Source organism: Cnephaeus nilssonii (genome assembly GCF_951640355.1).
Source record: "Cnephaeus nilssonii genome assembly, chromosome: 11".
NCBI lineage: Eukaryota > Metazoa > Chordata > Mammalia > Chiroptera > Vespertilionidae > Cnephaeus > Cnephaeus nilssonii.
Genome location: NC_137082.1, coordinates 32,472,050 through 32,542,466, shown reverse-complemented (window position 1 = coordinate 32,542,466; position 70,417 = coordinate 32,472,050). Strand labels below are relative to the sequence as shown.

The following is a 70,417-nucleotide window of genomic DNA, read 5'->3' as shown; positions in this document are numbered from 1 at the left end:
CTGTTTCCATTTCCCAAATCTGGGAGGACATGTAAGCGAAAGAACCCACCTCGAAGCTGTGGAAGAATCTGCTGCTGCAGGAGTAGAGAAGGGGATTCTTCTAGACTTGGGCTCTCCATTCAGGGAGAGGTGACAGCCGAAGCCCTAGGACTGGCATGGAGTTGACAAAGGGAAGGAGAGACTGGCCTTGGGAGGGAGGAAGAAAGAGAGGGAAGGGGTGAGGTGAGGAACACTTAGGTTTAACTTCTTAGGTAAAGTTGGATCAAAAAAGAGACCCCTAGTATGTCCTTGTTACCTTTACTCAGGTAATTAACCTTTTGCACTCGGATGTCGAGTGTGACTCGACACGGTTAGCATTAGAATAAAGGAATTGAGAAAAAAGCAAGCGAGTGCAAAGGGTTAATATTGTTCCTACTCTAGCAGCCATGTTTTATTAAGCATTGACTATGTGTTAAACACTGTCTGTAAGCCTTCCATGCATTACCTCATGTTGCCCCTCCCTCTCCCCCGCCCCCAGAAACCCAAGTAGTTATTACTTTTATCCCCATTTTCCAGACGAGGAAATGGAGCTTCTGTGAGGTTAAGCTAGGACTTAAATATAGTCCATGTGGCAACAAATTATACATATTTTTCATGCCTTTCTCTCATTATTCTTTGGGCATGGTATATGGTTATGCTAGTCACCGAGCATGGGGCATGAGTAGGGAAGAAGGAGAGGCAGCAGAAAAAAGAGAATCGTACATGACTTAGATACATGTATTCATTTAGTAAATTGTATTCTTCATCACACTGGAGATTTTTTTCTGTATCCCAGACTCTTAAACAGTGCCTGGCACATAATAGGCAATCAAAAAAATGTTTGCTCTTATTTGAATTCTATTGAAAAGAAAATGGGTGACCAATTAAAAAATATATAGGTTCATATATTCTAACACAAATCCAAAGTAATAATAGCACGAAGAAGATAGAATTTTATTTGTCTCAAGTCTGGGTGTCAATGATTCGGAACTAGCATGATAGAGTTAGGGTCCCAGGCTTCTTCTTTCTTATAGTTCTGCCATCTCTAGGGTGTTGCCCTGGTCAGATGACTCCCCCATGTCTACACCACAGCCTGTGAGCAGGGGGAAAGGCAAGGGGCAGCCATGAATTAAAAGATGCTCACATCACTCTGTCCACATACCGCTGGTCAGAATTTAGTCACGTAGCTATAACTAGATGCAAGGGGGAGGCTGGGAAATGCAGTCTTTATTCCATGTGGCTAAGTGTTCAGATAAAAGTCAGAAGTTTTATTTCTAAAGGAGAAAGGGAAAATGGATATGAGAGGCAGCTAGTGGTCTCTGGCACAGATGAGAAGATGTGTGGGCACCAGTAGAGTCCACAGTGTGAAGACTCCAAAGAGAAAAGTAGCCTCTCTCCCACTAGCCTGCAAGTTCCCTGAGGGCAGGGGGCTATTTAATTGCCCTGATGTCCCTGGCAGCTTCTAGCTCAGACTTACAGAGAGGGCCTCTCAGACCCTGGGTAGAGATTGATGATTTGATGGAATCAGAACAAGTGGGTGAGAGGGCTCTTGCTGGTGATGAACAAAGTGGAGAGGGTTAAAGGTCAGGCCGGGCCTCTGGGAGGCAGCCAGCATCAGTGGAGAGACACAGGAAGGTGACTGGCAAGAGGGCTGGACTGGGTAAAGGGGCACAGAGGAGTCTGGAAAGGCGGAAGCAGCATGGAGGTGGGGGAGGATGGCTTAGTAACCACAGCTCTTCCCTCAGTGGATCTCAACAGCCCACTCTTATCTCATTGGTGAGGATAATGGTGCCTAAAGTTGGAGGGGGGGTGGGATGGGGAGGTGTTTGTCTTGAATACCAAGGGCCCATTCCTGTCAGAAAAAAACCCATCAGTGATTTCCTTCCTTCCTTCCTTCCTTCCTTCCTTCCTTCCTTCCTTCCTTCCTTCCTTCCTCCCTTCCTCCCTTCCTCCCTCCCTGCTCCCCTCCTTCCCTCTCTTCTTCCCTCCCTCCCTCCCTCTTTTTCTTCTTTCCTTCCTTCTCTCTCTTCCTTCCACCTCTCATCTTCTCTCTCTCTCTCTCTCTCTCTCTCTCTCTCTCTCTCTCTCTCTCCTTCCTTCCTCCTCTAATTATTCAATTTGTCCCAGAAATAATTTGAATCCTTTTTTCCAGAAAGGATTTCATCTTGTACTGGGGGCTTCAAAGAGGTGTCCAGGTCTGTTCTAAACTGGGCAACACATAGCCCTTTCTCTCTCTCTCTCTCTTCTATATAATAAAAGGTTAATATGCAAATTGACCGAATGGTGGAATGACCGGAACGCCTGCAGCCCCTGCCCCTGGCCAGCACCGCCCCTGAGCAGGCACCTGGACCCTGATCGGGGGCAGGGCCAGCCAGCAAACAGCTTGCAGCCCCTTGCCCTGGCTGGCCCTGTCCATGGCCCCTCACCCTAGCTGGCCCGCCCCCAATGGACCCCACCAGTGCACGAATTTGTGCACTGGGCCTCTAATATAATAAAATATAATAAAAGCCTAATGACCGAATGGCAGAATGACTGGTCGACCAATCGCTATGATGTGCACTGACCACCAGGTGGCAGATGCTCAACGCTGGAGCTGCCCCGTGATGGTCAGTGGGCTCCCACAGTGGGAGCAGCTGCTCAGAGGGTGGGTCCACAGCTGCTTGGCTGACCAGGATAAGCAGTGCTCCCACAGCTGGCCAATCCCCACAGGCCATGCCCCCCCAGTTCACGAATCCATGCACAGGGCCTCTAGTATATATATATGTTTGTGTGTGTGTGTGTGTATACATGTGAACAATCTACATACATACATATGTATATATAATCATATGTGTCAGGAGTTATCATGCTAGTCTCAGGAGGTACAGTGGCAAGCAAGTCAGACAAGGTCCTTGCCCTCATGAAGCTTATGGTCAATAGAGACAGATGATACAAAAATAAATGCATGAATAACTATAATTATAAATTATTAAATCAGCCCTACAAAGAAGCACAGGACGCTCTGAGAGCATATTCAGTATTCATTCCAGCATTCATTATACCAGTACTTAACAAGAGAGATGATAGAAGATCATTTTTCAAAAGAGTAAAATCATGCCTCTTGTTCAAATATAAAATGAACACGTGTCAGAATTTTTATTAAAATCATTAACTTATGAGGGAATCACACACACACACACACACACACACACACACACACACACACAATGGAGAATGCTGAAATTAATTTGCTAAAGATGCAAAATGATTTTCAAGAGGACTGGGGGGGGGGGGAATCACTTGCACCTCAAGCAGATAAAATGTATTTGCATCTCTATGGACAATAATTATTTGTATTGCTATCAGCCTTGTTACAATTTACAGAGATGTATGATGGCTGGAAGATAAAGAAAGGCGTAATTGCCTGGCTTGTGTGGCTCAGCGTTTGAGCATCAACCTATGAACCAGGAGGTCACAGTGCGATTCCTGGCCAGGGTTTCAGGCTGGATCCCCAGTGTGGGGTGTGTAGGAGGTAGCCGGTTAATGATTTTTCTCTTACCATTTCTCTCTCTCCCTCTCCCTTCCTCTCTGAAATCAATAAATAATATATATTAGCAAGGCATGATTGCCACAGAATCAGATAACCCGAGATGCGGAGATGACAAGGTATAGCATTCCATAGGCTATTCAGTGATCTTTGTGGGCTTTTTTTCTATTTCAAGTCTTTTACAATTTTCCCTGATATGAGTCAGACCTGTGCTTGGTATCGGTAGCACAGAGGTAAGCCATACAGACACAGTATCTCCCTCAGGGGAAGGTTATAATGTTGCCTTATGTTGTAATAGTGGGGTGGAGGGCTGGGGAACACACAATTTCTGGAAGCCAAACTGAGTCTTTGCCATTTTTGTCTAAAGTCAGATTATAAAAGCACTTTGTACCCTGAGAAAAACCAGGGCTCTTCTGTCTAGCTCTAAATCCCCAAATAAATGAAGTCTTGGGCCTTTCCTGTGAGTTACTGACTCCCTAACAAAAACGACTTTATTTCACGTCTGCAAAACCCCATCTGAAAACATGTGATTACCTTTGCAGATATAAAAATCAGGTGAGAAAATTGCTGTGTCTTCTACCTTGGACAGGCTAACCCTTGGTAATTTTTCCCCTCCAAGTATCTGTTAATAGTTTTCATTTGGTGATTTATTGTTCTAAAACCTGGATCCTCTTGTGAAACTTCTTTTCAGGTAAATTTTTGTTTGATTTCTAAATGCTTTTGTCTCTGAATTTTCTTTGAGACAACACCCAACAACAACCAAAATAATTACAAATTGTTGTAAGTGCCGTGAAATCAGTAAGTGTAGTGATACAATAGAGATAAACTTGGGAAGAGAGAATTGCTTTTGATTAGGGGTCAGCAAACTTTGTAAGGGACCAGACAGTAAGTATTTTAGGCTTTGAGGGACATCCAGTCTCTGTCACAACTCTCAGCTCTGCCATTGTGGGAAAGCAACCACAGACAACATAGAAATGAATGGACAAGGCCGTGTTCCAATAAAACTTTATTTATAAAAACAGGCTGTAGGCCAGATTTGGGATATGGGCATTGTTTGCTGATCCCTGTTTGAAATCACGCAACACTTTCCTGAGAAGGTGCTATTGAAGATGAAACCTGGAGAATGAGAAGAAGCTGGCATTCCAAAGAGAGAGGGCAGAACGCACAAGGCCCTGAGTGGGGAAGAGTTTGGTGTATCTGAGGACCTGTTAGGCGCCGGTGACCAAAGCACAGTGCCTGAGGGAGAGCGTGGGAGGTGAGGTCAGCGATGTTGGCAGGGCTGGCTCATACAACACACTGTGGGCCACAGTAAGGAGTTTGGATTTTATTCTAGGAGCAAGACATTACAGTGTTTAAACTGTGGAGTGACGATGTCAGATTTTAAGTTTCAAAAGAGAACTCTGACAGCTGTAAACGGGAGGGGGACAAAATAGAGGAGTGAGACTAGCAAGTAGGCTATAGTAGTTATTTGGGCAAAAGCTGACAGCAGGCATGAAAGATGACCCAGATGCCCTGGCCGGTGTAGTTCAGTTGGTTGAGAGTTGTCCCATGCACCGAGAGATCACGGTTCACTTCCTGGTTGGGGCACATGCCTGGGTTGTAGGCTCTATCCCTGGTGGGGGGCATGCAAGAGGCAGCCCATTGATGATGTTTCTCTCTCTCTCTCTCCCTCTCTAAAATAATAATAATAATAATAATAATAATAATAATAATAATAATAATAAATGAAAAGAAAGATGGCCCTGGAAATGAAGAGAATGTTGGACTGGAGAGGCATTTTGTGGGGGCAGGCAGGTATGAGGTGGGATTTATCTCAGCATCAAAGAAACCCCTCCTCCCATTTCTGGCTGCATAATGCCTGAACCACCATAATGGTGACCAGGCTTCCTGATGTGGCCCCATGAACTTCCCAGCCTCACCCTTGCTACTCCTGACTTTCCCTCACCACACCCACCCCCCAACCCAGAAGAATGTACAAGATTCTACAGCACAAGTTGTGGGGCTCACTTGTCTGTCAGGCCACGTGCTTCCCCCTTTAGACTGTGAGTTCCTTGAGAACAGGAGTTACCACCAATGTATCCCCACAAAGTGAACCAAGTCACAGAGTGCTGATAAGCATTAGTTGATTGAATAAATGAACAATGAACAAATAAAGCCTCAGTGGTTTGCGCTGATGCTCATTGAATCGATTAGTTTATAGGAGAGTAAATAAATGAAAGGAATGAACTCACTCACTCACTCACAGTGCCTAACATCAAGTCTGCTTACACAACAGACTAATAAATATTTATCTTTATTATTTAAAAATGGAGTATATTTAAACCATATATATTCATCTGGTTTAAAATCCTATTTAATAAAAGAGTAATATGCAAATTGACCATCACTCCAACACAAGATGGCTGCCCTCATGTGGACACAAGATGGCCACCACAAGATGGCCAGCAGGGGAGGGACCAGACCTGCAAGGGAGGGCAGTTGGGGGAGATCAAGCCTGCAGGGGAGGGCAGTTAGGGGTGACCAGGCCGACAGAGGAGGGAAGTTGGGGGTGACTAGGCCTGCGGGGGTGGGGGGGGGGCAGTTAGGGGCAATCAGGCTGGCAGGGGAGCATTTAGGCATCAGAGTAGCAGGGGAGTGGTTAGGGGGTGACCAGGCTGGCAGGCAGAAGCGGTTAGGGGCAATCAGGAAGGCAGGCAGGCGAGCAGTTGGGAGCCAGCAGTCCTGGATTGTGAGAAGGATGTCCAACCGCCCATTTAGGCCCAATCCCACTGGGATCGGGCCTAAATGGGCGGTTGGACATCCCTCTAGAGGTCCCAGCACGGAGAGGGTGCAGGCTGGGCTGAGGGACACCCCCCCCCCCATGCACGAATTTCGTGCACTGGGCCTCTAGTATATAAATAAAGATAAAGTCTCATTCTCACTCCTGGTTCCCACCACTTTTATTAGTTTCTGATGTTTCCAGAGTTTCTTCAAGCAAATTTATGCAAATGAAACAAATATACTGTATTGTTATTGCCCAAGGCTATGCTTGGTGAGGGTCGTGAGGGCTGAGCTGGTAGGGATTTGTCTATCCGTCTCTCATTTATCCTGAAACTTGAATCAGAGCCCCGGACTTGGGCTTCACCCTGGCTGGGGCTCTGACCTCCCACCTGGCCTGCAGGCAGGGGAGGCACAGCCCCTCCGTAGGAAGAGATAGCACGGTTCACTGTTTCCTGAGAGGGCTGGTGCCCTAGGCTCTGCCGGAGCTGCTGCTGGGTGGAGCCCCACCTAACTGAAGAGCAGCAAAGCCCAGAGCGAGAACCTTCCTCCCTTTCCATTTCTCCTTCAACCTGTTCTGAAGGAGAAAGTCTCCCTTGAATGCTGGTGTGTTTTTAACACCTCTCTTAACACTTACTTCCCTTTTTAGCAGGGAGCCAGCCTCCACCTCGGAGCCTTCTGCAGGCAGCCGGATTTGGCAAGAATTTAATGACATTGTTTTGTTTTCATTGTACTTATTTTTATGGTTACCTTCTATTTATGGCGCGGGATACTGGTTTTCCATTTATGGAGGGATCTAAAGTTCCCTTTTGAAATGAATATTTTTATGTTTTTAAAAGAGGGTCCGTTTAAAGAAGAACATGTTATGTAACTGGCAGCACAGGTGGTACCCAGACATGAAAAAAATAATAAAGAGGAGTGTGATGGGCTGGAAAGGATGAGATGCCGCTCAGGTCCCATGCTTCTCCCAGCCCCTACTTAACAGAAGGGACCGCCGAGGCTGACTGAGGGGAAGGGACTTTCTCAAGGGCACACGAACGATACGGACTGAGAACTGGACGGCCTGGTCCCTCTGTGGTGGGGACAGCGTGTGCCAGAGGGGTTGGGCAAGGGCCAGAGATCGTGTGCACTCTCATCGGCCTTGCCACGACACTGGGTCCTCCAAAGCTGGCCAAGTCACAGCCAGAGGGCAGAAAGGGCCTGGGCCCTGACGGAGAGGAGAGAAGCACGTTGGGGTTCATCAAACATTGAGCATGTGCTAGATCCTGCCCTGGGTGCTGGACCTTGCCCCAAGGGGACTCAGGGATTCAGGGGAAAGACACGTCCTACACAAGTAATTCAAGTTCCCGGAGGCAGTGTGGCAAGAGCTCCAACAAAGGCATTGCTAATGACATCTCGGGCTTTTGCCTGCAGAGTGTCCATTTCCCCATTTGCTTTTGGGAAACCATCCCTCCCCCACTCCTGCTTGTTGTAGCTCAGGCCAGGCAAACCCCACATCTACGGCAAGGTGGGCACATGACCAGGCCTGGCCCATCAGTATGCTTCATTCCTCCGGCCATAGGGATTGGCATAAAGTTGGACATATGGCCCAAGTCAGGCCAATGGGGACCTTCCCCCGGACTTTTGCTGGAACTGCTAGGAAGATGGCCCACTCCAAAGGAGTTTCTAAAAGGAGAGTTGTGATCCAGAGTTGCTGGCAGCCATCTTTGTCTCTAACAGAGGGGAGGGAGGCTGTCTGAGAATGAAGCTGACATTGATACAGTTCTATTGATATCCCAAGATCGTCTGCATTCAGCCATAAAACCAGTGTCCTGAAGTCAGTTCTGGAAACCAATAACTCATCTTTTTTTTTTTCTCCATTAGCCACTTTGAGCTGGATTTCTGTCATTTACAACCAAAAGAGAACTGGCCAATTCCAGGCAGAAACACATGGAACATTGGAAAAGGAGAGCAGTTGGGGTGATGAGGAATTGGCTGGAAATCCTTTCTGATAGGGGTAGGACTTGAGTAGCGTATTGAAAACGGAAGAGGATTTTGGTGCATGAAGAAGAAACAATAATTCCAGTGAGGGGAGCAGCTCGGGCAAAGGCTTGGCAGTGGGACCTGCAAGGGCTGGTACAGTCAGTGTGGCTGGGGAGGAGGGGAAGGATAGAGAAGTGGTGGGAAAGGGACTGGCAGGGAGGGATGTGCCTGAATTGTGCAGAAAATCAGTCTATTCCTTTGCCTGCATCCTTCTTCTTTCATCGGTTAAGTTATCCACAATCATTTATGAAGCACCTACTATGTGCCTGGCACTCTTGAAGGGCCGGTGAGATAGCAGTGGACAACATAGGCAAAGTCCTAGTCCTCTTGTAGTTAGTCAAAGGAGACAGGCAGTAAACAAGATAACTAGATAAATAAATATCATAGAGTCAGGTGGTAATGACTTATGAAGAAAAACTAAGACAAGGGGATAAAGATGGGTGGAAAGCTGTTTGGGATGATGAAAATGGTTGCACAACATGGTGGATGTACTTAATGCCATGGAATTGTACACTTAAAAATGGTTAAAATTGAGAATTTTATGTTACGTATATGTTACCACACACAAAACAAAAGGTTGGTGGAGGAATGTTGTTTTAGCTTGGGTGGTCAGGGCAGGCCTCCTTGAGAAGGTGGTATTTGAGCAGAGATTTGAATGAAGGGAATTAGCAAGCCTTGAGGAAAGGTGAGGGAAGAGCATTCTAGGCAGATGCCAATGGGCCTGGTGTGTTCCAGGAACGGCAAGGAGGCTGGTGCGCCTGGAGCTCAGAGAGCAAGGGGAGTGGGAGGGAGATGAGGCGATGAGGGCAGCAGAGATTGGCACCCCAGGCGAGAACCTTGGATTTCATTGTAAGAGGGATGGGAAGCCCTTGCAGGATTGGGCAGGGGAAGGGCATGAACTGACCCTTTTTACTCAACGCTTCCCTCTCTCCCACACTCCCATCAGTCTCTTAATGGAGGTATTGATTTCACCTCTGCTTCCTGTGTATCTCTGCCGGCTGCTGCCCTCTCTTGCCTGCCTTCATGCCTGTTCCCTAGCTGAGGTCATCATTTTTACATGGATGACCGAGTGGCCTCCAACCAGCCTCTGTGCCTTCCCCCAGCCAGCCCTCACTTTGGTCACCGGGGCTTCCCACCTGCACCTCTGAGTAGTCCTTCCCTGAGTGAAGCAGTCCTTCCCCAGGCCCTGTCTACCGTGTGTTCTCCATAAGTATTTGTTGAGTAAATGAATGAGTTTGGAACTTACCTTATAAGAACAATCCCACCGCCACTGGCACTACCACCATGGTCACCACCACAGCCAGAATCACCGCCAGCCAATCTGTGTGCCAGGCTAACCACGTCAGAGTCTGAGTCCAGTCTATTTTTCACAATCCTAGGAGGAAGCTGCCGTCATTAACCCCATTTTAGAGATGAGAAAACAGCTCCGGTGCGATTAAGCCGTTTTCCCAAGGCCCTGTAACGCTGAAGCAGAAGAGCTGTCCGTCCAAACTGCCCCGTTCAAAGCCATGGCCACACCTTACAGCTGGGAGAGGTGTACGGGCATTATTGCCTCCGTGAGTGGGGTTTCCAAGAGTCCCTGAACCTCACATGAAGGCCAGTTGTCCATGAGCTTCTTGTGGGGAGCAGGTTCACTTGGGGAGCTTTCATCAGAGTCTTGGAGGGGTTCTTGATACTCCTGCATTTCAGATGCCCCTCTGCATACAAAGGAGAAGGATGGAGAGTTTTTAAATATTGGACTGATGAGGTCCATGCTTTTAGAAAATCACTCTGGCTATCCATTGCTGCATTATTCCTAAGAGAAAATACTGGCCACAGACAACAACAGTATGGTGATTATCAGAGGGAAATGGGGTTGGAGGAGGAAGAAAAGAGTAAAAGGGGAAAAAGGAGACTTGACTTAGGGTGGTAAACACACAATCCAATATATAAATAATGTATTACAGAATAACGTATTACACCTGAAACAATTTAATTTTATTAACCAGTGTCACCGTAATAAATTCAATAAAAATTTAAAAAAATGATTGGAAACATCCTTCATGTCCACCAATAGTGGACACCTTAATTATGTTATGCTACATCCTCCCTTATAAGGGAATAATATGCAGCTATGAAGGTGAATGGGGAACCTCTGTATGCACCAACGTGGAATCATTTCATTATATTTTTTTAAATGAAGCAGTCCTGGCCGGTAGCTCAGTGGTTAGAGCACCAGTCCTCGCACCAAAGGGTCTTAGGTTCGATTCCTGGTTAAGGGCACATACCTGGGTTGCAGGTTCGATCCTTGGTGCTTGTTGGGGTGTGTGTGGGAGGCAACCAATTGTTGTATCTCTCTTACATCAGTGTTTCTCTCTCTCTCCCCCTCTTTTCCTCCCTTTCACGCTCTCCAAAAATCAATGAAAAAAGTATCCTCGGGTGAGGATTAACAAAGAAAAAACAAGAAGCAAAGTGCAGACCAGGGTATATAAAAAGCATCTATTTGTGTTTTTAAAGAGAGAGAGGGTAAGATCATAGACCCAGATTTGCTTCTATATACATAGAAAATCTTCAGCAATCTTCACAAGACAATCGCCAATGGGAACCCTACCTCATATGGTTTTTATGAAGATTAAACGAGGTAATATTAGATAATTGCTTAGAAGCGTGCCTGGCACATAGTAAGCACTGGGTAAAAGAAGGGTTGCCTCGGGGGATGGAGACGAGGTGCCTGAGAGGTGGGGAGAGACTTACTTTCGCCGGATGCTCTTAGGTACCTTTTGAATTTGTTATGGTGAGCATACATTTTTGATATTTTTCTATAAATTAAAATTAAATATATCTAGATAGATAAGAGATCATCTGAGGGGGTGGGTCAGAGACGGGCAGGAGGTTCCACCGCGAACTCCCAGGAATTCGCTGGAACTGGTGAAAGGCTACGTTGTGTGGTGTGAAAGTCAGGACGTGAGGAGAAAGAAGAGGGGGGACACCAACACACCCACACTCCAGGGCCCACTATAAAAAGCACATTTAAAAACACCAGACTGGAAATGTTTTTTTTTTTATATTATTATTATTTTAAATAGCAAAAGCGCGTCCCCCCAGGAGGCGTGTTGCAGCTGCGGCTTCGGCAGTTCCCAGGTGATGTCAGTCCTGGCCAGGCGCCAGCCGCGGCCCCTTGGAGACGGTCTTGGTGGGTTCAGCTTGACTGTTTTTCCTTCCTGAGACTTGAGGACACCTTCCTGTCTCAAAGAAAGCAGCCTTTCCAGGGCTTTCTGAGAGCCGGGGGCGGAGGAGGTGGTGGGTCTGGGCTGAGAGGGGAGGAGAGGCGGGGGAGGGTGGGCGAGGGGTGGCGGGGAGGCTGCCTCCAGGAGAAGAGTGAGGGTAGCGAGAGCAAGACAGGCCCAGCTCCTGGGTGGCTCCTTAGCCATCCCACAGGGGCAGGAGGGGATGTCGTCCTCGGGAATCCATGGCCTGCCTCCCTGACCCCTTCCTCGCCCTGCCCTGGCTGCTGCCTGGGGGACAGATTGGGGTGGGATGGGGTTGGGGGGTGAGAGACATTCCCACGGAGTTCCCAGCTGGTCAGCGCCTATTTTCCTCCCCGAGCTCCGGGCCCACCCCTCTCTCCTCCATGGTTAAAGGCCCGTTGCCAGTGTCTTCTGAGCTTGCAGGCAGCGTGGGTTTTTCCGCAGACAGGGGAACCGCAGAGCTGGGTTCGAGGTTTAACTGCACTCCTCGCTGTGTGACCTCAAGCCGGCCTCTGCTCCTTTCTGATCCCCATCTGGGAAATGGGTAAAATGGACTCTGCAGGGTGGTGTGCAGGATGAGACAGCACGCTGCCTCTGGGCCCTTTGGCAGGTATCTGCGAAGCGCCCACTATGTGCTGGCACTGTGGGAGGCACTGGGGATGCTGCGGCATGATGGCAGCCAGAGGGTGTGGTGGGCAGGGGCTCTGGCCTGGCTCTGTGATCTGGGAGAGTTGCATCCTGCCTTGGTACCTGGTCCTGGAGCAGGGGGGCAGTAGAGGAGGGAGGTGAGGCTGGGGACTCTGGAACCTGCCTACCTGGTCCACATCCAGGCCTGTCATGCGGTGGCGGTGGGACCTTGAGGAGCCATGTTTCACTGGGTTGGGGCGGGGTCGCTGAGTGACAGGGCTCGAACAGTGCCTGGCACAGGGGTGGTGCTCAGTCAGGCTAGGTTGTTGCTACTCTCCAAAGCTTGCCTTGCTTTGACTGCTTCACGGAGCTGCTCAGAGGATAGATAGATGCCAGGGATTATCAGGTTATATTCAGGGGAGACCCAGGGACCCGCAGGCGTCCCATTAGCCATCTGATGCAGGGGTGGGCTGGACAACTTTGCAGAACTTTTCACACTCGGCAAAGCCTCCGTTCTCTTGCCTCCGAAGCATAATTTCTCCGCTTCCTCGTTCTTGGTCACACATGCCCATGAGCATTGGAAGTACCCATCACATTTATTTTTGTCTTTAATTTTTTAAAAAAAAAATTGATGAGAGAGAGAGAGAGAGAGAGATATTTGTTCTTCCATTTATTTATGCATTCATTGGCTGTTTCTTATATGTGTGCCCTGAACGGGGAATCTGCAACCTTGGTGTATCTGGGCACTCATCACATTTTTATTTCTGCTCAAACCTTGATTTTCTGCCCTAACTGGTTTGGCTCAGTGGATAGAGCGTTGGACTGAGGACTGAAGGGTCCCAGGTTCGATTCCAGTCAAGGGCATGTACCTTGGTTGTGGGCACATCCCCCGTAGGGGGTGTGCAGGAGGCAGCTGATCGGTGTTTCTCTCTCACCGATGTTTCTAACTCTCTAGCCCTCTCCCTTCCTCTCTGTAAATAATCAATAAAATATATTTAAAAAACAAACAAACAAACAAAAAAACAACCTTGATTTTCTGATAGAGTGTGGCCTGCGCAGGGCAAGTACCACATCTGTCTTAGTCTCTGATCATCCTTAGAGCCTGGCATGGTTCACGAGCAGGTCAGTGTGTGTTTGTTGACTGACCAACTGACTGACAGGCTGACCCACCGCCTGAAGTTGCTCTGTGAAGTCATACTCTATCCTGTGCCTTCCTGCTGTGGCTAAGGTGATAGCATCTGGAACCGGACCCCCTGGGTTCGAATCATAGCTACATCATTGCCTAGCTTGGGCTTGCTTTTCGAGGCTGTGAAATGAGGATCCTGTTGCAAGATTGAGGCCGTTGTGTATGTCACTTAGAGCGATGTCTCTGACTAGTGAGTCACATCAATGTCACTTACTCGCGTACTCATCGCTGCTCTGTGATGTGTCACCGGGCAGTGACTGGGACACATGGAATCTGGTTCTGGCTCATCTCTGACTCTGTGTGATGTTGGGGATACCGCCTCCCCTGCTCTGGGCCTCAGTGTCCCCACTGGTGACTAAAGGGCTCTGAGGAGATAAGCGTCAGAGGCCCTTCCATTTAGACTCTCTAAGAGCCTGTGTTTGAGCCTCTCCAGTCCTAGGCGTGTCCGCAATACTGGGGAGTCCGTGGGAGGCGCAGCTTCTAGGACCATCCCAGACTCTGATCCCTTGGTGCAGCTGGGTCCTGGGCTCCTCTGGGCGAGGGGTCGGGGTAAAGAGCCAGACTGGGGATGCCCTTTCCTGTCTTGTTCTGGAAGCCCACGTTTGGCCGGGCCCTTATAGGACTAGATGAAGACGTGTGGGGCTGTGGTTGAGAGCCCAGTGGGGCTCTGCAGCCAGAATACCTGGTTCCAATCCATTTGCTTATTAGACACCAAGTGACCCTCGGCATGTTCTTTAACCTCCCTGGGCCTCCGTTTCCTCATCTCTAAAATAGGGCAATGATAGTACAAACTTGTTGAATAGCTTGTATTAGTTAACTTAGTAAAGTGGGAAGACCAAGGACTGACACATAGTAGGCCCTCAAAAAGTTAGGCATTTTTCCAACTTTTGAGGATCTGGGCATTCAGGAAAAAAAATTAAAAAATCAACTCCTAGATTTTACCAGCCTTCCCTCCTACAAGGCCAGTCTGTCCCAGTTTACAAAGTCCTTCTGGTCCACCATGTGCAGGCTGTACCGAGATGAGGAAACCCAAGGCTCAGAGATGGGCAGATACCCACCCCAGGTCACACAGGAGCAGAGGCCAAGCTAGACCAGGCCAGGTCTCCTGCCTTGCATCCAGTTCACCCTCAGCGCCTCCTGGGTTTCCAAGCCCTGCTGGCCTGCCCTCTGACCCTGGCCCCCTGGGAGCCTGATCCCAGGCCCATGGGGCCTGTAAGTCTGGTCTGAATTAGACACGCTGAGAAGCAAAAGTTGCCCCCCCCCACACCCTCCAGCAGGCCGCCTGGTGGGACCGGGGCTCACAGCTGCTGAGGCTCACAGGGACATAAATCATGGTGGCAGGAGGCTTGGGGGCTGGGAACACCTTAGCCTCCCAAAGGGCACAGGGGCCTGAGAGTCATGGGCAGGGGTGCCTGGGTCCACTGGGGGTATTTTCCACCCTCTGTTGGAGCAGCTGAGGTGAGGAAGAGTCGGAGGGGGCCAGGACACCGTCTGGCAGGCCTTACATCCGAGCGGGCCAAAATTTCGACCTCAACTTTTCATTCTGCAACCATTTACAAACATACAGAGAAGTGACAGAAGTAACACAGAGAACTCCCATGTACTCTTTACCTGGATTCAACAAATTTTAACAGTGGGTCATATTTGCTTTATCCTTCTCTTACTCACACATTTTTTTCTGAACCATTTGAGAGTATGTCACCTCCGTCACGTTCCTCTACCCTTTCATAATGCTTCAAGGTGTATTTCTTAAGCACAAGGAGACCCTCTTACATAGTCATACTATTAACAAATTCAGAAAGTGTAACACTGACACAAACTTTTATCTATTGTTCTTATCTCAATCTTGTCAACTACCCAATAATGTTCTCCATAGCATTCTCCTGCTGCCGTACAGGATCTAGTCCAGGTCGTGGTGTTGCATTTTTCTGTCGAGGTCTAGATTTTTGATGTCATGTCCACATGAAGGAAAACCCGCAGACTGGGTTGAATAAAGATGTTCAACTTTACATGGATGTCCTAATGTTTTGTAAATCCTCTACTTAATGTTCTCATGGTAATGCATTCTACTTGTGACTGTGTATGGGTGTTTAAGAATTAACTTGCCAAATATGCCAGTTTTCAGAATTCTATTTTGCACGTGTGTGTGTGTGTGTGTGTGTAATCTAATAGGAGCCTAATAAAATGGAAGTGGCTTGGGCCAATGAGGGGAATTAAATGAGGTGGAGAAGCCCTGGTCTGGAGGAAGGGGCCCTGCATTCTTAGCTCTGCTCAGCTCCAAATGCTGTGTGACCATGGCTCATTGCTGTCCTTCTCTGGGCTTTGGTTTCCCCATTGCCATGGGTGATCGGTGAGGCCTTCCTACTTGCAATTGTGGGCTTAGGGAAGGGAGCCCTGTGTACTCCCTTAGAGGAGGGAGACCCGAGTTCCCAGAGGCCCAGGAGGTTGCTTCCTCTGTATTGGCTAAGTCTCCTCATAGTAAAATGATGAACTCTAGATCATTCTTGCTCATGCTAATGCCCCTCTTGGGGGTGGAAGATGTGACCTGGAATTTTCAGCCTCCTCTTCAGGGTCCCAGGTGACTTGGCTGAAGCTGGTCATCCACTCCCTCCACCCTGAGTTTCTTTTCCCTGAGCGCCTTTACTCCTCTGGCTCTAAGATACCCTCACTTAGGGACCCTGGAGCAGCCTGGCTGGGCTGGCCCATCCTGATGGCAAAAAGTGTGTGTTGGGGGCAGGGGTGTTAGCCAAATGGCCTCCAGAGGTCCTGGTCCGCAGCTGTCCTCTCTCAAGTCACATGTGTTGGGCTGGCCTTGCTGCTCACAAACCCTCGTAGACATTAACTGTCTATTCCCCGGGAACTCAAGGAAGATAGCAAGCTGCAAAATGTGCAGAACGGAACACTATGCAGCCTGGAAAAAGCGTGAAGCAGCTCTTTTAACACTGAAGAGTCTCCAAGATGTATTGTTAAGGGAAAAAAAAAAAAAAAGTAGAACAGTGTGTAAAATGTTACGACTTGTGTGAAAAAACTTTTGTGACTTGCCTGTATCTGTAAAGACTATCTGGCCAGGAATCCCCAAGACCCTGGTTAAGTAATTGCCTCTGAGAGTTGGAACTGAGTGGGTGGGAGGGAAGTTTATTCTCTATTGTGTCTTCTGAACTGTGAACTCTGCAAATGTATTATCTACTTCAAAGGAAGTACAATTGAAAGAACCCAGTCCGAGCAAAGGAGTGCAAGAGGGGCTCCTGGGATGCTGTGAACAGCATTCCTTGATGTGCATGCTGGGTATACAGGTGTCTCAGCTCGTGAAAACTCGTTGTGCTGTACATTTAATGGCATGTGCACGTTCCCGCCTGCATGATACACTTGGACAGAAAGTTTAAACGGAGTATGCTGTGAATGATTGTGTATGTTTCACAAGAACTCTGCAGGATTCGTGTTAGCTGCTTACCTTTGGGATGGGTGAGAGCTCTAGGGTCTTGTAGCATTTTATTTTATTTTTTACAATGAAAACCCACCAATACTCTTTCAGAAGCAGTCATCAGTCTAGAGCCTTTCCGGAAGGACACCCAGGAAACTGCCAGCAGCAGTTGCCTCTGGGAAGGAGCCTGAGGGAGGTAAGTACTTCTCACTGCATATTATTAGATACAATTGGAATTATTTGCCCAGGGTATAAATGGTCTATGAAAACTATTTGACAAGGCAAAACAAATACTTATCGTTTTGTCCCATCTGTTTTTTTTTTTGCTGGTTAGAGATCAGGCCAAGGAGTCCCAGAGGGGTCAAGCAACTTTTCTGAGGTCACCCAGCAAATCTGGTGGCAACAGTGGGCCTCCAGCCCAGAGCACCCAAGTGCCTGCTCTGCCCCCCACTCCCAGGTTTCCTGCCATTGACGAGGTCACAGTCCTTTTCCTGTGGCTTTGCCAGGGGCTGCCTGGACCTGGACCCGGGTATGCGCAGGGAGTGCAATGTGCTTTCCTAATTAGCTCCCGCAGGGGGAAGCGCAACTGGATAGGAACATTAGTGTCCCTGGAACACTGGGGAAGCAAGGTAGAGGGCACTTGGAAAGCTGTCCTGGGCAGGACTCAGGCCCCTCGGGGCCCTCCTTCCTCTACTTCTTATACCAACGGGACTGCAGGGCGTGGTTTCACGGCCTACTCCAACCTGGACTGGCAACTCCAGCCACCCCTCTGATCTCCTGGGCTCTCGGTTTGTCTGTGAGGCAGGTGTCCTGTGGTGTCTGGCACTGTGAGGGTGCTGGGTAGTGTTTGCTGATCTGCAAAAAGGGCAGCTCACTTCAGGCTCAGGCAGAGAGGGCAAGTTGGGGGTGGCAAAGAGGATCTGAGCATAGACTTTGGGGCCAGACTTCAGTCGGTAAACAATGAAAAGTGTTTGCTAAATAAATTTAAACAACAGGCACAGGAGCATGCCTTTAGGAGAGGGCGCTGCCTGGCTCTGCAGCCTCTCCCAGCTCCTCTGCCTCTCTTCCCCTCTCCCGCCCCCTGAGCGGCTCTGATCCTGGAGATCCAAGAACTCCCGGCTCCACTGGCCAGCCGTCCCCATCACGGTCTCAACTGGACCTGTGAAACTGGGAAACACCAGCCTCCACCTCCCGGGGCTGCTGGGAGAACTGGGGTCTCAGGAGCTGGCACTGCATCTGGGGCGTCTCCAGCAGGGGAGGGAGCTCACTTGAGGCTTTAAAGGTGGGCAGATCTCACACTGTCGCCCTGCCACGCGCCAGCCACGCACCTTTAGGCGCCATCATTCCTCCAAACAATCTCCATTAAAACAGGGTAAGAATACCCCCTTCTAGTACACGTGGAAAACTGTGCCTACACAGCCGCTTGTCAAGACAGGAATAGGAGTTGGGTTCAAGTACAGGCATACCTCGCTGTATCACACCTCATTTTATAGCGCTTCACAGACGTTTTTTTTAAGGCAAAAACCTTCCACCAGCAAAAAGATTATGACTCAGTTTATCGCGATACCTGCTTTACTGTGGTGGTCTGGAACCGACTGTGCAGGGTCTCCGAGGTATGCCTGCATCGTACATTCATAAAGTGGAAGGAGCAGTCACTAAAGGAATAAGGGGGCCCTTTACCTCTGTGATCTGATTTGAGATGACAGCCAAGTTAGATGGAAACAAAACAAAAAAGCAAGGAGCGGAAAGCGTGTGTAACATGCACCGTTTGTGTCAAGAGTGGAAGAAAAAAGGTATTTTTTTTCCTGTATTTGCTTGGTTATTCACGCGAAATGGGTATCATAACTGGTGGCGGAGGCTGCTTGCAGAGAGAAGTGGTAGGTGGATAGGTGTCTGCTGGTGATACCCTTTGGCACCAACAATCTTTGTATTCACTATATACCTTCTTGTACCTTTTGAACCATGTGAACGAATATATTCCTTATTCAAAAATGCATAAAATTAAGATTTCTTCAACCAACCACACCAGACACGTAACAGGTATTCAAGAAGACTACGAGGAACATTTAGTTATCTCGACTTCTGGGGTCTTCCTGCATTCTCCCAGCCCATCCCTCCGGGGCGCAGGGCAGCACTGGTCACATCTGTGCCTCTGCCACGGTCCAGGAGAGGGGTCACCTCTGACCGCCGATGTCCCCAGACCCTTCCCTTCCTCAGCTGGGAACATCTTTTATTTAAAAATACCTTTTATTTTAAACCCACCAATTCTCTCTCACTCTCTCTCACACACACACACATTTACACACTCACTCACTCATGCACAGACATGTACACACCCTCCGTCACCAACAGTCTTTGTTTTTCCAAAAGTTCTGCCTTGTCTCTGACCAGCCAGGGCTGGGGCCAGCTGGATGGGTCTTCACAGCTCTCCACGGTGGGGGAGAGATGTCCCAGGGGGCCTGTCCAGAGGGTCATGGGCCCAAGCCATTGTCCTCCGGCCCCTACACAATCGAGGGGTAGGATCGGCTCCTGGGGTCTTCTCCCCCCTGTTCTACCAGTGGCTGGCCTCTGGCTTCCTTCTCCAGGGTCCTGCGTGGAGCAAATGCCACAGGGGTCCAGGCTCATCTCCGTGGCACTCGAAGGGGGGCCACCCCCCTCGCCTTCAAGCAGCTGCCTCCCAGGTCACGGCGGCCACTCTACAGGAGGGGAGAAAGAAGTATTAGGAAGCCGGATCAGATCGCAGTGAACGCGGGAACTAACCTCCGTGTCCAGTAATACGGGACTTAATAAATACATCGCAGCCACGCGATAAAGTTCTCTGCAGCATAGGGCAGAAGAAACTTTTTATGAACTGCTATGGAATGATGTCGAGATGACATTATTTAAGGACAAAAGCACACAGGAACCTGTGTGCTGAGATGTCGAGAGAGAGAAGGGCACGTAAGAAATTGCTAATAGATTTCCTCAGAGAAGAGGAATTTTGATGGTGGGGAGACAGAATGGGAGAGAGGCATTTTTACCTTCCTCATTTCTTCCCTATGTGGTCAGTTGCTTTTTAAAAAGAATCCAATACATAACTATTTTACAGTAAAGGGCAAAACAAAACCCACAGTAGTTATCCCCGGTGCCTGGCTATGAGCCCAATGACTTACTCATTGACCTCAGAAGGAGACTATGGATTCTTCCTCCCAGCCTTCATTCAGCGTGTTCCCTCTGGCAGGAAATATGCTCTCTGCTCCTGTCTCCCTGGGAAGGTTTCTCTATTCCTGCAATTGGCTAGCACTTCCTGCCTTTCCGGGGACATTTCACCAGGATATCTCAGAAGGGGAATGACTGGGTTTCTCTTTGTCTCCATCAGGCCGGGAGCTCGGGGAATGTTCTTCCCTCTGTGACCCCCGTCCCAGCCCAGGACCTGGCATGTAGCAGGTGCCAATTGATGTTGCTTGAATCAGTGGTGACCACTGGAAGTCGAGCTAATGGTAGCAGCACCTGAGACCACCGGTCCTTCCCCCCACAGGGGCATTTTCTACCCAATATTCTGAGGTCTGACACGTGGGCTTCATCCTCACTGTAAGCCAGCGAGATCACAGACATTAAAGGTCTCCAGCTGTTGAGTGACTGGCCCAGAGGCACCCAGCCAGTTGGTAAAAGAGCTGGGCTGGAAATGCATGTTGTCCAACAGTCTGTCTTGTTTCCAGGACATGATGGTGTCTGAAATCCCACTGTACATTCTCACCCTCTGTGCTTCACTAGGAGGTGATGGGACAGGCATCTTTCTCAGCCATCCAGAGAAAGAGCTGACCATCTGGGAGCTCTGCCCCTTGCTCCCCTCCACCCTTGGGCCCAGGTTGGGGCAGATCCATCCAGATGTGAGCCAAGCCTCCCTTGAGGCTCTCTGGGCCCAGGGACAGCGTGTTCATTCACAGGCAGGGCTATTTTGAGGGCTGAGGCCACAGTCCCAGCAGAGCCTGGGGCTTGGGCTTCTCAGACAAACTCTGGCAGGAGTGTCTGAGAAGGGGGGATGGGGTAGGGGGGAGGAGGGTTTAGTGTTGAGGATGGGGGATATAAAACTGGCTTCCCACCCTTTCATCTATGTCCTCAGGAAGAGCCACCTCCACCCCGAGTCTGGTGGTCTCAGTCCCATGAGAAGGCTGAGACTGAACCTCAGTTTCTTCATCTATGAAATGGGGACAAAATTATTCTACTTGCACATGCAGCTGTGGAAGAAGCTTGTAAACTGCCAAAAGCACTTGAAGAGGCCCTGACGAGGCCCAGCTTCTGCATCTCTTAGGAACTCAGCGCCAAGGGCTCTGGGAAGCACCGTGGTTAGGAAGTGGGTTCCGGGGAGACAGATGTGAGCTTCGATCTCTGCTATGCCTTGGATTACCTGTTGGACTTCAGACGAGTGACTTCACCTCACTGGGCCTCTGTTCCCATGTGTAAAGTGGAGTTACTGTGCCGACATGAACCCTGAGAAAGCCCTAAGCACAGTGTCAGGAACACGGTAAGTGTTCAGTGTTCACAAGTATTATCAGCATCATCTGGTAATGGCACCTCCTCACCCTAAAGCCCTCGGTGCCACTTCTGCTCCACAGCTGAGAGCATCAACTGGGGAGGGCCTTATAAGACAGTCCTATCCCACCGTCTCCCCCGGGGTGATAGAAGGGGAAACAGGGCAGAGACTAGAACTCCCTTTCTATCTCACAATTGTTACTTCTACCACAGAAGGCCTCCAGGGAGCTGTTTCCATGGTGACCTCAACACCAGACCAGCCAGTGAAGGGATAGGGTCTGGAGCCTTCGAGCTCTCTGGCCCCCCAAAGCTCAGAAGGGAGCCCCCAGGAGTTCCCTAAGACAGGCGGTTTCCTTCCAATCAAGTCTTCGAGGGGCCAAGCTGGCCAGGATGGCCCCTTTCACCTATTCCCAGAGGAGCCTGTGGAGTTGAGAGCATGCCTTCTGTAGCCAAATTTGGCTGGGTTCTTGGTCCTGTAACAGATCCCAAGCAAGCAGCCAGACCCAGGCAAGGGTTCATGACCTGTGGGACAGACCTGAGACCAACCTACCTACGATGGGCACATGATAGACACACCTTCTCCCCCAGGCCTGCAGTTACAGGCCCTCCCACACTAACTCTTTCCACGTCCCAATCACCCAGGCCTGAGTTCGAATCCTGGCTCCGTCATGGGCTGTGTATCTGAACCAGTGACAGCATCTCTAAGCAGGTGTGGATAACCAGAGCACCTCCTTCTCAGGCTGCCGAGCAGTGAGAACCCATGGCGAGTGCTTAGCACAGTAGATCAGTGCTCATCGAGACCACCGCCACTGGCCAGTCTCTGCCTCGCCTCTCTGTTCACCACCTTCAACATCTTCTCTGTTCCTTCTCCAGGTCGGGCTCCAGCTCTTGCTGTGCCCTGCTTCCAGGACACCTGTCTGTACTACCTCATCTGCCTGACTTCATTCCCAGGCATCCACCAGGAACCCAGCCCACTGGTTGTGGGCTACCTCTGGGCTCTGACAGTCCTTCAGTCTCTCCCCCTCCCCACCACCAGGCCGCAGCATCCCCGTCCTCATCTCCTTGCCCTTGGCCCTGACACCACACCGGGAGTTCCTGACTGTGGTGAGGGAGGATCCACAACCTGCTTCTTTGGGAACGTTCTCAGAGCTGGCAAAAGGCGGCTGCTGGGTGGTAAGGTTTGCTGGAGGACGGGACACGGCAGCGTGAAAGGCAGTCAGGGAGTGTCACGGAGGGCCCTCCACACCCCAGGCTGGCTTCTGAAGGCCCACTCCTACTTCCCAACTCAGTCTGAAGCACTGACTGGGGCCCACAGCTGAGAGCAGCAGGGACCCTCAGCGAAACCGAGGCAGCCATGGGGGTGAGAGGCCAGAACAGGGGTCTGATGAGCCAAAGAGGTGGTCTGAGGCCAGGACCCTGTAGGGCAGCCATGAGAACCAAAGACGGGGGAACTCAGAGGCCTGACTCCATGCGCTTTCACTTTTGAAAGGGCTATGGGCCATTCTCAGCCTCCATTTCCCCAGATACACATGGTAGCAGCTGGACTCCAAAGTTGTCACACAGACCAGAGTCCTTCCTGCGAGAATAGCCCAGGTCAGAAAGGGGAAAGGCTGGGGATGAAGCAGGCTCCTTGGGGCTTGGGCAGGAGAACTAGCTTTGAGCCAAGAGAGCTCCCTGGTAACCTCTGCTGCTACCCAGCCCCATTCATCACCACCAGCCTGCTCCTCATCCTCACCCAGGACAGAGCAGAGGGGCTTGATTCCCGCTCGGCCAAGCCTCGTCCGCCGTGCCCTCGCCCAACACTGCATCCCTTTTGGGGTTGGGGGCCCCCAGGAAACCCCCGTCTTCACTCCTACTGCTCATCAGCTGGGTACCTCGGGCTCTGGGTTGCAGGTATGCATCCCCTTCTCAGTCACCTGCCTTGGAGCAGGTCTCTGGATAGGAGACACCTGTTTCAAGGTCAGGGTAGCTCAGGCAAGCTCAGAACCTGCCTTCTGGCTACCCAGCCACGTAAGTGCTGGCATCCCTGCCTCACAGCCTCACAGGCAGGATCACTACCAGCCTGATGAAGTTCTTGTGAAGGTAAAAAAAAAAAAAGATGATCAGGAAAGCATCTAGTACATAGGAAGAGCTCAATAAATGATGGCCTTTGTTATTATTTCCTCATGCCCTCTTCCTAGCACACCTTTGGTTGGGGGGGGGGGTGGGGGGAGTTCCCTGGATGAATTTTTCATGCAATACCTGACTAATTAATCAGGGGCACTGATCTCTTTCCTTTTAGACTGTCAAATAAAAAATGATAACAGGCCTGGCTGGCAAGGCTCAGTGGTTGAACCAGGAGGTCACGGTTAGAACCCTGGTCAGGGCATAGACCCAGGTTGCTCGATCCCCAGTGTAATGTGTGCAGGAGGCAGCCGATCCATGATTCCCTCTCATTATTGATATTCCTATCTCTCTCTCCCTCTCCTCTCCTCTCTGAAGTCAATAAAAATATATATTTTAAAAATGATAACAGCCAACACAACAATAGCTGTCTGGCATGAATGAATCAAAATTATACTTTTTTGGGGGTCAGATCAACAAAACATGTATGTTTTGTCGTGTCGCAGAATGTTAGTAATTAGTGTATGTGTGCCATGAGATGGAAAAGGTTGAAGATCGCTGGCCTCAATCCTGCGTGTGCTCTGGGCCTTCCTGCACCCCTTCTGACTGGGAGACATGAAGCAAGTGGTTCTGTCCCAAACCAAACCCTGGGCTTGGAGCACCACTCGCCCCACGAACTCCACGTCGCGTCCCCCTCTCTTCACTGGGCTCTCCGGCCCGCTTTTGCTCCGTCAGAAGCCCTGACCCCCATGACCTCCCGCCCGCAGTACCGGGGCGCCAGGCACTCACCCCCTTGCGCTGGTTGCTGAGGCAGAAGGTGCAGATGGAGCGTGGCTGGCGGCCGCCGTCGGAGCCGGCGGGCACCGCGCTCTTGGCACTGCCGGCCGCTCGGAAGCACGGCTGCCCGTCGTCCGCCGCGTCGCCCAGCAGCAGCACGTTGGCCAGGTGCGCGATGTAGCTGGACGCCAGGCGCAAGGTCTCGATCTTGGACAACTTGCGGTCCACCGGCTCGGTGGGGATGAGCGTGCGGAGCGCGGTGAAGGCCGTGTTCACGCTCTGCGTGCGGTCCCGCTCCCGCGCGTTGGCTGCCTGCCGCTGTCGCACCACCACCACCGGGCCCGCGCCGCCGCCCGCTCGCCGGCCGCCCCCGGGGCCCGGGCCGCGCCGCGCCGCCTCCAGGCCCTCGCAACAGCCAAATGACTGGTCGGAGGCGTCGCTCTCGCTGCGGTTCTCCTCGTCCTCGCTCAGCAGCCGCACGTCCGGGTACAGCACGTGCGCGCCGACGGGGCGCAGCAGCGCGAACGCCATGGGCACCGGGCCGCGTTCCTCCGAGCGCTGCGTCCCAGCCTCGGCCGCGCCCCGTCGTGCGCTCCCGCGCGCTCCCACGGCCCCGCCGGCCGCCGCCTTATAGCCGAGGGAGGGGCCAACCACGCGGCCGCCCCGGCCCGAGCGGGTGGGCTCCTTCCTGGCCAATGAGGACGCGCCCGCGGTGCCCCGGCCAATGGCGACTCGCCCGCCGCCCCCGTTCCCCAGGTTGAAAGCGTCCCGGGAGCTGGTGGCCCGCCCTGAAAGCTCTCCGTCCCCGCGGGCGAGCCGGGCAAATGCCGGGAGTCTGGCTGGGTCGGGTGGCATGTGCGCAAAAACGGACTTGTAATCCGCATCCTAAACCTGCAGAGATTGCGAACAGGTCCCTTCTTGCTGGGCTTCAGTTTCCTCGTTCGGTAGGAGGATTGGGAGAAAGCAGCTCGGGGTTTTGTGCCCTCAAATTCTAATTCTGTGGTTCTGAAACTTCCTTGTGTAAGAATTGGGAAAGGGGAGAAGGGGTTTTGACAGTACAGATGCCTGATTCCTCCCATTCTGATCCAGCAGGTCTGGACCGGGGCCCAGGAATTTGCAGTACGTCCACGATGGTGATGTCCGTGGAGAACACTTGGAGAAACACTACGATCTTTCCAAATAAGGTGTCACATCCCCGAGGACAAAAAACAACAAAACCGAAGCAAAGCAAGAACAGAAACATCAGCCCTAGCTGGTTTGGCTCAGTGGATAGAGTGTCGGCCTGCGGACTGAAGGGTCCCAGGTTCGAATCTGATCAAGGGCACAAGCCCAGGTTGCGGGCTCCATCCCCAGTAGGGGGCGTGCAGGAGGCAGCTAAACAATGATTCTTTCTCATCATTGATGTTTCTCTCTCTCCCTTTCCCTTCCTCTCTGAAATCAATAAAAGTGTGTTGTTTTTTTAATAAAAGAACAACAACACCAGTAGCTCCATTCATTCATTTATTCATTCAATAAATATGTCTTAGGCCCTCCTATGTGTCAGGCATGGTTTAAAGTCTGACGATACAGATTTTCACAAAACAAACTCTTTGCCTTTTACAGAGTTGACATTTTGCTTGAGGTCCTACTGTGTGCCAGACACCAGACAGACACTTTACTGATCTTTAGTGCTCCTCACTGAGGTCGTGGGGGAGAACCCCTAATTTCCAGATAAGAGCTCTGGCCTTTAGTCTTACAAGTGGTGAGTGGGGACACTATACCTCCCACCTTTTTCCCCACCCCTAGAATCAAATGCAAGTTTCTCTCCCTCTCTCCTCACAGTGACACCTTGGACAGCTGCAGACCCCCTGACTTCTATACATACTTCCCACCTTTAACCCAGGCGGTTTCTTCTGCTTGGAATGCCAACCCTCTTCCCCACCTCACCGCGGGCACGCCCCCCCGCCCCCCCCCACACACACGCTATCTTCCCTATTGCCTTCCTTCCTTCAGGAAACCTTAGATTGTCCAGTCTGACATGTCTTCCTCCTCAGAGGCTCTGGGAAGAGTTACTGAGCTGATGATGTCTGGGGTCCCTGTGTCACTCATGCCCCCTTCCCAGCTCTGGCCAAGACTGCATCCACTTGGCCTGGACAATAACTTTCTCTTCAGCTCAAATGGCAGCTCGTGTGCCAGAGAGAGTGCAGGGAGTGGAGCTGAAAGGCTTCAAGGTACTTTCTGGCTCCATTTTCCTTCCTTTCTTGAAGATGCTTCCCAGCCCTGCCATGTGCTTTACCGACTTCCTTGACCCAGGCCAGAATGGGGGGTGGGGCTGGAGTGTGTCCCCTGGCTGCTGGGAAAACAGCCCCTGAAGTCTTCAGGCTCCAGTGTCTGAAGAAAAGTCTGTTCCCACACCTGGCTCCCCCTACCCCTTCATTTGACCATGACCTTGGCCAGGCTGGGCTTTACTGAGGCGGAGAAGGAGGTTGCACAGCCCCCTCTCCGCAGGGCCAGTCCCACATGCAGCCCCAGGCCAGGCTGCTGCTTCCTGAGCCATGAATTATTACCGGGAGATTTCCTTCCCTGTCTGCGCCTCCTTACAGGGGCTCCCGGCGCCCTTCACTTTCGCTTTCTCCCCCTTCGCCCCCTCTCTTCAGTTCTTCACCTTCAGGTGGCTTGAAATTCCTCTGTCCAGCCCCCTCTCCTTTCCAGCTTGATGGGAGAAGCCAAACAGGGCGTGAACTTGGCCCCGAAGGAAGGTGGGAGGGGGCAGACTTGGTAGGCTCATTCATTCATTTGCTCCACAGGCAGGTTTTGACACATGGGACCCCGGGAGAAAAATAAAATCATGAATGAGACGGAGCCTGGCCTGCTGCAGCCCAGAGGGGAAGGCAAGTTGTAAACAAAGAATTTCAGGACAATGTGGTTGGAGCAAGCCAGGGTCTGGCATCAGAGAGACGGTTCCGGCCCAAGGCTAGCTGCTCCTTGAAGTCTCAGGTTCCTGCTCTGAAAACTGAAAAATGGTACCGATTAGTAGGGCTGCTGGTGGCTCCCTGAGTTTATGCCAAAAGAGCCAGGGCCTGACCCCCACAAGCGCTCACCGTCTGAGAGGAGCTTGTGGCAGTGTGTGAGGGGCGGCTGAGGGGCGGCTTTGACTCTGTTCTAGGCTTTGTTCGTGGGAGTGGGGAGGGGGTCCTGTCACATTCTCAGCTCACCCACACAAGAGGCGTCAGCTCCTTCTGTCCTCTGCTCCAGTCACACTGGCCTCCTCACTGACCCTGGAGCTCCCCTCTGCCTGGCATGCCCTTTTTCCAGATAAACTCCATATCTTATTCCCTTTTTTCCAGCCTTCCCTCTAATCTCATCTCCTCAGGAGGCCTTCCCTGACCACTGGGACTAAAACAGCAACTGTCCCTTCCATCTCCCAGCACCCTGCCTACGGCTCTCCTTCTCCCTTTTACTCCGCTTTACTTCTTTCTATAGCATTTTTTCACTGCTTTCACTCATTCGTTCACAACTATTAATTGAACACCTACTATTTTCCCAGCACAGTTCTCGGTTCTGGGACTATGGAAGTGAGCATACTACATATTTATTTGTCCACGAGAATGCAAGCCTCACGGGGCAGGGGCTTTGTATTTTTGCTCATCTCCCTCCCTCCCCGTTACAACCTTCTGAGGTAGATATTGTTTTTATACCCATTTTACAGATGAAGAAACTGAGGTTCTGGGAGGAAAAGTGACTTGCCTGAGGTCACACAGTGGGCCAGTGGAGGGGCTCAGGCCCGTTGGTCTCCTTCCCCAACCCCATGACCTCTCAGGCAGCCCAGAGGTGTGTGAGGGCCGGGTAGGAGTCCGTCGGGTAGGAGGAGGACCTGCCTTTCTAACCAGGGCACCCTGGGCGTCAGTCCTGCTGAAGCATTTGGAGTTCCTCTGAGGCATCGGCTTTGCACATCACTGAGCCTTTGCCCAGCTGTCCGCCCTGCCTGCAGTGCCTGTCCCTTCAGGTCTGACCAGACAGCCCTACTCAGCCGAAGTTCAGTGTAGCCTCTCAGTTTTGCTTCTCTTCTCCACCTTTGGTGCAGTCTTGTAGAGTTGATCACATTGTATTTTGACTTCTCTCCCTTCATCCTTGATTACCCACTTCTATTTTCTAGCCCCTACAGGGTACCCACTCTAATATTTTTACTACCTTGTTTTTTTAGAGCTGCCTGGTTTACAACAAAATTGAGAAGGTACAGAGATGTCCTACACACCTCTTGCCCCTACACATGAATAGTCTCTACAGTATCAACATCATTCACTCATCAGAGTGATATATATATATATATTACAACTAGAGGCCCGGTGCATGAGATTCATGTACGGGGGGTGGGAGGGGTCCCTCAGCCCAGCCCTCTCACAGTCCAGGAGCCCTCGGGGGATGTCCAACTGCCGGCTTAGGCCTGCTCCAGGATATCCTTAGCGCTGATGCTGAGGTGGGAGTACGCTCGCTAGCCGTGAGCCCGGCTTCTGGCTGAGCAGCGCTCCCACTGTGGGAGCACACTGACCACCAGGGGCAGCTCTTGCATTAAGCGTCTGCCCCCTGGTGGTCAGTTTGCATCATAGCGACCAGTCGTTCCACTGTTCAGTCGATTTGCATATTAGCCTTTTATTATATAGGATTGATGAACCTACCTTGACACATCATTATTACCCAGAGTCCATAGTTTGCATTATGGTTCACTCTACCTATGGGTTTGGACAAATGTACATCCTATGGGTTTGGACAAATGTATTCTGACATATACCCATCACACAGTATCATACAGAGTATTTTTACTACCCTAAAAGTCCTCTGTGCTCTGCCTGTTTACATATCCCCTATCCCTGCAACCACAGATCTTTTGGTCTCCATAGTCTTGCCTTTTCCAGAATATCTTAGAGTTAAAATCATAGTGTGTAGCCTTTTCAGATTGACTTCTTTCACTTAGTAATATGTATCTCACTTCCTCTATGTCTTTTCAGAGCTTGATAGCTCATTTATTTTTAGTGCTAAATAATATTCCATTGACTGGATGTGCCACAATTTATTAGTCCATTCACCTCCTGAATAGTAGCTTAGTTGCTTCCAAGTGTTGACAATTATGAATAAGGCTGCAGTAAACATCTGTATGCAGGTTTTTGTGTGGACATAACTTTTCAACTCCTTTGGCATGTGATTGCTAGATCATATGATAAGAATATGTTTCGTTTTATTTATTTTATTTTATTTGTTTTGTTTGTTAATCCTCACCTGAGGATATTTTTCCATTGATTTCTTTAGAGAGAGTGGAAGGCAGGGGGAGACACAGAGAGAAACATCGATGTGAGAGAGACACGTTGATTGGTTGCCTCCCGCATGTGCCCTGACTGGGGCTGGGTTTTGAGCCTGCAGCTGAGGTATGTGCCCTTGACCAGAATCGAACCCGGGACCCTTCAGTCCGCGGGCCAACACTCTACCCACTGAGCCACAATGGCTAAGGCAGAGTATGTTTCGTTTTTAAGAAATCACAAATTGCCTTCTAAAGTGGCTGTACCATTTTACATTCCCACCAGCGATAGATGAGAGCTCCCGTTGCCCCACATCCTCCCCGGGGTTTGGTGTCGTCAGTGTTCCGGATTTTGGCCATTCTAATAGGTGTGTAGTGGTATCGCTTCTTAATTTGCATTTCCCTCTGATGTATGATGTGGAGCATCTTTTCATATGCTTATTTGCCACCTGTATATCTTCTTTGGTGAGGTGTCTGTTAAGGTCTCTGGCTTATTTTTTTAATTGGGTTGTTTATTTTCTTATTGTTGAATTTTAAGTGTTCTTTGGTTATTTTGGATAACAATCCTTTACCAGATGTGTCTTTTGCAAATATATTCTCCTAATCTGTGGCTTGCCTTCTAATTCTCTTTATTTTTATTTAAACATATTTTTATCAATTTACATATATTTTAATTGATTTCAGAGAGGAAGGGAAGAGAGAGAGAGAGATAGAAACATCAATGATGAGAGAGAATCATTGATCGGCTGCCTCCTGCATGCTGCACACTGGGGACTGAGCCTGCAACCCGGGCTTGTGCTCTGACTGGGAATCGAACCGTGACCTTCTGGTTCATAGGTCGATGCTCAACCACTGAGCCATGCTTGCTGGGCCTAATTCTCTTTATATTGTCTTTTGCAGAACAGGTTTTAAATTTTAGTGAAGTCCAGCTTATTAATTATTTCTTTCATGGGTCATGTCTTCGGTGTACCTTAAAAGTCAAAACCATAGTTTCTCTCCTACGTTATCTTTCAGGAATTTTATAGTTCTGTGTTTCACATTTAGGTCTATGAACCATTTTGAGTTAATTTTCGTGAAGGGTGTAAAGCCTGTGTCTAAATTCATGTGCCTGCTTGTGGGCGCCCAGTTGCTCCAGCACTATTTGTTGAAGAGCCTATTTTTGCTCCATTGTGTTGCATTTACTCCCTTGTCAAAGACCAGTTGACTATATTTATGGGGGTCTATTTCTGGGCTTTCTATTCCAGGCCATTGTTCTATTTGCTTATTCTCTCACCAATATTGTACTGGGTAGCTTTACAGTACCTCTTGAAGTTGGGTAGCATTAATCCTCTAACTTTAATCTTCAGTATTGTGTTGACTATTCTGGGTTCACTCTAATATTTTTGATACCTGTCTTTAAATTAGTATGTATCCTTATAAAATATATAGTGCTGGTTTGTGTGAGTGGGTTATAAATTTATGCAATTGGTCGTTTCTATAGATCTGTTTTTTGGGTTATTTTGGTTACTCAACACTGTGCTCAGTGAGCTGAGTCTAACTCGAGCCCCTTGCTTCTAACTGTTGTTTAGGGTGCGTGGCGCGCATAAATTCCCATGTCTCCTCTTTCCACTCCTTTAGTGATGGACACTGTGGCTACTTCCACCTCCTGCGTCCCCAAGCGAAGCTGTGAACTGCTGCTGCGTGGCTTTCATGGACTCCTGCGTGTGTCCCTGGGATGTGCACCCAAGGGCAGGATTCCTGGGCAGGAAGAAGGTTTATCCTTAGGCTAAGCACTGTCTGACTGCATGCTAGAACTGCTGCAGCCCCACATGCCCACCAGCTGGGCACGAGAGACCACTTTCCCCACATCGTCCCTGGCGCTTGGAATCATCTGATCTCCTGTTTTAATCTGCATTTCTCTAGTGACAGAGAAATGGGTTGTTTCCCATCACTTTGTGTTGCCTCCTCCACTAGACTGTGCATTATCTAAAGGTAGGGAATGTATTCCAGAATCCTAGACCAGAGCCTGGCACACTGTGGGCAATAATGAATACTTGTTGACTGACTGACTGACGGACTGAATGAATGAATGAATTAAAAGGCGAATATACAGCCTCCTACACCTACTTTGTACCAAACCTTGACCGAGATGGAGGTGGTACATGTGTGTATGTGTGTGTGCAGATGAGGGGACGCATCCGTCCTACGCCTCAACCTACTTGGAGAAAAAGACCAACAGTAGTTAGAATTTATTGAGGGCCTACTTTTTTGTCCAGGACTCATAGATACGTAATCATAACCTTAAGTTCAGTTCAGCCAGGTAAGTGTTTCTCTCTCATGTGCACGGTGTTTGCAAGCGCGGCACATTGTGGTGTGGTAGCCAGCCTCCAAGGTAGCCCTCAATGATCCCTGGCTCCTGGCGTTCACCTCCCTGCGTAGGCCCCTCTGAGTCCGACCTGACTGTGTGACCAAAAGAATAGGGCAAAAGTCACAGCGTGTGCCTTCCGAATCTAGCTGATAAAGGCCTTGAGCTTCTGCCTGCTCTCTTGAGTCACTTACTCTGGGGATAGCAGCCACCATGACATGAGGACACTCACGTTGTCCCGTGGAGAGGTCAATGGAGAGGGGAACCGACATCCCCAGCCGACAGCCAGCACCAACTTCCCAACCATGTGAGTAAGCCTCCTCGGATACGGATCCTGAATGTCTGACCCACGGGAACTGTGAAAAATAACTAAGAAAGATAAAGATAATGATCATTGGTGTTGTAAGCCCCTACATTTAGGGCAGTGGTCGGCAAACTGCGGCTCATGAGTCACATGCGGCTCTTTGGCCCCTGGAGTGTGGCTCTTCCACAAAATACCACGTGCGGGCGCACACGTACAGTGCGATTGAAACTTTGTGGCCCATGCGCAGAAGTCGGTTTTCGGCTCTCAAAATAAATTTCTTTTTTTTTTTTTAAATATATTTTTATTGATTTTTTTACAGAGAGGAAGGGAGAGGGATAGAGAGCTAGAAAACATCGACCAGCTGCCTCCTGCACACCCACTACCGGGGATGTGCCCACAACCAATGTACATGCCCCTGACCGGGATCGAACCTGGGACCCCTGAGTCCGCAGACCGACGCTCTATCCACTGAGCCAAACCGGTAATCATTGTACTGTTGATGTTAGGCTCTGTTGACTAATGAGTTTGCCGACCACTGGTTTAGGGTGTTTTGTCATACAACATTAGATATTAAAGCAGATGGGGTCAGGGACCCAGGCTCTGCCTACCCTTTTGCTCTGCCATATGTGGCTTCCACTCCCTAGGTTGCCTCATGGACCAATGTGGCTGCTGGAGCCATCCGGTCTGCATTCCAACTGGCAAAAAGGAGAAAGAGGCAGAAAGAGGAAGGGCACACTTCACCCCTTGAGGACACTTGTCTGGGAGTTACAATCTCACGTCTGCCCATGCCCCATTGGCCAGACCTTGTCGTCTGACTATACTCTACTGAAAAGGAGGCTGACAGATGTAGTCTCCATTGCACATGGCCTTGCAACCAGCTGGAAACTAGGTTTCCATTAGCAAAGAAGAAAGAATGGATATCGGGAAACAACTGGTGATGTTGGTAACCACCACAAGTGCTGTCTCTGGACATAATGCAGTGTCACGTGGTTAAGTTAGAGATTCGGGAGCCAGATGGCTTAGGTTCAGCTCTGCCACTTACCAGCCAAGTGATGTTGGGAAATTTATTGAATTTCTATGTGCCTCAGTTTCCTTGTCTGTAAAACAGGGATCATAATAGAGCCTATCTACATAGGGCTATTGGGAGGATTAAATTGAGTCAAAACACACACCGTTTGTAAGACTTCTGGCACATGGTGTGTGCTGTCTAAGCATTGGCCGTTATCTTTATCTAATCCTTACAAGGGCTTTTCTCAAGGGCACATAACCAGTAAGTGATGGAAGCAGACTTTGGCCTGACAGCAACTTTCCCCACTTGCCTCATCCCATAGAAATTCTTAGAGAATAAGATCACGACCCAGGTCAGTACCTGGCACATACTAAGCATCCAGAAATATCTGTTGAATGAGTGTGTTAAGTAAACATTTACAGCTTTTGTACATAGAGAAAGATTTTGTTGTGTTCTGTTGTTCTGTTCAGGTTAGGGAGAAAGCTCTGTTGACTTGACTTCACTCACATGGTTCCCACCACATGGGGCTGGTGCCTTTGAATTGCTGGGAACTCTTGTTCTGGGAGATGGCCAGAGTCCCAGGATAAAAACAAAAAAGTCTGGGAAGCTGCATTCTGCACCCTCCTTCCAGAAAGTTGAGGGACACTAGCATGTTAAAGGAATCTTTATTTCAATCTGCATATTCTAGGCTTTTTGACCATAGATCCTCCCACTCAAGCTCCCACCCCCATCCTGGTCCAGACACCTAATAGAGAAAACAGTCGAGCAGACATTTCTCCAAGCTGTTATCAGTGACATCCACCTCGGTGTGTGTGGGTTCCATTCTTTTTTTCAGCATGTTTGATAGGAGCCAGGGGGTGTGGGCAGGAGGGCACTGGTTACCAGGCAGAGCTGGGCTAAGAGGGGTACTTCCAGGCCTTTTCCCAGAGCCCCACTCTCTAAGGGACTCTAAAACATCACTGGAAATGTAGCAGTTGGGATAAAATGTGTTTTCTGGCATTTCTATTAGGAAAAGTGCAATGTAAATTGAAATAATCCATAATAATAAAAGCGTAATATGCAAATTGACTGAACGACCAATCAACAGAACGACCTTCGAACAACCTTCTGGACGACCACGCTATGACACGCACTGGCGCCAGGCCAGCCGAAGTGGGTGTGATGCGATTGGTCGGGGGCCCCAGGTGTGATGCGATTGGTCGGGGGGCCCGCCATCACCCCACGATCGCCCTGCAGAGGGAGGCCCAGGTCAGCCAAGCAATCACACCCCACGCCTGTTGCCCACAGAGGGAGGCAACCGGTGGCGGGGGAGGGGGGACAGCACCGCACAGATGACAAACAGTGGCAGCGGCAGGGGTGGGGCCAGCTGCTGGCAGCCGGGGGGAAGGAAAGCCCCAATAGGCCCTGATAGCTGGCCAGGCCTAGGGGGGTCCCGGATTGCGAGAGGGCACAGGCAGGGCTGAGGGACACGCCCCTCCCTGTGCACAAATTTTGTGCACTGGGCCTCTAGTAATAATATAATTGAGGGATTACTCTGTGCTAGACACTCATCTAAGCACTTGTATGCATTTTCTCTCAGAGCAGCCCCATGAGCTAAGCACCATTAATATTCCCATTTTACAGGTGAGTAGACTAGTTTAGTAACTTGCCTAAGGTCACACAGCTAGGGAATGGATGGGAATTCTTTGATGAGTTGCTTGTGGTGGGTATGCAGAGAGAAGAGCCTTTCCATGGTAGTGTAAGCTTAGATGCTCACAAATCTCTGCTCCAGGGAGCATGGGTCTATTAGCTGCAGTGCGGGTTTTGTTGAGCCTGCACAAGTACCCACTTGGCTCAGGTTGGCCCTACTAGGAGATGCAAGTTCAGGGCCATCACAGAATTGCTCCATAATAGAGAGGAAGCTGATGCTGCCGTGGGTGCCCTCCTTCAGTTTCATCCCTCTGAAGAAACACTGGGCTGATGCCTAACGACGATCAAATGGAAGGAAGTGCTAAAATAATTAAGCCTGCCCAGGTACCCACTTGGCTTAGGTTGGCCCTAATATCAGTTATACGGAGTTACCAAGATGATGTCGAAGATCAAGATGATGCTAAATGAAACCGCTGTTTAAGGAGTTCTTTGAAAATTCAAGAAGTCCTGTTGAAATTTCAGGGGTAGGTTGAATGTCAGGGGTAGGGCCCCTATCCAAAGCTCAGCGGCTGAGTTGGTGCCCATGGACAATTTTCCTCCCCTCTGCATACTAGACAGTGTGGGAGTGCAAATTGGGGACCCAGAGAACCCAGACATCGGCAGATCATGCTACCCCCAGTTCCTGGTTTGGAGCCCAGCTCAGACAATAGGATTTTAGAGAAGAGTGAGATCAGATACCTAGAGCAATCCAGAAAGGCTTCCTGAGAAAGGTGGCCTGGATCAAGTTTAGGGGGGGTCTTAGCTACCCTAAGCGAGGGAGCCTCGTGAAGTTTTGTTTTAGTTTATCCTCAATGGTCCATAGCGATGCCAGCACAATAGGTGTATTTGTGGGTTGCCCTCTTGGGTCGGCATGCAGACCCTGTTGTTCATCGACACAATCTCCCCCAAACAACAGAACCCCAATTTGTCTAGGGAATCAGCTGGTCTAACTGTAAACATTTCCCTTCTCAGCCATTGTCAGTAGATCCAGGCCTCCTAATAATGTTCGTACCATTATCATCTATAGTGCCTGGTGTGCCTGGCACTGAACCAACTCACACTCATTGTCTCGTTGCATCCTCACCATCCTAGAATTATCATCATGTTACAGAAAGGGAAGTGAGGGCTCTGAGGTGTTAAGCGAGGAGAGGGGCAGAGTCAAGGTTGTGGGTTCGATCCCCAGTCAGGGCACATACAAGAAGCAACCAATGAATGCATACATAAGTAGAACAACAAAGCGATGTTTCTCTCTCTCTTTCTCTCTTTCAATCAATAATAATAAAAAAAAAATCTCTGATTTTTCTAAGTCTGTGTTAATAGCTATGGTGATTTAAAAACATGGCCCCCATCCTTCCCTTTGAGAGCTGAGGTCTATGTCCCTCCCCTTGAGGCCGGGCAGGTTTGTGGCTGCTTTGGCTTGCTGAATTCAGCAGAAGTGACCCTCTGTGACTTCTGAAACCGGAAGATAGAAGGTGATGCAGCCCTGGCCGGTGTGTCACAGTGGTTAGAGCATCAGCCCATGCACTGAAGGGTCATGGGTTCAATTTCCGACCCCGATCAGGGCATGTGCGGGAGGCAGCCAGTCCATGTGTCTTTCTCACATCGATGTTTCTCTCTCTTTCTCTTTCTCTCTCCCCCCTCCCTCTTTCCCTCTCACTCTCTCCCTGTCACTCTCTCTAAAAATTAATGGAGAAAATATCCTCAGATGAAGATTAACAATAATAATAATAATAATAATAATAATAATAATAATAGATGGAGCTTGTATCTTGTTCACTGGAATCCTCTTGCTTGGTGCTCAGAGTTACCATGTAACAAGTTCAAATGCCCTGAGACCGCCATGCTGTGAGGAAGCCCAGGCCACACGAAGGTGCTTCGGATTGGTTGTACTATTCTTCCTCTCCTCCTAGCCCAGGAGACAGATAAGTGAGTGAAGACGCCTTCATCTGATTCCTACCCCAGCTGTTAAGTCACCCCCACCTTTGAGTGTTCCCAGTTGAGACCTCGGACACCAGGGAACAGCGAACAACCTTCCCTGCTATGCCTGGCATTGAAGTATAGAATTTGGGAGCCTAAGAAAATGGTCATTTAAGACACCAACTTGTGGGGTAATTTGTCCCACAGCTATACCAATTGTAATGGTAGCTAACTGCAATGCCTCCCAAATATTATCTTCACACCTGAAAGTACCAAAACCCTGAAAATGTAGTTTTTTAAATTATTCACTATAATTATGTTCTGTAAAGCCACTGCAACCATCGAATTAGCAAATACTGACCCATTGCTCCTGGGGAAAATACAGAATTAGTTTCCTATGAGCCTCTGGTCACAACATTTTTTCAAGCGATCAATACACAGCCTTGTTTTATGTGTGTTTCTGTTTAAAGACACCTTTTGGATATAAGTTGTTGATTCGTGAACATTGAGCTCATGGCCAACAATGTGGCAACACACACCTGAACAAAGTTCATCGACACTCATATTTTCCCCATCAGGTGCATCACAAGCCTTCTTTTTTGAAAAATGTTTTTATTGATTTTTTTAGAGAGAGAGAGGAAGGGAGAGGGAGGGAAAGAGAAACATTGATGTGTGAGCAAAATATCAATTGGCTGCCTCCTGCACGCCCCCTACTGGGGATCGAGCCTGAAACCCAGCATGTGTCCTGACAGGGAACCTAACTGGCAACTTTTAGGTGTGCAGGATGATGCCCAATCAACTGAGCCACCCTGGCCAGGGCATCCCAGCCTTCTTGAGCTTAGGAACACTAGACTGCACTCAGCACTATGCTTGAGGGCCATTTTCATCAACAAAAAGCACAAACATTCCTGAAGTGTGGCACTAAATAGGCCACAAAAAGAACACTTGTTTACACTCTGAGAGCAGCAACAAGAAGGCAGGATGTCAGCTCGATCCACCTCAGCTGGGAACATGCATGTCCGGAGACTCAAAATGTCCATCTCTGCACAAACCGGTGGAAGCACTGGCAAGTGTTTGTCTGGCGTTACAAATAAATTTTAGCGAGTAGGCAAATTCGCAAATAGGGAACCTGCGAGTTATAAGAATTGACTGTATTTATTTAATAAGTTCAGGTCTCACCGTCTTGATGGCTATTGGAGGAAGGGAGTCATACAGCAGGTAAAGGCATAAAGCAGTTCCTTTTCTCATTTGTAACATGTGGGTGATGATGCCTTCCCAGTCAGGTCTGTGGTGGAAAGGAGTACAGTCGTCCCCCTTATCTGGGTTTCACCTCCTGCAGTTTCAGTTACTCTAGTCAACTGCCATCTGAACATGCTAAAGGGAAAATTCCAGAAGTCAAGTATTTGTAAGTTTTAAATTGCACACCATTATGAGTAGGGTGATGAAATTCTCAATATCCTGCTTTGTCCCATCCGGGACGTGAGTCAGGCCTTTCTCCAGCGTCTCCAGCGTCTACATTCCCCACGCTTTAGTCACTTAGTAGCTGTCTTGGTGATCAGACCCACTGTCGCGGTTTCATAGTGCTTGTGACCAAGTAGCCCTTATTTTACTTGGCCCCAACGTGCAAGAGTAGTGATGCTGGCAGTTTGGATATGCCAGAGAAGACCAGAGTGCTTCCTATAAGTAAAAAGGTAAATATGTATAGGAAAAAAATAGTACTATCTCGGTTTCAGGCATCCACTGGTGGTCTTGTAAGGTACCCCCTCACATAAGGGGTGACTACTATAGTAATAATAGTAGCAACAACTATTATTTGTCAAGGGCTACATGCTAAGCACTTTACATATCTGATCTTGTTGACTCTACAGCAATCCTATGAGATAGAGCCAATTATTAAGCCCATTTTACAGATGAGGAAACTCAGAACCAGCCAGGTTAAGGGACTTTGCCCAAGATCTTACAAACTACAGCATTTTTTCATTTTTAAAAAACAACAATAATATCTATGTATATATATTATTATCATTATTGATTTCAGAGAGGGAGAGAGAGATAGAAACATCAATGATGAGAGAGAATCATTGATCAGCTGCCTCTGCATGCTCCCTACTGGGGATTGACCCCGGCATGTGCCCTGGCTGGGAATTGAGTCATGACCTCCTGGTTCATAGATTGATACTCAACCCCTAAGCCACACTGGCCGGGCTCAGGCCCATTTCTGTCTGAGCCCCATGCCCATGTTTTTTCCCACCTTGCCCCCATGATTGCCCATGAGCCCAGGTTTATAAGATGCCTGGCACACAGTATACACACATACTTTGCTGATGATTCCAAAGGGTCTGGAGCCTTTGAGGCAGTAAAGGGAGGGGGAGGCTGAGCCCTGGGGTGGGTGGGGGCAGAGTAGGAGCCACTGGGGAAGGAAGGGAGCCTGTGTGGTGGGCAGGCAGGACAGGGAGCTAGGAGGATCTACAATCAGACCCCTGGTCCCTCCCACAGAGGGTTAAAGCAGCTCAGCCTCCTTCCGGCTGAGCGGAAATCAGATTCTGAGAGCTGAGCAGGGCTCCAGAGGGATGTTTTTCTTCTCCGTGTGTCTGCTGTGGCTGGCCCATAAAATCCACCGGAACTCCATGCTGAACTGAGGAATTCCTGCTGAACGGGACGTGGGGCAGGCAGGCAGCGGGGAGCCCTTGTCGAGGCACAGACCACCCCTGTCCTCAAGGCCCCACCTCTGGGCCAGGCGATCCCCTCTGGAGGCTTCATGGGATTTTTCGGATGGGGGCATGTGCAAGGAAGAAGTGACACCCCCTCCCCAAATGAACTTGTGGGGCACGGAATGAGAGAAGACGGCGAGGGGCAATGGGGCAGGTGAATGGGGGTGATTCAGGTCCTCCCCTCCTGTGTTCCGTGGCTCTGGGCAGGTCTCTGCCTGTTTTCTCATCTGAGCACCCTGAGATGGCCACCACCTGTGATTGCCTGGTCAGAGGTGAATGTTGGAGGTTCTCTCTATCTTGCAGGCACCTGGCGTGCCTTCCCTCCCGGGGAGGCAGTGCAATGATGATCACTCCTGTTTTACAATAAACCGAGGCTCGCGAAGGTGAGGCGGCCTGCCCGAGGTTGGCCACTAGCAGGGGAGGGCAGGATTCAAACCCAGACCGCCGGTGCCAGAATCCACCTCGCAAGCGCTCACTCCCCGGCCTCCCAGGGTGAGCATTCCTAATTCTCCTTGTCCTGGGATGGTCTCTTCCCTGTCTCTTGACTGACCCCTCACTCGTTAAGACTCAGCTCAGCATGATCCCCTCCAGGAAGCCTGCCCTGACTGGCCACCACGCCAGGCTGGGCCTCCTCTCCGGCCGCCCACACCCCTGGAAGATCCCTGTTTCAGTCACTGGACTGTGAGCCTGGGTGAGCAGAGCCACTTCTGATCCCTCCCTGGTCCTCCTGCATCAGCCAATGCAAGATACCTTCCATTTGAAGATGCTAAGGGTGGGGCAGTTTTAGAACGTGGCCCCGTGTTCCTCCCACTCGCGTCTGGGTAGGTCTGTGACTGCTTTGTGGCAGAGTGACTCTGGGTGACCTCTGAGGCTGGGTCTAAAGGGGATGCAGCATCCACCCGGCTCACGGGAACACGGGGTCCTGAAGCCCCGAGCTGCCCTGTAACGAGTCTAAGTGCGCTGAGACCGCATACTTCGAGGAAGCTAGGCCATGTGGGTTCTAGACTCTAGAGTCATGTGTAGGCGCTCCTGCTGGCAGTCCTGGTCTTCAAGTCATCCCGGTCCAGGGGCCTGGAGATGCTTCTAGTCTTCAGCTACTGATCCAAATCCAGCCTGGAGTCTTCCCAGCTGAGGCTCAAGACACCAGGCGGCAGAGACAAGCCAGCCCCACCATGCCGGGGCGGAGTTCATGAGCATAAGAAAATAGTTGTTCCTTCAAGCCACTGAAATTTGGGGTAGTTTATGGCACACAAACAGTAACTGAAACACGGCTACCAGCCTGGGCAAATCACCTTCATTTCTTGCCAGGATTCTTTTTTTTTTTTTTTTTTAAATATTTTATTGATTTCTTACAGAGAGGAAGGGAGAAGGAGAGAGAGTTAGAAACATCTATGAGAGAGAAACATCAATCAGCTGCCTCCTGCACACCCCCTACTGGGGATGTGCCCGCAACCAAGGTACATGCCCTTGACCGGAATCGAACCTGGGACCCCTGAGTCCGAAGGCCGAGGTTCTATCCACTGAGCCAAACTGGCTAGGTTTCTTGCCAGGATTCTTGTAACAGTCTCCTCACAGGGCTCCCTGGTTCCCCCCTTTCCTCTGTGCCGTGTGCTCTCCACAGCAACCAGAGAAGCCCCATAATGTGCAAGCCAGACCATGTCCCTCCTTTGGTCCAAACCCTCCCTTGGCTCCCAGCTCACTCAGAGCAACAGCCAAATTCTTACAATGACCCCCAGGCCCTATGTGATCTGCCTTCTCTCCCACCCTATTACCCCCCTCTCCTATCTTCTACCTTTTCCCCTACTGACCCCTCTCCAGCCATACTGGCTTCCTTGCTACTCCTCATATACCACACACAGCTCGGCCTCAGGACCTTTGCACTTGCTGTGGGCAGTGCTCCATTGCCTGGAGCACTCCTCTTCCAGGTGTTGCTGGTTCCCTTCTTCATCCTGTTCACATATCTGCTCAAATGTCCTCTTCCCACTGAGGCCCTGCCCACCCTGTTTTACACCATGACCTTCCTTTCCCCTCCCAAACCACTTACCTTTCTCTATTTTTTATTTTGCCAGGGCCCTTATAGCTGCCTAACATACATTTTACTCAGTGTGTTTTTATTTATTGACTTTTTCCTACCCCAGAATATCAACTAATAAGGCATGGATCATGTTTATTCTTGAATGTATCCCCAGTGCCTAAAACCACTCACTGCTGATTTGCTGAATGAATGAATGAATGAATGAGCTGCAGGAGCCCAGGCATGGGGCTGTCTGGATGAGGAAGCAGATGAGGGTCAGGAAAGGGCTGGAGTGGAGAGGCTAGGGTTGAGCCACTGTAGCCAGGGTTGGAGGACTTTCCATGGAAATGACAGCTCGCTACCCCTCTGGGGAGCCCTGAGGATGGGAGAGCACAAGGGCAAGGCTTTGAAGATGCAAACGTGGGGCAGGCCTCTCGCAGGGCCTCCCTCCTTCCTGGTCTGGTTTGCCTCCGGCCCTGCCAGTAAACAGGATCTCTGGGCAACTGCCTGAGAACCCTGCCCAGCGCCCCCGAGGCCTTGACTTGCTCCTTCCTGCGCTGTAAATCGGTCGTTCAAGCTGTGACATCCTGGATACTGCCAGGGGAGGTGAGGCAGGGCAGATTGACTGCAAAGAGCTTTGTGCAGCCTTGAGCAGGGCGCTGCGCCTTACTTTTCTTGTCAGCAAATGGGAACGATAGGAGTATGGACTTCAAGGTGTGACTGTAAAGTTGAAGGAATTAATGGCATGAAAGTCCTTGTCTAACAGAGGGGTTCCAGCCACCCACTATCGGGTAGAGGCATAGGACCAAATCCCAGCTCTGCCACTGAGCTAGGTCTCTGCCCGTGAACTGGGGTTGATGTGAGTCACTAACTTCCTAGGGTTGTTGAGAGATTTAGAATGCAGAGGACACTCTTAGCACCCAGTAAACCTGCCATAGTGGTCAGCTGTTATTGATGGTAATTATTCTAATAATGGCAGAGAATAAATTGTTATTGAGAAATCATCTGGGAGCCCAGGAGCCCTCTTATCCCTTAATGATTTTTTTTTTTTTTTTTTTTAGTTAACTGGGAGTCCATACCAATAATCTAAAAAAACTGGATAAGGGAAAAGCCAGTACAGCCCTGACAGGTTTGGCTCAGTGGATAGAGCATCGGCCTGCAGACTGAAAGGTCCCAGGTTCAATTCCGGTCAAGGGCATGTACCTTGGTTGCGGGCACATCCCCAGTGGGGGTTGTGCAGGAGGCAGCTGATCGATGTTTCTCTCTCATCGATGTTTCTAACTCTCTCTCCCTCTCCCTTCCTCTCTGTAAAAAAAAACTGGTTAAGGGGAAAACTTAACATGGAGAAAACGTCACCCATGAAATTTTTCCCACAGAACTGGGGAAACACTTGGCCCTGGTATGAAGAACTGTACTTTGGTACAGTTGAGATGTACCAAACATGATAATAGGGAGTCCCTGAGGTCCTTGAGCAGGGGAAGGGTGAACTTAAAGGATATGAATCTGGCAGTGTGTGAAGGTTAATTCAAGTTATTAAGGTCCACACACATATTGCTGGCGCAGTGCAGAGTGGCACAATCTCTATGGTGGGTGATTGAATTCCACAAACATTCAAGGTATATTTGTAGAGCCTCTACTTAATGCCAGGTGCTATGGAGGTGCCGAGAATTTGCAACAAACAAGTCGGACCCAGTCCCTCTGCCCTGCCCTTGTAATCTGGAGAGGAGACATACAAGAAGCAAATATACAGCTTGATACATCGAATGTTGGGAGAAGAAATGTTACAAAGGAATCAAAGCAGGGTAAGAAGTAGAGCCTGAGTGGGGAGGACTGGTGCTTGATTTCAGGCCCAGACGAAGTAAGAACAAGCCATGGGGACACCTCAGGAGAGAGCATTTCGGAAAGAGGAAAGGTTACATGTAGAGGTCCTGAGACGGGAGTGTGTCTGGTGGGTTTAAACTCCTGCCTGGAGCCCAGGGTGGGACAGAGAAGGGGAGGGAAGAAGGAATGAGGTTAGATACACTGGGCTTCAGAGCCATCACAAAAAATGCTTTACACTGAGTAATAGGAGAGATCATCATGGGCTTGAGCAGAGGGGTGACAGACCCTGACTTAGGTTTTACGGGGATCCCTCTGGCTGCACGTGGAGAATGGACTATGGCAGAAGCTGGGGACCCAGGAAGGAGGGTGGCTTGTAAGGGGGTGTGTGTGAGTAGAGGTAGTGAGAAGTACTCAGATTCTGGATGAAGAGATGGAGCTCGGGGATTATTGAAGGGTTGGCACTATCTGTCAAAATTGCAAGTGCGTGTACCATTTGACCTAGCATGTCTGCTTCTGGGGCGTAGCCTACATTATACTGGCACATGGGTGAAATGACCCATATACGAGAACCGTTATTTCTGTGTAAAGGGAGAACTGAAGAGGCTGCATAGAGCTAAGTGTGGGTGGAGATGTGGAGATAGTGCTGGGGGAGTGGGGATTGGAGCTGCCATCTGGAGAGCAAGCTGTCAAGTTAAAAGATATATATCAGAGTGTATAAAACATGGCCGCCAATTCTCTGGCATTCCTCCCATTGAGAGGTGAGTCTATGTATCTGTTCTCTGAATCTGGGCTACCCCGGGACTGCTTTAACCAATGACTATGGCAGAAGTGACGCTGTGTCAGTTTCTAGGCCCAGGTCTTAAAAAACTAGCAGCTTCCACGTCCTCTTTCTTTGAATGGTTGCTTGGGAGAAGCTAGCCATGAAAGAAGTTCAACCATCCTGAGACTGCCATGCTGTGAAGAAGTCCTTTTAGCCGTGGGGAGGTGTCCTCTAGGATGGAATGCTCTGTGTGCGCGTGTATGTGTGTTGTGGGGAGGCCTAGGTGCATCAAGGCTGCAGATATGAATGAAGAAGCCAGCCATCTTGGAAGGGAACCTCCAGCCTTGGCTGTCTCAGTTGACACCACATGGTTCAGAGATGAGCCACCCAGCTGAGCCCTTTCTGAATTCCTAACTACAAAATGGCAAACAAAATGGTTGTTTAACCTCTAACTTGAGGGTAATTTATTGTGGTGCAAAATATAACCAAAACACACGTAGCTCATGACCCAGCAATCGTACTCTTGACTGTTTGTGCAGGAAAATTCTCTTAGAGCCCAGAGTAGGACATGGCAGTGCTGCTGTGATGGCAGAGACTTAGAGATCACCCAGGTGCCCATCGCTGGGGTACTAGAGAGGAAAATGAAGTAGATGCAAACCAAGGAGTTCTAGGGGCCACAGTTTGAGCCACAATCCCAATGCACATTAAACAGGAAATGAGCACTAGAGCAAAAATAAATTTAAAACGCATACACAAAAAGCAACAATACATATACAATCATGTTATGTCCTCCAAGAAGGCTAACATATCAAAGAACACACATGGAATCCATCAGAATGGGTCTACAGAGGTACATAAAATGGGAAGGGGAAATGAGATAAATGAAACAGAGAGAGAAAAATAAAACAGTGTGTGTGTGTGTGTGTGTGTGTGTGTGTGTGTGCGCGCGCGCGTGTGCACACATGTGCTCACGTGCCTGAGAGAGAGAGCACACGTGCACACACAGGGGTCAACAATGAGAATCTGCTATGAACTGAGGAGTTGTTTTTAACTCAACTCTACATTTGAAGTTCAAAAAGTAATTCCAAAGGCAAATAAGATAAATGTCTATAAGTCAGGGGTTGGTGGAAACAATTACAGCATGTCCTCATAATGAAGTACTATGAAGCTATGAAAAAGAAGGTACAAATATGGAAGAATCTCCAAAGTGTATAGATAAGGGGGGAAATGGTGTAGAAGGGTGTGTATAATAAAAGTGTATGTATTTGCATATAAGTTTCTAAACAAGGGGTATTTCTATGGAGGAATATCCCTGAAACTAACATAAGTGGGGGCTTCTGGGGAAATGAACCAGGTATCAGGGGACAGGAGTGGATGGGAGACCAGAAGAGCGGGTACCTGGGAGTGGTGTTCAGAGAAAGAATTGCCACCAACTTTGGGGCTTCCTCCAGGCCAGGCTAACGCCAGGTGCTGGGACTCGGAGGGGAAGCAGAGCCCACCCTGCCTTGCTCGTGGGCTCTGACTCTGCTCTACCCACGATGTGATCTTGGCCGGCGAGACCTTGAGTGATTTGGGCACTGCCCCCCCACCCCCTGCCTTCCTCGGCTGCCCCTCACTCACCGCTGCTCAGCTTCCCCACTTCCCTTCTCCTGCTGTGCTTCTAAACACATAAAGAAATACAGAGAATAATATATTATGTTCTCACCACCCACTTTAAGAAAGAAAACTTTTCAAACCCAATTGACGGTGTCGTGGTTTAAAAATATGTCCACAAAGTCTTTGACACTCCTTTCTTCAAGAGGCAGCGTCTGTTCCCCTCCGCCTCTGAGTGTGGGCTGGGGGCTTAGTGACGCGCTTCTGACGAAGGGACTGTGGCGGAGTGATGTTTGAGGCCAGGTCATAAAAAGGATAGAGCTTCTGCCCAGATGTCTGTCTCTCGGTGCTCACATTCGGAATCCAGTCACCATGTGGTGGAACCCAGGCCACATACAGAGGCTACCTCAGCCCTGGTCAGGCCTTCAGATGTCTGCAGCCCCAGTTGACACTGAATGTAACCTCCTGAGGACCAGAACCCCCCAGCTAACCCACTCCCAAACCCCTGATCCCCCAAAACGGTGAGATCTAACGAATGACTGTTGTTGCTTTTAAACACCATGCTGTGGGGTTACTTGTTACACAGGATAGATCGCTAATGCGGAGGCCCCTAGTATCCCCCTAATAACAGTTCCCTTCTCTATGCTGAAGAAACCACTATCCTGATATTTATTATTCCCATGAATGTTTTAACTTTTACTGCACACATATAAATCCTTATACAATATATAGGACTGTATTTCATTCTTAAAAGCACAGAGAAATTCTCATGAGATATGACATATGGTTGTGTTTATGATATGTATCCTATTTCACTTGCTGTTATCCCCTCACAGTGTGCTTTGGAGATCCATCTGTGTTGAGGCATGCAGCTGCAGTTCTTTTTCACGGCTGCATAGTATTCCGTTGCATCAGTCTGCCACAATATATTACCTAGAACTCCATGTTGATGAACATTTGGGTCATTCCTGGGTTTTGCGATTACAAACAACAGTGCTGATAACATCCAGTCGCCCTCTAATCTTTTTTTACATGACAAAGCCTTTTTGAAGTCTCAGATTATCACATCCCTGACCACCTCTTCTAGCTAACAGGCTTTCTGTCCCTAATGGTCCCCCAAAGTGGGTCTCTATTGGTACTCCCTCTATTTTTCCTTCCAGCACCTGCTATGCTTGGTCAATATTTAGTTATCTGTTTCTTTTCTTGAGCTGGAGAATAAGTCCCATGAGGGCAGGGGTAGTAGTGGGTTTTCTCCCCAGTCTCTCCCCGCTCACACACCTAGCAGAGGGCCTGGAACACAGAAGGCCCTCAACAAAAATTGTACTAGGAATGGCTGAGACTATAGCTTCCTTACTTTGGCCTCGGTTTTCTCATCTGCAGAGTAAAACCTTTGATCAATTTTGGGTGACTTTAGATTCAGCCTCTGAGAGGCGTCTTGGTGGCCACTATAAGGTATAGAGGAGAAGACCTTCAACTTGCACTGAACAGCTTGGAGACCATTTTCTATTTGCCCATAAAGAGAGATCTCTTGCTGATTAGAGAACCTTATATCCGCCTGAGATGCAACCCCTTCACATTCACTAATGAGGAGCCCAGAGCGGGGAAGGAGCTGGTCCCCAAACTTGGAAGGCAAACAGACCTGGGAACCAGCCTGGGACCCCACCAGATTTCACCACTGGGGAGCCAGGCCTTCCTGGGGCCTTCCCCAACAAGATGCCAGACCCAGGCTCATGGCTCTGTCCCAGCCTGGCTTCTCCTCGCCCCCCCACCCGGGTCCTCTTCGTAGCTCTCCAGCTCTTGTTCGGGACTTCCCTGCAGCTTCCTGCTGGGCCAGGCCTTGGGAGCCCCATTGATCCTCTGACAGCCCAAGACAGATCGTTGGGGAGTGTGTATTCAGGTGCAGGCCAAGCACATGGAGGCCAGATGAGAGTGGGGTGGCGGGGTGAGGGGCCCACTTGGGTGGGGGGTAGAGGGCTGAGGAGGGCGAGGATAGAGGATCCCACAGACACCTGCCTCCTCTCCCCCTTTCCTGCCACCCCCGCCCTCCTTGGAGCTTTTGCTCCCCCAGCTTCCTCTCACGGGGGTGGGGCTCGCCCGTCCTCTCCTCCCTCCCTGGCCTGGGAGGCTTCGGGATGTGGCAGAGAGAGGCTGGGATACAGTCAGCCCTGCCTGGTGAGAGCACGGCCCCGGCCCTCCTGTGAGTCAGGCAGATGAGAGCTCCTCCCGAGCTGTTCCTGGGACATGAGGAGGGGTCACGCTTCACATGGGTCCAGCAGGCAGGGAGGCGCGCCTGCACCGTGGCCTCCTAAAACTCCCTAGGTCCCTCTCTGGTTAGGGAAGCTGCCTTACCACCCCCGCCCCCCCCGCTGTTTCCCCCAACTCATCCGCCTCAGAAGCAATTGGGGTCGGGCCTGTTGACTCCTGGAACAGGCACCTGGCTGCTGAGTTGTCTGCTGGCAGACGACCTTCAACTTGCACTTAACGTCTTGGGGGGGGGGGGGAGGGGCTGTCCCTGGGCCTCAGGTGATGGGTGCTCACTCCCTCTCGAGGTAGCCCTCAGCTCTGCCTCCCTTCTCCTTCCAGAAATCTGTTCCCAAAGGCTTCTGCAGGACAGTGTGGTCCCCAAAACGGAGGGGTCTGCCTGGATGCCCTGTGACCCCCATCCCTAAGGCCTTTAGACGGCATGTGCATCTCCAGCGGGAACCTGAGCACCGTGTGGCGTGTGAGAGGGTAGGGGGTTGGGGCGGGATAGGCTCAGAAGGGGAGGCAGGCTGGGCAGTCTGCTCAGAGAGAGGGATTGGGGGTACAGGAATGGGGCTCAGTGAGGGGAGAGGGGGCTCGAAGGAGAGGTGAGCACCAAAGGGAACAGGGATTCCGTGAGATAGACGGGCTTGGTGAGGGTGACAGTGTCTCTGAGAGGCTGGGGGCAGAGGGAGCTGGCGGAACAGAGGGAGGATGGGTTTCAGATGGGAGAGGGTGCAGATTCAGACCAGGGGCGGGGGAAGGCTCAGACAGAGGGAGCGGGGGGCAGAGGCAGGGTCAATTTGGGGAGCAGTGTGTGCACACGGTCTATCCACTGCAGCCAGGGAGGAGGAGGGCTGTGCCTGTGGAGGTGGCCCCAGAACAAAGGCCGGGAGCAGCCTGGGCCCCTGCACCTCCTTCCCAGCTGAGGGACCCCAAGCTAATCATCATGAATGAGCAGCTGGGCCTGGTTTCCTGGCATTTGTACCGGCAGCACATCAGCACCTTCCAGCGCCAGCCTTCCAGGGGGTGGCAATTCAGGGAGCCGAGGTGAGGGATTCCCAGGCCTCCTGTGGGGCAGGGAAGGTGTAGTTTGGCCTTCCCTGCAGATTAGGAGGTGGTAGGAGGGCAGTATCGACTGGAGGCAGGGGCCAGGCATCAATTATCCATCCTAGGCCAGGGCCAAGGGAAAGGGCCCTGGGGAGGAGAGAGGGGTTGTAGCTCCTTGTAAAGCCTAGGACATCAGGCGTGGAGCCCCTTAGGTCTTGTGGTGAGCTGGCCGCTGTAGAAACAAAGGAGTAAGTCAGAGAAGGGTAGGGTGTTGCTCAAGGTCACACAGTACAACGGAAACACTTGTTGAGCCTGTCTGGGCCAGACGCTGTCCAAAGCACTTTCCTAAATCCTCACTACCAACCCCAGGAGGTGTCTACTATTATTAACCCCATTTTACAGATGAGGAGGCGCGGGCACAGAGAGGTCAACAGCCGGAAGTCCCCTGGGGGATGGAGCCCAGTCACCCTGCTGGCCCTGCAGGGGTAGCCGTGCGAAGGAGCTCTCAGACCTGGGCTTCCCTGGCTACAGGCTGAGCGCCCTCTCCCCCACTCCCCTCTCTGCAGGGATGCCGGTTTGTTTGGTGCCCCCGGCAGGGTTGGGAGGTGAGACTTAAGTATAAATAAATAAATAGGGAGCAGATGGTGGTGGTGGTCGGGTGGGGCCGGGAGGGGCAGGGCCAGGGCCTCCTGCTTCTCCCTGGGAAAACATTGCTGGCCAGAGCAAATGGATTCCAGACTCAGGGCCTAGGAGCTCGCTCCCCAGGCCGGCTCTGCTGCCTGCTGGTCTGGACCTGGCCCAGCCCTTGGAGGAATGGCAAGCTGGGGCCCTAAGTCCTGGGTTCTACCCATCTCTCACTTCCCTCTCTTTTTCCTATGCAGCCTTGAGCAAGTCACTTTACTTCTGTGTGCCTCCATTTCCCCATCTGTCAAATGAGAGGAGAATAAGGAGTGCAAGGGGGTGGTCAAGTGTCTGCTCAAAGGCCACCTCCTCAGGGAAGCCTTCCTTCATTGCTCCAGGCAGACTTTGTTAGAGCAACAGCTTAGAGTATCAGGGAGGACAATGGCATTTGTGTCTTTCATGTCCCAGCAACCCATTCAGCAGATACTTGTTCAGAGTCTACTATGTGCCAGGCACTATGCCCCTCTCAAAACTGACATAGTGACCAGAATGTAGTTTTTCTCTCTAGCTCCAGCAGCCGGCCCAGAGTAGCTGCTAATAAACACTTGTCATGTGAATGAATGAATGAGTGGGTGGATGTTAGAGGAGACGAGGTGCTGCCCTGTGGAACCTGCATCACTGGGGTGAGGATGGGAAGTGGACAAAAGATGATGTGGGCGAATAGCAACAAGGAACAGTCTATATTGATGGGTCCTGCATCCACAGGTTCGACCAAATGCAGATTTAAACTAATTCAAGAAAGCTGATCCCTAAACAATACAACTAGAGGGTGTCCCCAAAAATGTATACACACTTTGAATAATTATAAAGGCAGTGTTTATTAAAATATATCTCATTTTCAAAATGTAAGAGCTAACAGCTATTAAAGTATGTATACATTTTTTGGGGGGACACCCTATATTTACGTAGCATTTACATTGTATTAGGAAATTATAAGTAATCCAGAGATGATATGGGAGGATGCCTGCAGGCTATATGCAAATACTATGCCATTTTATTTAAAGGACGTGGGCATCTGAGGATCTGGGTGTCTGCAGGGGTCCCGGAACCAATAGGGGATACTGAGGGGGAGACTGCATTAAATAACAGCAAATCCAAAGTGAGAAAGTCATTCTTTTTTCAATATCTCCCAGTCCTCCCAATAGGCTAAGCAGAAAGTCTCCGATGATGCCAATAACACCTTTCTAATATCGGGGGGCTTCTCTTTCTCTTCTTTCTTTTTCTAATTTGGAAAAAGCTGGTCTTGGGCTCAGAGTTTCTATCGACAATGGTATCCACCTAGAATCTGAGAATATTATTTTGTTTCCACTTTTTATCTCGGTCAGTTACTTTTTAGTTGTGATAAGAGATTCCGATTCTTCATGTATGTTTGGGTATTGCTGGGGGATTGCAAACTGGTCCTGGATGTGTGTTTGGCACTTTCCGATAAAGTGATTTTTTGGGGGGACTAGGGTAGTGATGGGGGCCTGACTAAAAGGGGCACAAGGACACTTGTGGCAGGTGATGGAAATGTTCTCTGTATTGATTGAGGTGGTCGTTATGTGGGTGTGTATATTTTTCAAAATATATTGCACTGTACACTTTAAATAGGTGTATTTTATTGTATGTAAATTAAACCTCATAAAAGTTATGTAAGCTGACTTAAGATGTTATACACATTTATGTTCTTAAGATATTAAGTGCAGATGCCATGAGGGTGTGACCAAAGTTATGAGGTTGTCTACTACACAGTAAATTTGGGAAACACAGAGTCAATGAAAAATGGATAGACAGGAGACAGATCGAATGAACAAATGGGTAAATGAGCAAGTCAATGACTATCTACCGCGTGTATGGTACTGAGTCCATCCCACACATTGGGTGGTCCTGATCCAGGGTTGTCGCATCTCGGCTTACATAACCCCTGTGATAGGGTCCTCACTACCCCATGACATAGTCCTTCCCATTGTCTGATCACTAGGACTGTGTGGAAGACCGTTCCTCGTGTGAAGTTCGTCTTCCTCGTGACCCCCTGCCCTCTGCAGCCCCACAGACACAGGTGCTCCCCTACCTGGGGACAGCCCCTTCTGTGGGCGCTTCATCCCAGATGCTTAGCTGCTCTGTCCACAGAGCTTACGTCATGGTGAGGCAGCAGGACAAAGAACAACTATACAGGCAAATAAGGAATACAGTTATGCCCTAGCCGGTTTGGCTCAGTAGCTAGAGCGTCGGCCTGCGAACTGAAGGGCCCTGGGTTTTGATTCTGGTCAAGGGCACATGCCCGGGGTTTCGGGCTCAATGCCCAGCAGGGGGCGTGCAGGAGGCAGCCGATCAATGATTCTCATCATTGATGTTTCATCTCTCTCTCCCTCTCCCTTCCTCTCTGAAATCAATAAAACATATATTTTTTAAAAATACAATTATATGCCATGAAGGAAAAAACAGGGTAAGAAGAGTGGGAAGACCATGGGAGGGATGAGGAAGCAGGAGAAGCCTAAGGAACTGACATTGAGCTGAGCCCTGGAGAATGTGAAGGAGCCAGAAGAACCAGAGGAAGGGCATTCTAGCAGAGGCAAGAGCCCGTGCAAAGGCCCTGAGGTCAGAGAGCATTTGGGATCTGAGAGGCAACCAGCCTGGCGGGAGTGGGATGAGCTGGGGAAGGGCAGGTCATTCAGGGCATTGGTGATGAGGAGCCTGGAATTGTTTTCTAAACTTGATCCTTAAGCAAGGGGTGATTTGATATTACTTAAACTTTAGTAGAAACTCAGTAAATACTTACTGAAGGCCCTTCTCGTTCCAATAGTTTGGCACTTCCCAAGTGAAAGTGATATGCCTTCAATGATATGCCTGACTGTTTGAATCTTGGCTCTGCCTCATCCCTGCTGTGTGACCATGGGCAAGGGATTTCATCTCTCTGAGTCTCAGTTTTCTCATCTGCAAAGTGGGGATAATAACCTCATGGGGTTGTTGTGAGCATCCAATGACTTTATATTTGGAAAGCGTTTAAATACTATCATAAATGCTTTGTGTTTCTTAAATAAAAATGAAAAAAGGGTGAGGACACAGAGAACAAGATGATCCTGACTCCTGCCAGGAGAGAGTCCTGGGTTGGAGAGGGTGGGTTTCTCAAACGTTTGCTACCAAGAGAGAGCCCCCCTGAGCCAGATCTGGAGGAAGTTGGGAACAGGGTTATGTTTACGTTGTTTACATTAACAGCTACATTTACTTATGCCACATGATACTGACTTTCCACTTAGGCTGGCTATCTCAAGTTTCCTTTCACATTTTTTAATTTAAGCAACACAAAAGCAGATGGATTTAATGATTCAAAAACCATGGTCCCTGAAGTTGATTCCAAGCCCTCCTATCCCAAAAAGTGGCCCAAATTGTGAAGGAGGATCTCGATGGGACTTTTAGAAATTTTTTTCTAAGCTCACTTTCTCACTGTGTTCTTGGGGAACTGGGGTCCTACTGTGAAGGTTCTGGTGGACTCCCAAATCTGGGGGTCATTGGGGTCTTCCCTTTCTGTCATCCCTCAGATCCAGTTCCATCCACTAGAAAATTCGGGAGCTCCCTCTTCAAATTACATCTGGATTCTGATCACTGTTCACCACTCTGGTCCAATCTACCATCTGTCACCTGGGCCTTGGTGAGCGCGGCAGCCTCCCCCTTCACCCCTGCCTATCCCTCTCCACCCAGCAGCCTCACCTGTTCCCAGGTCAGCTGGAGGAAAAGGCAAGGTCCTCACCACCTACAAGGCCCCTCCCAAGTTGAGTGCCCACCTCTCCTGCCTCATCACCTGCCAGCCCCGGCCCTTGTCCTATCCAGGCTGCCCCACCACACGGACACTGTTTCCTGGACACTCCAAGCAGGCTCCCACCTCAGGGCTTTTGCATGCGCTGTTCCTTCTGCTTGAAACACACTTCCTTCTAAAATCCATGTGGCTTCTTTCCTCTCTGCTCAGATCAATGCTTTCTCCTCAGAGAGGCCCAACCACCTTCATGAAATCGGTAATTCCTGTCTCATTCTCTCTCTTTCCCTTATGGCACCCATCACGGGATATTATATTTTACATTTTATACACATTTTGTGTGTGTGTTTCCTGCCTCTCGCCCCTGAGTGAATGTCAAGAAGACATTATAGCTGCTTTGTACTCTGATAGCCCCAGTGTCTGGTACAGTGCCTGGCACACAGTAGATGCCCGGTAGCAATTTACAAAGTGAACATCAAGGGAGGTGTGTGGGTGTGTGGAGGGTGGGGTGGTGGCGGCAGACACTCCCAGCCCTGCCCAGCCCTCTCTGTGGCCCCTTGGTCCCCTCTCTGGGCATGGCTTCTCTCTCCTCCTGCCCTCACCCCACCAACCCTAACAGGCACAACAGGATGGTGAAGCTTCCCTCTCAGGGGAAAGGTTTCCAGCTGCAGGCAGAGCCTCCTCCTCCTCCTCTCTCCCCTAAGAGCCCGATGGGAGCCATGGCCACAGGAGCCTCGGAGCGTCCTCAAAAGACAGAGGGCCCTGGGTGCAGAGGTGCAGAGCCACGCTGGGTGTCCCTGGGCAAGCCGGGACCTGCTCCCAGTCCCTGTGTCCTCACCTGGGAAGATGTAAGACGCATGAGGGCGACCAGCCTGGGGGAAGTGGCTGTGCTTGTGTCTATCTTACAGACAAGGACACAGGCCCAGAGAGGAGGACGTGTGCTCAGGACAGCTGGAGCCGCAGCTCTCCCCTGTACAACGCCAGCACCCGCCCCTAAGGCTGGGAGGCCTGAATGAGTTCACCTGCAAGCACTTAGTGTCTGGCACGCAGCAGGTGCGCAGGAAACGCTGGTTTCTGTTGCTGTTGTTCCCAGGGGCACGCTCACCAGGGCCTACAGCCGGCAGGTGGCAACGCCAAGATTCACACCCAGGTCTTCTTCACAGAGCCTCCCCCTCGCTCCACCAAGTCACACACTGATCGCCACGGTCACAGCCAAGACAACAGGGGCAGGGACCACACCGTCAGCAGGAACAGTGTCTTCCACCCCACGTGGCAGCGCTCGGGTGAGCACCGGGCTGTCAGGTGGCCGCACCTGCCGGGCTCCCCGCGGGACCGGGTCCGCATTCCCCCTGCCGCTCGCTCCCTCCGCTGGGGCAGGCGGGCAGCCAGCGCAACCTCCTGCGGGGGCGCCCCGGATCCCGCCGCCTGGGGGGCCCCGCGGGGGCTTGGGCGGCCGGGGAGCCCCCCGCGGGCGGCGGGCGGCTGGGCTCAGGCAGGAGCTGCGCGGCCTGGAAGACATTACACGGCTGTCGGCCGGGGGCGTCGCCCGGAGTTCCGGAGGGGGTCCCGGCGGCGGACGCGCCGGGCGAGGGGACGGCCCCGCCACAAAGCGCGCTTTGTTCTGCGCTCCCCCCGGGGCTGGAACCAATGGATTGGCGGCAGCTGAGGTCATCTGTCAGGCAGCGCCGGGGGTCAGGCCCGGGGAAGGGGCGGCGGGGGCGGTGTGTGCGGCCCTGAGCCGGGCTGCTCTCCCAGGGGCTCTGCGGCAGGTCGCTGCTCCGCTAGCGGCCGCGGTTCGTCCATCTGTCCCCCAGGAAAGGTCACTTCTGCCCGGCCCACCTCTCAAGACTGTGGTGTCAGGATGGAAGCGATGATGATGGTGATGGTGATGGTGATGGTGATGATGATGACGGTGAGTCTCTGTAACGAGCACTCCCCACCTTCCTGTTCCATGGAAGTGCCACAGTCGGGACTCAAACTCCAAAGGCTGGGTCTGACTCAGGAAGCAAATGTGGTCTGTAGCACACAATCCCTGTGCCAGGCCCAGGGGAGTCAGAGGCTTCCTGGTTCCCGGCTTTGACCCTGGATGCCAGACTTGGGCTGCCCTTTGCCAGAGCTGAGAGCTATCAGCCCTGAGTCCTGGGAGTCCTTGAAGACCATGGTGGGGGGCTGTTCCAGGGTAGAGCAGGGCTAGAACCCCTTTCCCTGCCCCCTGATAGATGGTTGTGTGTTTTTCTTACTGGAGACAGATCTGGGTCTGAACACTTTCCTCCACCTCCCATAAAACCAGGTCCCATTTATTAATTCACTCACACCCCATCAGCATGTGCTTCAGCGTTTCCATCCATATCATGAAATGATTAGGCTTCTAAACACTCGCTACAGGGTCCCCCCCAGGGGGGGAGGGGGGCGAGGCCATCAAGTCCAGGGAGCCCCAGAAATTGCCCCAAGTATGTGTGTGTGTGTGTGTGTGTGTGTGTGTGTGTGTGTGTGTGTGTGTGTGTATTTCTGGGGAAAGGGCTCATGGCTTTCCTAGGATTCTCAACGGTCTTCATGACCCTAAAAAGGCTAAGAAGAAGTACTGCCTGGAATGTAGGGAAGGAAAGCAGCCCCCAAACTCTGCTGGAGGGAGAGGACTTGGAACAGCCATTCTGGTGAGCAATTGACTGGTACCTTGGAAGCTGCAAATTGAGCTACATGCTGGCCAGACTGTCCACTCCTAGGTGTACAGGCGAGAGAGCACAGAGAGTGATGGATGAAGGTGTTCACAGCAGCAAAATAACTGTAAACCCGTAAATGCCCATGGACAGGACAATGACGAATACATTGTTGTATTCAAACCCTGGAATGCCATGCAGCAATGAAAAGAATAAGCTAAACCTACATGGAATTTATCCATTCAACGGGTATTTATTGAACACTTACTATGCACTACCCATTGTTTTGGCAATGGGCCTACAGGGATCAACAAGACAGATCAGGTCCTGTCTCAAGAAGTTACATTTGAGTGGGTGAGATAGTCATAAGCAGACACAGAAGGTGATTTCAAGGAGTGTGATAAAGGCCAAGAAGAAAATAAAACGGAGTAAGGTGATAGAAGGATGGGGGAGGGGCGGTTTTAGGCACTGTGGTCAGGGAAGGCCCCTCTGAGGAAGTGACCAGAATGAGAGAGACTCAGGGAGAACAAAGACCCAGTGAGGTAGATGGCTAGGGCGCACTGACAGGGAAGAAATGCAATCTGCAAAACAATGTATAAAAGAAAAGCGTTCTTTACTCGCACACACTAGCACTACTACAAAGTTAGGAAAGGTTCTGGAAGGGTACATGCCAAATCAATGAAGGCAATCGTCCCAGCGAGGGAGGCAAAGGGACAACCAACACTAGGCCTCATGGTGGACTTCAGATTCCCTCTAATATTTAAATTTTTAAATATTTAATTACTCAGCATTTTAATATCTCAGTGATTTAAAGGTGAATATACTCACATATAACTTGTAACTTGTTTAAAAAGTGTTTAAATCTACCACGGTGAAGAGGGTTGGCTCCAGGGCCGTGAGGGGACTAAAGGGTCCCTACACACTGCCTGTCATTGAACCCAGGCTCCTGGGGGCAGTGGTTTGTTTGGGGAGAGGACACACTGTTGGATCAGGGGAGCCCAGAAGAGACACGTAGCTCAGCCTAGAGAATTGGGAAGCTTCTTGGAGGAGGTGCCACCTTTGCTGAGCCTGAGACCAGCTGGCTCAGCATCCCCAGACATCGTGATGTGTGCAAGGACACAAGGCAAGAGCGGTCAGAATAAGGACAATCTGAAACTACAGACTCCCAGCTGAGTCTCCTACTCATGCCTGAACCCCTGCTTCCCTGGGCCTCCTCTCAGCCAGGCCCCTCCACCCACCCCATTCCCATAGCTCTGCCGGCTAGAGGCCTGGCTGGCTCCGTCAGGCCGGAAAGCATCGCCACCTGCTGGCGCAAGAGGGAAGTGCAGCTCTCTCCACTGAGCAACTAGGTTTCCCCTAGCGTTGCCTGCTTGAATCTTATCTGCCAGAAGAAAAAGCCCTTTCAGGAAGGGGCAACCATTCTGTCACCCTAGTCAATGGTTGCAGAAGATCATTCATTACTCACGTGAAATGGTGGCACCTCACGGCAGCAGAGTCTACAAATCATATCTATAGATTCCTGATCCTTGCTACCATCCTGACCCTTGCTACCAACCTTAGGGATAGACAGTCCATTTGACAGCTTGGAAAAAAGCCCCAGGGAAGGGCTTGGCCAATGTCACAGTGAAATGCGTGCACAAGCTGGCCCTAGAACACAGATCCCCTAGAAGTCAGCCCAGTGGGGGTTCAGGGGGTGTCACCATGATGCAGCCTAGATCAGTGATTCCCAGCTTGTGGTCCCTGAACAGCCGCAGCAGCAGCACCTGGGAACTTGTTAGAAAAGCAAATTCTCAGGTCCCACCCCAGACCTACTGAATTAAAAACTCTGTTTTAACAAACCAGTTTGAGAACTGAACCACTGGCCTAAAGTAGTTCACTCCTCTTTTTATTAAATAAACTTTTATTTTGGAATGATTTTCGATTTACAGAAAAGTTGCCAAGATAGTACTGAGCATTCCCAGCCAACCCCAGCGTCAACATCTTACATGGTACTAAGTTGTTACAGCTAAGAGATTGACATTGGTGTGTTATTATTAACCAAAATCCAGGCCTTGTTTAGAGTTCCAGGGTTTCCACTAATGTCCTTTTTTGTTGTTGTTGTTCCAAGATTCAATCCAGGCTATCACACTGCACTTAGGACTACATTCTTTTTAAATTCTATTGCTCACCTTAGTATCTTTCCCTGGGACAGGGAATGGGTGGGAACGCTATTGTCTTCATTACTGGGCTTGGGAAACTGAGACTTGAAAATGCCAAGTGACCAAGATCTGTTGGTCCAAACCAGCTCCCTAAGGCAGGCAGGGAGAGCGAGGCCTACCTCACTCTACACCCTTCCTCTGCCTTCCCACCCCCCCAGGAGCCCCTCTGCAATGTCCCACCTGACCTACCCCCTCCCACCAGCGCAGATAATGAAACGTCCCTAGTAGAGTGAGCCCAGCCCTGGGAGAAATCCACCCTGCCCTATCACCTCTTCCCTGAGATTTAAGGCCCAGGACAATGTCTTAGTGACTTCAGCCAGGGCAGAGATGCCGTGTGCAAGAGAGTGAGAGAGAAACACTGCTATTTGCCTATGCAAATAATTTGTGAGAGATGAAAAACGCCACAAATTATTTTCAGTTTCTCTAAGAGGAATAGTCGGTTTCCCCACGCCTTGAATCTGGGCTAGCCTTAGGATTTGTTCTGACCAAAAAAAAACTTAGCAGATATACCAATTCTGGGCAGAGAACTCAAGAAGCCTCACAGCTCCTATTCCCATTCTCTTGGAATCCTGAGGCCATCAGGTGATTAAGCTTGAGCTAGCCTGCTGGAGAGGCCACATAGAGGAGAACTGGTCACCTAGCCAACAGCCCGCCAACTGACAGACAAGTGCGTTAGACTATCCTTGATCCATCTGAGATGACAGCTGATTGCAAGCAGTCCTGGGGATGACCCTAGGCGACATCGGAACTGTCCAGATTATACCCAGTCCAAACTGCCAACCCACAGAATTGTGGGTAAATAAACGACTTGTTTTTAGCTGCTAAGTTTGGGGATGGTATGTTACACAGCAGAGACTAGCTGATACAATTACTCATTTCTCTCTTTGTAGTGGGATTCCGATTTTGCTTCAGGAGGCAGTGTGCCAGTCGCAGGAGATGGGATATGACTGGTCTACTCAATTGTGACAATTCTGTTTCCTGCTGTCTTAGCTTTCTTTGCATTTTGGGGTAGCAATGGTAGCTGATTTGGCCCCAGGAGACCTAAGTGGAACTATGCAGGGCAGAGAGCAGGACAAAGGCCTCTGAAAAAGGTCTGACTTTATGACAGAAGTTGACAGGCCCAGCTGGCTCAGCCCTTCCTTCTCCCCCACTACTTTCCTCCTTGAATATACCCATGATTCCTAGAGGTAAAGCAGCCATCTTGTGACCATGAAGTCACAAGCAACGAGGGAAAGACTGAAAGGACCACCGAGATGTGTGGCCTACCTTCGCTGAGTTGTTAAAGCAATACCGTTAGTCATCTGCCCCCAAAATTGATGCTATGTGAAAAACAAACCTTTCTTTGTTAACCTAGGTTTTCCTTTACTGACAGCTAACTGTATTCCACATAATAGGATATACAAAGACAAAAATGCAGAAGGATCCTTGTCCTTGGGAATGTGGAGCCAGCCACACGCGGTTCTCCAAACCCGTCTCCTTTCTCGTTTCATCCTCTTAATAATCCCTCAAAAGCAAAGACATGACCCATTTTCACAGCGGTGGGACCTGGGTCCCATGCCATTCAGGAGTGAGTCCAAGGTCTTGTAGCTAGCAAAGAGGGTGCTTAGAGTCAGACCCTCCTCCCTCCAGGCGCAAAGGGAATGCTCCCCTGCTACACCTTCTGCACAGCCCAGCCCACAGGAAACCAGGTATATCTTCTTCTGGGCTTTCAGGAGTGTGGCAGGTGCCAAAGAGCCTGCTATTGCAAGTCCGGCGTGGAAGAACCCAGGTACACCCTTAGGTCTGAGATGGTGGACTGGACAAGCTTGGCAGGGATGGTCTCTCGCTGTAGCTGCTGGTAAGCTGCGTAACGGTGGCAGCCCCCGAAGGAGTAGAAGTAGTCACCACCCTGGGCTCCTTTGATCCAGAGGACATCAATGGGGGGGATGCTGTCTGGGTTCTCCTGGAGAGAAAGGGCACAGGGCAAATGAACATGGAACAATGCTTGACAGTTTGCAAAGCAGACTTTGTTAACCTGTGTTGAGTTCCTACAGGGTGCGCACACTGGTTCATGCTAGCTTGTGAGAAACACTGCCAAATATTCAGGAAGTTTGTTGACATCACCTTAGTAACTTGAAATTCAGCCATGGTGAGAGTATTTACACCAGGGAAGTGGGCAGATACTACAAATCAGGGCTTTCCCTCCCTAGAAACCAGGTTGTTAAACATTTATCAACACACCACATGCATATATACCTACACATACTTACAAACACACTATATATCTACATGGCACTGTTCTAGACTCTGGGAATAAGGTACACCCGGAATGAGACAGACACAGCCCTTGCCTTCATGGGTCTGTCTACTGGGACAACTGAAATGAAGGAGTGTTAGAGTGAGAGATGCTATGAATGCAGTCATACAGGTTGACATGACAGGGATGGGGGCCCACACGGCCTCTCTGAGGTGACAATGGAGCCGAGAACTGAACATAGAGAAGTCCCCCTGGAAAGATAGAGAAGTGGAATAGTTTAGCGTAAGAGCCTGATTTCCAGGTTCAAATCTCAGCTCTCCTACTTACCTGCTGTATGACCTTGGACTCTAATCTCTTTGTGCCTAAGTTGCCCTATCTATCAAACGGAGATGAAGAAAACATACTCATTTCACAGAGCTGGTGGGTTCCATGAGTTAATATAAAGCACTTCAAACAATGCGTGGCACACGGAAAGCGCTCAATAAAAAATGTGGGGGAAGATCATTCCAGGGAGAGGAAACAGCCAGTGCAAAAGGCCCGGAACAAGTTCACTGCATTGGAGGAATGGCAAAACTGCCAGCTGACCAGAGTAAACTCAAGGGGCACTGAGGAGTAGAAGAGCTCAGAAAAGTCAGCAGAAGCCACCACGCAGGCTTGTTTCCAAGAGCAGTGGGTAGGCCCTGGAGAATTTTATTTTATTTTTTTAAAGCAAGAGAGGGAGAGAGGGAGAGAGGGAAAGAGGGAGGGAGGGAGGGAGGGAGGGAGGGAGAGAGAGAGAGAGAGAGAGAGAGAGAGAGAGAGAGAGAGAGAGAAATAGATTTGCTGTTCCATTCATCTCATTTATGCATTCATTGGTCGATTCTTGTATGTGCCCTGACCAGGGAGTGAACCCACAACCTTGGCACATCAGGGCAAAGCTCCAGGCAACTGAGCTACCTGGCCAGGACCCCTGGGTGAGGGTGTGGAGGGGAAAGGGAGAGGTAGACAAGTTTGGGACACGTTTAGGGGCAGATCTGAGGGAACTGGCAGAAGGGGTGAATGTGAGAAGGAGAGAAAGAGAAGAATCCAAGTTGACTTCCTGTTACGAGCCTGCTGCCAGCTGAAGGGTAGATGGTCCTCTAAGTGGAGAAAGCCTGAGGCAGGGCTGGGTGGGGGGCAGAGCACGCTGGGGAGACCACATTAATAAGTGTGAGCTGCCTGGGAGGCCTCCTGTCACTGGCCCATGGGTTCTCTCTTATTATGCTGCTTTGATGGATTCATTTATCCTTTTATTCCAGAAATGATCATTAAGCAGTAACTTACGAGCAATTACAAGCTGGGGCTCTAGAACCAGGCAAACCTGAATTTGGATCTCAGCTCCTCCAAGGAGCAGCTGAGCATTGGTACAAGGGGAGTGAGACACTCTACAGGGCTGCCGCGGAAAGCCGAGAAGCTGATGCAGAGCGCAGAGCACAGGCTGCCTGGCAGTGCAGCCCTCACCAGGGGCAGCCATGCCGGGTGCTAGCGGCAGGATGGTGGGTGGATGGGCAGAATAACAGCTCCCCAAAGTGTCCACATCCTAATCCCTGGAGCCTGTGAATATGTTACCTTATATGGCATAAGGGTCTTGGCAGAGGCAATTAAGGACCTTGACACGGGAGATTATTCTGGCAGAAGAGGAGGTCTGATGTTGCCAGCTTTGAAGATGGAGCCTCGATGCCACGAGCCAGGGAATGTGGTGGCCTCTAAAAGCTGGGACAGGCAAGGAAATGGATTCTCCCCTAGACACTCTTGGATTTCTAACTATAGAATAACCAGTCTGTATTGTTTTAAGCCACCAAGTTCCTGGTACTTGGTTATAGTAGCCATAGCAGAAAATACCTATGGTCAGCAAAGACAGGTCTGGTTCTCGCCCTCACCGAGCATATGGTTCTAACGAGGAAGACAGGTGTCTAAACAGCCCATTAAAACCCAGTGGGATCAGAACTCTGCTGGTGGGCATGCAGGTGGCTAGGGGCCCACAGGAGGCCTCTAACCCAGCAGGGACTGTCAGGGAAGACAGTGACCCTGAAGCAGGAAGATGGAGGAGTTAGAAGTAATAAAGAGGAGATGGAAGAGTTTCCCTGGCAGGGTAAAAAGCCTGTGCAAAGGCCCAGGGTGACAGACAGCATGCGGGACTAGTCCTTCAGCAACAGCCAGGCAGCGTGCTGGGAATGGTCCCTGCTCTTGTGGAGTTCACAGGAGGTGGAACAGACAGACAACAAAACACCCACAAATAAATGTGTAATATAATCTCAGGTGGACAGAAGTGCTTCATGGAGAAATAACTCAGCTTAAGGGAATACATAGTGTGGTGACCAGGCTCTGACCTTGAAAAAGTTGCTTAAAATCCTCCTGTGCCTCAGTTTCCTCATCTGTAAAAGGAACAACAGAAGTATCTAACGCATTCTGTTGGCATGAAGAAGCTGAGGCACTTAAAGCTGCTCCTGGGCCCCTGCGAAGTGCTATTTGTTGGCGATCGTTACTTGAATCATTTCATCAATCCCCGACTTGCCCAAGGGAGCAGACCGAGGCTCAGGGAGTCCCAGCCAGTTGCTCAAGGTCACACAGCAAAGGCAGTGATCGGAAGGAGCCAGGAACCAGCCCCCTCTAGCGTCCAGAGCGACCTGCCTCCTCCGGCGCCCTCCCTCCGGCCGGTGTCCCCGGGGCCTCACCCGGATCGTGTCCACCAGGCTCTGTACCTTGGCCGGGTCCAGCACAGACGGCAGCGGCCGGATGAGCACACGCAGGGGCACGTTGTGCACCGCGGCGATGCAGCCCGAGTGGATACTGCCACCCTGCGCGCCGCCGCTGGGCCCGGGTCCTTCGGGCGCCCCCCGGCCCGCCCCGGCCCTACCCAGCGCTCCTCCCGCGCGCAGCCCCATCGCACCGCCGCTCGCCTGGCCGCCTCCCCCATCCAGACCTTTAACTCGGCCCGGGCCGTACCATTCCCGCGGGCGGGAGGGGGGCCCGGGCCAGGGTGCCTTTCTCCCCCGGCCCCTCGGTGGTCCGGCCCCGTCCCGGCGTCCCGAAACCCGACTTCGGCTCCGCTCGCTGGGCGCCGCGGAACCCGCGGGGGGTCTGGCTCTCCGCTGGGGGGCGCCTCGCCGGCTCCCCTCCGCCCTTTGGAGTCCCGGGAGTGGAAGCGCCCAGACTGTCTGACTCAGGGTGAGTCTGCAGGTCGTGGGGCGGGAGAGCGCGGGTGAGTCACTGCCCGCGGTGACTCAGGCCTGCGGGGTCCGGGGCGGGGACAAGGGGGAGTGGTGGCCGGACCTGTGGGATCAGGATGAGTCGGCAAAACCCACAGTACTTGGCCGTCTGGCGGTCGGAACCCTATAACCCCTCGAGTGATAATACAGGCAACAGTAAAATTACGAATCTGGTGCTGTGTCAGACACTGTTCTAAGCACTTTGCATGTGTAACAACTTACTTAAATCTCAAAACAATCCTGCAAGGGAGGTATGATTATTATCCCCTTTTCACAGATGAGAAAACTGAGGCACAGTGACTTGTCTAGGAAGTGGCTGAAGTAGGGTTCAAACCCAGGCAGGCTGGCTCTAGGGTGCGCTCTCTACCCCTCCGCTGGCTGCCTCCATTCAGCAAAAGTGACTGTGACCAGGAGCCTTCTGGAATCGTGCTGAGAGTGTGTGCGCACTGCCCCAAAGTTCCACACGCACATCTCACCCCGACACCACCACTAGTGGTTATTGAACGGCTTGTCCAAGGTACAACAGGTGAAAATGAAAGTCAGGTCGTCTGAGCCTAGAACCCTGGGCCCCTTTACCACAAACACCTGCTGACAGATGTGGCCACTGAGCCTTCAGAGGACGATGATAATGACTTAGGTCCAGACATGCTGACTGCCAGCCCCACTCTCCTGTTTAAAGCCTTCTGTCCCCTTGTGCCCATGGTCAGCGCCGAGTGTCCTCTGGGGCCAGAGAGAGGTAGGCAGAGTCTCCTGGTTTAAATCCCAGGTATGTATCAGCATCTTTGTCAACACGAGGGCTTTGGCACAGATGGGCCTGGGTTCAGGTCTCATCTGGCCAATCCCTAGCTATGTGGTCGCAGGCAAGTTGCTTAACCTCTCTGACCCTCAGCCTTCTCTTCTGTCAAGTAGTTGTGGGGAGATTGTGGGGACCCTCAGAGATAATGGCTGATGGAGGGCAAGGTGGGGGGTAAATCAGTACATAGTGGTCAGCCAAGTACATAGTGGTAACCAGGGAAGGTGACTGGTTTTATCATGAGCACCCAGAATGCTTAAGGAGAAGCTAAGTTTGAGAGTATCAGGAAAGGCTCCCTGGACAAGGGCCATTCAGACTGGTAATTGGCTTGGTCCTAGAGAGGGAGAGGGAAGAAGTGGGTGATGGTTTAGAGCAGTGGTCGGCAAACCGCGGCTCGCGAGCCACATGCGGCTCTTTGGCCCCTTGAGTGTTCTAATGCCACTTCTTCAAAATAGACTCGCCCAGGCCGAAAACCGACTTCTGCGCGTGGGCCACGAAGTTTCAATCGCACTGTACGTGCGCGCCCACACGTGGTATTTTGTGGAAGAGCCACACTCAAGGGGCCAAAGAGCCACATGTGGTTCGAAAGCCGTGGTTTGCCGACCACTGGTTTAGAGTGTAGGCTCTGGAATCACTCGAATGGCATGGATTTGAATCCTGGCTCTGTCACCACCTACTAGGTGTGGTGCCTGGGGGCGGGGGTGTTACTCCACTGCTCTGTGCCCCAGCTTCTTCCCTGGATTGCCAGGGAGAGTCAGTGAGGATAACACACTAAGTGTTTGGAAAGGTACCGGGCACTAGAAATTGCTAGATGGATGGTAGATGTGAAGGACATCCCAGCCACAGGATCAGCTTGAGCGAAAGCAGGGAGGTGGGACAGTGCCAGATCTGGTTGAAGACAGGCATGTCTGGTTTGGTGTCCTTCTCACCCTGATTGGCACCTGCATGGAGAGTGCACAGTCACCTTCTCAGCTGGAGAAAATTAGGAATGGTACCCACTGTGTGTGTGGGGTAGGGTGGGCGGGGGGGACGGGCGACTGCTGCTACATGGGCCAGTTACTGACACTTTCTGAACTCTCTGCAAAGTGGGGTAATGCTGCCCATCACTCAAAGTTGTTATGAGTGTGAATTGAGAGGGTGCACATAGTAAGTGCTCAGTCGGAGAGTGCGGCACACATTCCACACATGCGCACTCCGGGCCCGGGACGAGTCGGCTGCTAAGCAGGACAGGCAGCGGCGTTTGCCGGCTGGCCGGATAAATGTCCTCGGCGGGCCGCATGTGGCCCGCGGGCCGTAGTTTGAGGACCCCTGGTACATGCCCTTGACTGGAATCGAACCTGGGACCTTTCAGTCCTTAGGCCGATGCTCTATCCACTGAGCCAAATCGGTTAGGGCTTTTTAAATATATTTTTATTGATTTCAGAGAGGAAAGGAGAGGGAGAGAGAGATAGAAACATAAATGATGAGAGAGAATCATTGATTGACTACCTCCTGCACGCCCCCCACTGGGGATTGAGCCCACAACCCGGGCATGTGCCCTGACTGGAATCGAACCCGGGAGCCCTCTGTCCACAGGTTGATGCTCTATCCACTGAGCCAAACCAGCTAGGGGAAGACTCCATTTCTTAATGGTAGAGCAGCAAGATTCTAAAAAAGCTTGCAGGTGGGAAGTATTGTGCCCATCTTAGAACAGTGGTCGGCAAACTCATTAGTCAACAGAGCCAAATATCAACAGTACAACGATTGAAATTTCTTTTGAGAGCCACATTTTTTAAACTTAAACTTCTTCTAATGCCACTTCTTCAAAATAGACTCGCCCAGGCCGTGGTATTTTGTGGAAGAGCCACACTCAAGGGGCCAAAGAGTCGCATGTGGCTCGAGAGCCGCGGTTTGCCGACCACTGTCTTAGAAGACACATCTGCTGTAGGAGGTGATCCCAGGAAGGACTGGGGAAGGGAGAAGTGGCAACAGAGGGCACACTGATGAGCAGGTTAACTTGGCGGGCAACTGGGGCTCACACCGGGGGCTCTGAGAAGAAACGTCATGCATCATGTATCAACATTGTCCCTCTGAGGGTCAGGGGGTAGGGGGCTGGGCATTTACTCACTGACCGGTATCCCTCATTGGTTGCCTGAGGATGTTAGCTCTTTGCCATTTCTGGGCTGCCTGTACTCCAACTGAGCAAGTGTCTGAGGACCCAGAGGATGAAGCTGCCTGCTTATAGTGACCTCAGAGGTGGACTAAGGGAATAAGGGGCAGGGCAGCAATACATCCTCTTTTTGTCCAAACCAGCTGGAGTCCCTGTTGGTAACTACCTGTTCTTCCCATCCTTCTCCTGGGCTCCCTGCCCTGCCCCTTCGCTTTAATTTTATTTATTTATTTATTTTTAGAGAGAGGGGAAGTAAGAGGGGGAGAGAGAGAGAGACAACAATGTGAGAAAACATTGATCAGTTGCCTCCCGTATGCACCCTGACTGGGGATTGAACCTGCAACCTAGGTATGTCCCTGACCTGGAATCCAACCCGCAACCTTTTGGTGTACAGGACGATGATCCAACCAACTGAGCCACCTGGCCAGGGCTTCTCTTTCATTTTTGACAAAGAATCTAGTACCTCAAGCATTTGAGTGTGTAAAAGACTTTTCTGGGGAGACCAAAGGATTTCTGTGCCACAAAAGGAACATTAAAAATTCACATTCTCCTACCCCCAAATTGCTCAAGTCCATTTCTACAGCTTGGCTTACAAGGTCCTGCCATGTTGCTTGGTGCCATTCTTTCTGTGTTCTTCTCCATTTCCTCTTTGTCCCCTCTACAAACCCATAAGTTCCTGTATTTACTTTAGGCAGAAAGTTTGTCATTTTCTTCTGCAGCTTCAGTGACTGCTGAGCATCTCCTTGGGGTCTTGAAGCAACTTCCCACCTTTTTTAAAATCAAGTTTTTAATGTATGAAATCTGAATTCTGTCAATGATATGATACCTAGCATCATCAATTTTTTTAGGTCAAAGTTGTGACTAAACTCACTTTTAAATTCACAGTTCTAAGCAGCTGAGCCAGCTCTCTGTACCTTGACAGTGTTTCCTCCCAATGAGATAAGTCTGCTATAACAGTCTGTACTAATTCCATCATAATATGTATCACATTGTATTTTAATTACTAGTTTATGGGTGTCAAAATATTGGGGTTCCTTGAGAGCAGTGACTTTCATGTTCACTTTGCCTTGACGTAAGTACCAATTATTTACTAAATGAGTGATGAATAATATTTCTATTTCAATGGTATGTACCCATAATTGAGCATTAATCTAAAAATAGTCTATAATTTGATTTAAAATCCTCATCATTTAAACAAGAAACATATACCAAGACTTTGACTTAGTTTGTGCTAAGTTATTTTTAAAAATGTGTAGCTTTGGGACATTTTATTATAAAAAGCTGGTTCTCATATACATAACTAGCAAGAACTTAAAATTCATCATACATTTACTTCATTTTTTAGCTTGACCTTCTAAATAAATCTAAAGTAAATCTTTAGCTTCATTGATTTTGGCTGCTATATAAGGAGATCCTCCCTTGTCTGGGTGAATTGTGTTGGAGAGTTAAAAACTATATTTCTCAGACTTCCTTGCAGCAAGGGTACTGACAGGGAGTTAGGTTCTGCCAGTTAGGTGGGCTTTTGTGGGGTTTGGATGGCAGGAGGGGGCAGGGACCATTTTCTTATTGCCTTGTCTGTTACTACGGGCAGGACGGTTGTGGAGGTGCCGAGTTTTCCTCTTAACAGCGTCCCAGTGTGGAGCCACCAGGGCAGTAGGCGACGGGGGACAGTCAGTTGCAGGGGCAATGGCAGAGACCTCTTGATCCCTGGGTCACACCCACTGCGCTGTGTTCTTGAACTCAGTGGGGCAGCCTCCTGACTGGCCCAGTGTGGTTGTGAAAGAGGCAGCAGCTTTGTTGCTGGGCTAGTACTATGGTGATGTTCGGGGGTCCAGCTGAGGGCCTTCAACCATTTTGTCAGCAGCCAATTCCCTGCGTTAAATACTTCCCACTTCAAAGGGGTTTAACAGAGGAATTAGATGTTTCTAATATGCTGATCTAGCGTGGGTTCTTCTCTCTGAGCCTGAAGCAGATGTAGCTGATGCAACAGCCAATCAGGAGCCGTGTGTAGTAGCCACAGAGGACTGTGTGTGGTTGGCTAAGGAAGGCAACAGTGCCTGGGCCCCTCAAAATCCCATTGGAGACTGTGTGGGGGTTCCCACACCGCTGGCATTGCTGGAGACACCTAGCACGCAGCGCAGGACGCGGTTGCCTGTCCAGAGGTGTGTGAAGGGCAAGGTGGACAGGCACTAGGGTCTAAAGGCAGATAGGATGAGGGGCTAAAATTGAGTGCGCTGCCTACAAAAGGAGGAAACCTGAAAGGCAGCCCCAAGAGAGATGGGGTTCCAGCCTTCAGCTCCCACTCCCTTGCCTGGCATTCAGTCCTCAAAGCACACAGGCCCCACCTCTCAAGGAGTCTGTGTTGAGGGTTGGGATTAAGTGACATGGTGTTGGAGGTCCCCGGTGAAGTGTTTAGTAAGGCAAGGACAGATTTGTGTTTTGAAGGATCACCAGGACAGCACAGAAGATGGATTGGTTGTCCAATGTCTTCCCGAACACCTTCAATGACAGGTAGCTCATGAGCTCTGGGGGCAGTTCACTGTGTTTGGACAATTTTGAACCTTGTTTGCATGCATGCACTTGCTGCTTGTGTGATCAGTCGGGCTGGCCAGAAACCTGACCAGAGCAGTAAAGCGTGTGGTGGGGAAGAATGCAGGGGTTGTAAGCTGGCTGTCAAGGGACAAGTCCGGCTCATAGTTTGTCTTGGAGGTGTAATTTGAATTGCAGTTCTTTAAGCTGAGACAATTCTTTCCTGTTAGTCACAGGCTCCGCCATTCCACAATGTATTAAGGCAACCTGCTTTATTCACTTATGTTATTAATGTGGTTCTTGAACCCTTCTGAGTTTGTGACCCCAGAACTTGAGGAATATTTAGGACTGAGGATGTCAAGGGACCCCTGGATGTGTGCGACCCCTGGTGGCAGCCACTGGCTGGTCAGGCTACCGGGAAGGAAATGGAGTGGGGAAAACCCGGCTTCCTCTCAGGAGCGCTCCCCACCCTGTATCCCTCCATCACAAGGTCTAGAGGCGCTGGAGAGTGGCCAAAGTCCCTTTAATATCCCTGAATTGCGTTACAAGTAATACTGCTGGAGGTGAGGAAGGAATGGGAGGAGGAGGAGGAGAGAGGGGGGAGCGCCAAGCGCTCATACAAAATATGGCCAAAAGGCTTAGCATGCATGGAAAATTATTGCTGTCGGAAGTTCCTATTTACAGGGTCAGCACCCTCCGTAATTGCTTCTGTGAACCCTCTCCCGCCCCCATCCCTGCCGCCTCCCTTCCCGGGTGGGCCGGGAGGGGAGAAGCCACAGAGAAGTGCCCCTGCTCCAGGGTCCCCCCCTTGTGGCTAGGGGGAGAGGCGGAGGGGTGGAGGCTCCAGGACTGCTGTCCCCGAGGTGGCGCCTAGCGATGGGGCGGAGTGTGTGCTTAGAAGCAGAGAGGGCCGGCCCGTGAGCGTGGAGGCGTGTGCTTCGATCCTCGCCCGGGCGAGCCGAAGAGCGGCGGGGGAGGTAGCGGCGGCCGACGGGGCAATGGCAGCCCTGGCCCCTCTGCCCGGGAGAGTTGCATAGATGTGGCTGGGAGGGAGCGCTCCTCCCGGGGAGCGAAGCAGACCGAGGCCCCAGCGGGGTCCGGGGCTCAGTCGGTCCCTGGAACCTGGGGTCCCTCGAGAAGAGGTGTAAATAGGAAACAAATGAGGAGGCTCCTCTCTCCAGTCTCCTGGAGTGGGAGTGGAAGGCTCAGGAAGGTGGGGACCTGCCCCATGACAGGGAGGGTCAGCAGGCGGTCATCCCCCCGTTTTTGTGTCCCCTTCCCCAGCGAGTGCAGGCTCTGATAAGGGTGGGGCTGTTCCCTCACTCCCCAAGATGGGGTGA

The 70,417-nt window shown here is 50.5% G+C and overlaps 2 protein-coding genes across 5 annotated transcripts; both read right to left on the bottom strand.

Annotated features, from left to right (window-relative positions):
- Positions 1-17,034: 17,034 nt before the first annotated feature.
- TCF15 (transcription factor 15) lies at positions 17,035-24,785 on the bottom strand. Its single transcript, XM_079783521.1, has 2 exons — positions 24,189-24,785; positions 17,035-19,480 (listed from the first exon to the last, which is right to left on the bottom strand). The coding sequence occupies exons 1-2, from the start codon at positions 24,705-24,707 to the stop codon at positions 19,406-19,408; spliced, it is 594 nt and encodes a 197-aa protein (XP_079639647.1). The 5' UTR covers positions 24,708-24,785; the 3' UTR covers positions 17,035-19,405.
- Positions 24,786-57,809: 33,024 nt separating this feature from the next.
- On the bottom strand, positions 57,810-63,286 carry SRXN1 (sulfiredoxin 1). Of its 4 annotated transcripts, none has more exons than XM_079783979.1 (3): positions 63,073-63,286; positions 62,728-62,772; positions 57,810-60,085 (listed from the first exon to the last, which is right to left on the bottom strand). In XM_079783979.1, the coding sequence occupies exons 1-3, from the start codon at positions 63,280-63,282 to the stop codon at positions 59,882-59,884; spliced, it is 459 nt and encodes a 152-aa protein (XP_079640105.1). In that variant the 5' UTR covers positions 63,283-63,286; the 3' UTR covers positions 57,810-59,881. The 4 variants fall into 4 exon arrangements, with proteins under 4 accessions (XP_079640105.1, XP_079640106.1, XP_079640107.1 ...); XM_079783980.1 differs by having other exon boundaries at positions 63,100-63,286; XM_079783981.1 differs by lacking the exon at positions 62,728-62,772.
- Positions 63,287-70,417: the final 7,131 nt, after the last annotated feature.

Bases quoted from the DNA above. Each gene is read 5' to 3' on its own strand.
- SRXN1 (XM_079783979.1), bottom strand. From the start codon at position 63,282: ATGGGGCTGCGCGCGGGAGGAGCGCTGGGTAGGGCCGGGGCGGGCCGG. The intron at 62,773-63,072 runs GTGAGGCCCCGG...TTCCTTTTACAG, and splicing joins GCCTGGTGGACACGATCCGG to ATGAGGAAACTGAGGCACAG. The intron at 60,086-62,727 runs GTCAGAGCCTGG...CTTTCTCTCCAG, and splicing joins TTTTAAGCAACTTTTTCAAG to GAGAACCCAGACAGCATCCC.
- TCF15 (XM_079783521.1), bottom strand. From the start codon at position 24,707: ATGGCGTTCGCGCTGCTGCGCCCCGTCGGCGCGCACGTGCTGTACCCG. The intron at 19,481-24,188 runs GTGAGTGCCTGG...CCCCTCCTGTAG, and splicing joins TCAGCAACCAGCGCAAGGGG to AGTGGCCGCCGTGACCTGGG.